This window comes from Budorcas taxicolor, chromosome Y, assembly GCF_023091745.1.
Source record: "Budorcas taxicolor isolate Tak-1 chromosome Y, Takin1.1, whole genome shotgun sequence".
NCBI lineage: Eukaryota > Metazoa > Chordata > Mammalia > Artiodactyla > Bovidae > Budorcas > Budorcas taxicolor.
In genome coordinates, this window is record NC_068936.1 from 7,130,061 (window position 1) to 7,202,149 (window position 72,089).

Below are 72,089 nucleotides of genomic sequence, written 5' to 3' on the forward strand. Positions count from 1 at the left end.
ACACGTGCTCCGTATGGCAGAAGAGACTGTGCTTGGGGGATAGGCCGGTAGCGTCATGCGCGAGGAAAGTGAATTAACCCTGTGAAACCATCCAGGTTGCCGTTTTGCTGCTGCTAAGCATGGCTGCATGACAATGTCTCCCGAGTTCTCAATTCAGAGAGTGTAACTTAGTTCCTTGGAAGCCTGGGAGGATTACCTGGCAGCGGAAGCAGCACAGGAAGCTGCTTGGAAACAGTGAGCCTGCCGCTACAGCTATGCCCAAGAATAACGATAATGACTCAGTTTCCGGAACCACCGATTACTCACTCAGCTGCCGTCAGTGGTCAGTGGTAGTTCCTCCTTCTTGTGGTTGGCTGATGTCTTTGAGTGGGACTGCACAGTCCATAAAGGAGCAAGAAGCTGCTTCCTCCCGCTCTGTTCCCATAACAATATAATTTCCTCTCCCTTTTTGTCAATTTTACACCGAGGGTAAAATACTATTAGTTTTGGATTCATGCCAGTTTAACTGCAGGTGCGCTAGTAAACTGGCAGAGGCCTACTTTTGGTCAGCCGAGGCTTTGCCCCTGTGGCCTTCATCCCTTCCCTGGACTCTCCCTTAGCTGTTTTTTGTGACACACTGATTCTTTCTTTTGGGGCTGTTAAATATTTGTCCATACTTTACTTTGTGGACACTTCACTACTGGTGAACTTGTCTTTAGTTTACTTTGTGACAGTTTACTACTTCTTTGCAAGTGAGGTGAAGTGAAGTGAAGTGCAGTTTCTCAGTCGTGTCTGACTCTGCGCGACCCCATGGACTGCAGCCTACCAGCTCCTCGGCCCATGGGATTTTCTAGGCAAGAATACTGGTGTGGGTTGCCATTTCCTTCTCCAGGGAATCTTTCTGACCAAGGGATGGAACCCAGGTCTCTCGCATTTTAGGCAGGCACTTTACCATCTGAGCTAGCAGGAAAGGGTAAATCCATGTTGCATGTTTAGGTTCATGTCTGCTGGTTTACTTTCCTCTACCTGTCACAAACCTTAAACATTTTTTTAAAAGGCACGCATATCCCAATGTATTCAGCCTTCTTTTCTCATAAAATAGATGCTGGCACTATGTATTTCTATTTATCTTTATTTTGATGCAGACAGTTCACAAATAATCAGATTTGACAATAACTGCACTTGAAACTTCCAAAATGGTACTTCTAAGCTTACTGAAGGAGGGCACTGGAACAGTCATTCCTTGAATTTTACTTTTTACAGTCCTGAGTTCTGCTTGTGTCATGTTTAATGTCCTTGTAATGCCTCCTGGAAAACTGTAACTGCGAGGACTGAGAATACCTCTTTCAGAATAGCACCACTTTTCACATTCCACAACAAATCTCTCTTCATTATTCATTCCTGGCACTTCATTTTAGCTCTCAAGGCTTACTTAACCTTTGCTATATTTGGTCACACTTCTTTGCCTTTGAGTTCAGTGCTCTCTAGATTCTCCAAACCAACTGGCACAGCCTTTCTCTAGCAAATGTTTTGCTGCTAACTATTCAGGGAAACTCTAGGAATTCTTTTTCATAATGTGTTAAGTAAATTACAAACCACTTCCACTTTTTTTTTTTTTCCCTAATCTATTTAATTCACTTTTAACTTACAAATAAGTGTACATTTCAATACATTCCTTGTTCCCGCCTCTGTTTCTAGGAATGAAGTTTCAGATGTCCATGTTGGATTGTGCATTCTAAAGAGAATAGTACATTGACATGAATCCACCACGAGTGTACATGAGTTCCCAAACATGAACCCCCCCTCTCACCTCCCACCCCATATCATCTCTCTGGATCATCCCCGTGCATCAGCCCCATGCATCCTGTATCCTGCATCGAACATACATTAGCGATTCGTTTCTTACATAATAGTATACATGTTTTAATGCCATTCTCCAAAATCATCCCACCCTTTCCCTCTCCCTCTGAGTCCAAAAGTCAACTCTACACATCTGTGTCTCTTTTGTTGTGTCACATACAGGGTCATCATTACCATCTTTCTAAATTCCATATATATGTGTTTGTATTCTGTATTGGTGTTTTTCTTTCTGGCTTATTTCACTCTGTATAATTGGCTCCAGTTTCATCCACCTCATTAGAACTGATTCAAATGTATTCTTTTTAATAGCTGAGTAATACTCTATTGTGTATATGTACAACAGCTTTCTTATCCATTCATCTGCTGATGGACATCTAGGTTGTTTCCATGTCCTGGCTATTATAAAGAGTGCTGCAGTGAACACTGGGGTACACGTGTCTCTTCCAATTCCGGTTTCCTCCGTGTGTATGCCCAGCCGTGGGATTACTGGGTCATAAGGCAGTTCTATTTGCAAGTTTTTAAGGAATCTCCACACTGTTTTCCATAGTGGCTGTACTAGTTTGCATTCCCACCAACAGTGTAAGAGGGTTCCCTTTTCTCCACACCCTCTCCAGCATTTATTGCTTGAAGACTTTTGGATTGCAGCCATTCTGACTGGTGTGAAGTGGTACCTCATTGTGGTCTTGATTTGCATTTCTCTAATAATGAGTGATGTTGAGCATCTTTTCATGTGTTTGTTAGCCATGCATATGTCTTCTTTGGAGGAATGTCTATTTAGTATTTGGCCCAGTTTTTGTTTGGGTCATTCATTTTCCTGAAATTGAGCTGATTAAGTTGCTTGTATATTTTCGAGATTAGCTGTTTGTCAGTTGTTTCATTTGCTATTATTTTCTCCCATTTAGAAGGCTGTCTTTTCACCTTGCCTATATTTTCCTATGTTGTGCAGAAGCTTGTTTATCTTTGATTTTATTTCCAGTATTCTGGGAGGTGGATCATAGAGGATCCGGCTGTGATTTATGTTAGAGAGTGTTTTGCCTATATTCTCCTCTAGGAGTTTTCTAGTTTCTGGTCTTACATTTATATCTTTAATCCATTTTGAGTTTATTTTTGTGTGTCGTGTTAGAATGTGAATTTCAACATAATAAAAGCTATATATGACAAGCCCACAGCAAACATTATCCTCAATGGTGAAAAATTAAAAGCATTTCCCCTAAAGTCAGGAACAAGACAAGGGTGCCCACTTTCACTGCTACTATTCAACATAGTTCTGGAAGTTTTGGCCACAGCAATCAGAGCAGAAAAAGATATAAAAGGAATCAAAATTGGAAAAGAAGAAGTAAAACGTTCACTGTTTGCAGATGACATAGAAAACCCTAAAGACTCCACCAGAAAATTACTAGAGCTAATCAATGAATATAGTAAAGTTGCAGGATATAAAATTAACACACAGAAATCCCTTGCATTCCTCTACATTAATAATGAGAAAGTAGAAAAAGAAATTAAGGAAACAATCACATTCACCATTGCAACGAAAAGAATCAAATACTTGGGAATATATCTACCTAAAGAAACTGAAGACCTATATACAGAAAACTGTAAAACAAACAAACAAAACAAACAAACAAACAAAAAACTAACGAAAAAAATCTGGAGAAATATACCATGTTCATGGATCAGAAGAATCAATATAGTGAAAATGAGTAAACTACCCAAAGCAATCTACAGATTCAATGCAATCCCTTTCAAGCTACCAGCGGTATTTTTACACTGTGTTCTCTTGCAGTAGTTTTATGGTTTCAGCTCTGTGTTTAAATCTCTGATCTATGTCAGGGTAAGTTTAGGTAGATTCTGGTGTAAGAAAGGGGGGGTCTACTTTTGTGTTAAGTATTGTTTTTCCAGTCCTGTCTATTGGAGAGGAGGTATTTTCTACAGTGTGATGTTGGTTCCCTTCATAGGTATTGGTTGACCGGTTTTGAAAAATTTTATTTCTGAGTGCTCAGTTTTGTTCCACGATCTGCATTATGGGTGGAATGCAGTGCCATATTGTTTGAACAGTTGAGTTTCAAAAGCAGTAAGTGTGTGTCCTCTGGCTTTATTATTTCTCAAGATTGCTTTGGCAGTTTGGATTGTTTGAGGTTACATATAACTTTGCCTGTGAGGGGAGGGGGGAATGCTACTTGAATTGTTTTAGGAATTACATGGAATCTGTACACTACTTTGGGTAATATGGATGCATTAATATTATAGCAGGTTTAAGTATGTTGATTTTATATCCTGATAATTTGCTGGGTTTTTTTTTTTTTTTCATTTCTATGTTTTGTGATCTAGAACATCCATTGATAACCTTTCCATTTTTTTTTGTATTTGATGACTAAAAACATATAATCTGTCCATAAAAGTGTACATTCCCATTCCATTTATTTTAGTTTAACTACATATAACCCTTCAAATGGATCAAATAATAATTAATTCCCAGTTTAATTCTCTGTTTGATGGGCAATGTAACCACATTTATGTTAATCCCTTAAGGGATTAAAATACTGACTGTAAAGTGATAGCCCCATGTAGATCTTCTGATTTTTAATCTGTTGTGGATAATTACAAACCTTTGCTACTCAAATCATAATCTAAAGGTAATAGCAGCATCACTACTTCATGGAATTGTACGAGCAGATTTTTAGCTTATTTCTTCACTACTGAGTTACACTCAGTGTTTTAACAGAATACTTATGTGTTTTTGGTGCATGCTACAGTTTGAGAAGTGTGGGTTTGTATTACACTGCAGTTTTATGACTGTGATATTTTCAGTTGCCTTTCTTTAGGTTTTTTCTAGCTTAATTGTACGTATTCAAAATGTTTTCCTCCGTGAGTGACTCAGCTCCTTCAAAATGGATAAAAGTGAACTCCCCTAAAGCCAGTAATTCTCAGGCATATTTGCATCATAAACTCATAGACTTCAATTCAGGCCTGTCAGGATTAAGGAAAATATGGTATCTTTTTTAAAGCATCACAGATAATTCAAATCAGTAAGATACTCTAAGAACTGTGGGTTATAGAAAGGTTTCTCTTGGGTAAAAATACCACTTTCAGTTTCAACTACAGTGTTAGAGTGTGGACAATGACCACATTGCCACTCCACGTGTTTTCTTTTCTTTCCTTTATTCAGTGCATTGTATACATAACTTTCCTAGTCTATACCTTATTTGGTCATGCTCACAAACTTCATCACGATGACTGTGTCTGTGTGTGTTTGCAGATGACAGATGGAAGGTGAGAGAATAGTGAGGTTTTTCTTAAGGGTGTTTAATTTGAAAGTAACTTATGAGACAACTGATGATTCTTTGCAAAATCAGTTTTGATCCTTCCTTGTTTTTCTCCAAGGGTAACAAAGCTGATGTAATTTTAAAGTACAATGCAGATGAAGCTAGAAGTCTGAAGGCTTATGGAGAACTTCCAGAATATGGTAGTTAATATCAAAGTTATTTCACTTCCCTGTCTTCTCACAGTATTTACTAGTTAGTATTTAGGTGACAAAGTCGTTTCAGAATCTTCTCTTTTCTGTAATTTTGCATAGATGCTTAAATTCACTTTAAATTAAACTTTAATCTACTAAATATTTCAGAATATTAACAACTTAGTAATGGATTCTCTTCCTAATATATATTCTTTGTGTGGGGAATTTAAAAACTCAGAAATCTTAAACTTATGCATAATAATTGTTAAAGGAATATCTCTTTACAATTCTTAAGAAATTATACCTGTTTTCAGCTAATCGAAGACACAATTTATGGTACTGGTATTGATTTTTTTGGAAAAGAATATTCAGGGTTTTTTTTTAGTATTTAGAATACTGCCATGGAGCTTTGGGGACAGTGTTTTTAAATCCTTTTTATTTCCTAGAGACAAAAGTGTTCTTTTCTTTCTCTAGTAAGCTTGGAACATTTAAAATAAGTTTCTAGTAACAAAAAGAGGAAGTGTACTAAACTCACATTTTGAATATGATAACTTTTGTTATTCTATTACAGTGCATTTTATTATAAATTTATGAGTTTTTAAGTAAGAGTGAAAATCCTGATGAGATACAGGCCATTTAAGAAATACTAAGATAATTGGGAATCAGATAAATACTTGGCAGTGAACTTCTTTTAGCCATTTCATTGTGAGTTTATTCTCTGTGATATGTTTGTAGTTAGGAAGATGTTTCTTGGAATAAAACTGTTGAACCAAGGATTGATTACAAGCAGTTTTTTTGTACAGTTCAGTGTTCAGTGTTTTAGTATTAATCCAGTATTTTTTTTTTCTTTAAATAGACAATTAATCTAGTAACATCTTGGTTTTATATCTCTAAGACTATGTTCTTACTGTTTTTAGGTGAACTTAATGAAACAGATACCTTTGATCCTGAGGTTGATGATGAAATCCAGTTTAAGGACCTTGCAGGTGAAAATGAAGACACTGAGATTTAAGTCCAGGCTGAACCATGTGTGTGTGTGTGTTTAGTGTTTTATATATGAAAGTAGTCAGAAATTTCACCGTCTTTGGTCTCAGAAGGGTGAACGTTGAATTGAAGATACATTGAAAATTATGTATCCATGAATTTGAATATTCATTAATATTTAGAAGCCAGCTTGGTAATGTTTCTAAATTTTCTAAAACTTTATACTTCTTCGGATCCTTTATTTACTTATTTAAATTAATTAGGTCCGACACTAGGTACTCCAGACACTAGGTACTCCATAATGACACTTATTAAGCAAGGGAGTCTACAGTGATGGTGGCAAGAAGTTTAGCAGGCAGTTTTAAAATGTATCATCTCCCAAGGCTGATACATTAAAAGAAGAAAAGCAAATTGAAGCCAACTTGCTGAAGCATTGGGATTTCAGTGTACTCCAAAGCATTCTTAAAATGAAGACCTGTTTTGTTGCTCATGGATTTAGAAGTTACATTAATTGCCCGGTATCACTCTAGAACAAATTTTTGGTTTTTAGTTTGTGGGAAATGGTTGTTTATCTTGGTAAGGAAATAGTGATGATAGGAGTTTTAAATGCCTCACTTTTCTGCTATGGATATATTTAAGTAAACATTTATTTATTTGTATCTCTTGATTTATTAGACAGGCATATCAAGTAATTGGAATGACAGTATGGCTTATACGTGTAGGCCCTCTTAGACTTATTCTTATTCTTTTGGTACTTCTGTAGTAAAAATGTACAGTAGAATCCAAAAGTATAAAAGAATCAATGAGTGTTTGATTGAATAATAAGGCAGAAGTTCAGAATTACAGGAGAAGATTTTAGAAAGTCTAAATTGGATCACTGACCTCCAACACGGTTTTCAAGATCTTTCAGTCATCAGCATTCTTATTAGGACCAATTTCAGACACTCAAAGAAAGTGAATTTTAATCTGAAAAGAGCAATCACATATTCACCAAGATTATACAGTTTACAATTTCCTACTCAGTGTGTCACATGTGTCCTGTTCATACCAGTCCATCATATACGTCGACGGATTTCCAAATCATTTAGGAAATAAAACCAAGGCACTATCCTGGTGGTCTATTGTTTCGAAATTTTCACTGCAGAGTTCACGAGTTCATTCCTGGTTGGAAAAAAATGACCTGTGTCCTGTGGCAGCATGTACAAAAATAACAACGAAAATCCAAATTGTTTCAGATTACTCGCTCCATGAATTAGAACAGCTGAATATGTATCTTTAATGGTGAAATTTTTACCAAAATGTTTTACCATATTTTTATAGATTTTTAAACGTATAATAATACTCTATTAAAGTGAAAGTGAAGTCATTCAGTCGTGTCCGACTCTTTACGACCCCGTGGACTGTAGCCTCCCAGGCTTCTCCATCTTTTGGATTCTCTAGGCAGGAATACTGGAATGGGTTGCCTACCTACTTCAGGGGATCTTCCTAACCCAGGAATGAAACATGGGTCTGCATTGAAGGCAGACATTTTACCCTCTGAGCCACCAGGGAAGACCAATACTCTATTGATGTTGTAATGCATTCTAAATCACAAGAGAAATATGAAATGAAAAAAAGATTAGAAAAACGTTAAAATATCATTAAATGTTTTTAAAATTTTTCTGTTCCAGTTTTGCTATCATTTATCAGAGATTCTAAAAATATAACATACATTTTTATTTTATGTATTTATGAAGTATTTGCCATCACCCTTTATGTATTTGGAGTTATGAATTATGCAAATTTAAAATGAAAATCCTGAAGACATCAGTTAAATCTTGACTTAAAAAAAAAAAAAAAAGCCAGTTTTATTTGAAAAAGCGGACCCCAGGTTTTGTGAGTCAGTTGCAAATCAGAAAGTATAAAATGATTATATACAAAGAAAGAATCCAGTAATGAAATGTGTATTTAGTGATGACTTTTTAGTTTATAGGTCGTTTATAATGCTGACAACAGATTTCTTAGAAGTGCTGTCCTCTTTCTAACATTGTTTAGTTTTGCCAGAGACTCCTTGTGGCTAAACTAATACTGTGGAGGTACAACTGACAGCTATTTCCTTTGGTAAGAATGTAAAATGAACCAGTTGCATAGTATGTTATTTGAGACCTGAAGGTTGTCAGCACTGAGCTGGAGTTGAAGGCAAGGAATCTAACGAAAGGGAACACTTGAATACCAAGCCCCACAGATGTAAGCCTGTCCTTAGAAGGAAAAGAGAATAGCTTTCTAGAGCTGTGACTAAGCAGCTCAGTTGGGGAAAAGACTAAAGACAATGGTAATGAAAAGAGTCTGTGTTAGTTTGGAAATTTTGTTTATGATTATACGTTTTACATCAGAATCCCAGTTTTTGCCAGAGTCATTTATCCTAATGATTTACTAGAGTGCCACTACTGTGATCAGATTGAGTGAGAAATATTTGATTGTGTACCACCTTTCTCTCTTTAGAAGGAAATAAGTTGCTAAACTCCAATTAAAATGATTGCTGCTGCTTCTAAGTCGCTTCAGTCGTGCCTGACTCTGTGCAACCCCATAGAGGGCAGCTCACCAGGCTCCTCTGTGCCTGAGATTCACCAGGCAAGAATAATGGAGTGGGTTGCCATTTCCTTCTCCAGTGCATGCATGCACTCTAAGTCGCTTCACTCGTGTCTGACTTTGCAACTCTGGACACCAGCCCTCCAGGCTTCTCTGATCACGGGATTCACCAGGCAAGAATACTTAAGTGGGTTACCATTTTATTCTCCCATCAAGATGAATAAGTTAATTTAAAACATTAATACAAGAATAGCTTGTATAGCATGTCATGTTCTCATGGCGATCATAGTGATTCAGTGAAAACAGATAGGAATTAAGAAAACAATCGGGGTTGTGTCCTTCACATTAGTTCAAAAGGATTGATTTTCTAAGTAGTGTAAAGAAGATCCATTATGTACTATTATAAGAATTAATTTTTCTGTAGATATGATATTCTTTTCACTTACATATCTGAATTGAACTCAGAGGTCTGAGGATTGTGCTACAGTTTGAATTTTGGTCATCATCTGTTAAGAAGAGTAACACTTCAGTATGAATGTAATTTAAAGCACACTGTGCCTCAAATACCCACTCCAGGTTCTTGCTTGGAGAATCCCAATGATACGGGAGTCTTGTGATCTGCCATCTATGGAGTCACACAGAGTTGGAAACGACTGAAGCGACTTAGCAGAAGCAGTAGTGCCTTAAATAAACAACGGTGTGTTTTCACTGTTTTAAAGTATCATATTTCTTTTAAAAACTTATGGAGCTGAATTATTTTGTGGAAAATGTTAACACTTGGTTGTTTCAATATAATGGAACTTAGGGGTAAAGACCACAATATCTGCTTAAAACACTGGGAAGAAAGAAATAAGAGAAAATATTCCTCTCCTGTTTTGCCTCCAGTTAACAGGTGTTTTGAATACATTGTCTCATCATCATAAGCTGTAGTATGGAACTCGTCTGTCTGCAGAGTCTTTCTATATATTCCAATTATTTATATATTTTCTTGAGGTTTTTGATAGAATTTAAGGAAAGCAGAAATGTGCATTTGAGGTTAATAAAAGAGGCTATTTTCTTAAAAACGTTGCCCAAGTGTAATTTTATACCATTTGCTAACATATATTTTTTTCATCATTTTGTGTTGCCACTATCATAAGAAGGGCATTTCCAAAGTAAAGCTTTCAGAAGACAGACTGGAGTCATAATTTTCAATTCATGTGATTAGAAGTTGCAGAAATTCTATACTAAGTAATCCCCACTTTCTTAACATTGAAAGTTTTGATCTGTTTGTTGAGAGTGTTTTTGCTTAACATTTTAAATATTTCTCAAGTACAACAGCCACTAAGGATATAACTAGCTGATCCTTTACGGATAAAATAGATTGTATGTCATTTTATTCTCGAAAGTCATATGTGTTGTAAGCAAATAGTGCTGAATTTGATGAATCATATAATTATGTTGTGTAAGTGAAAATCTAATTTCATAACTAAATTCTATAAGCTAAGACTTTCATAAATTTATTGCTTAGCTGAGATAAGGGAAAGAAAAGAACATCCACTTAAAAAATTGAGAAAGTGTTGCACTTCTCAATGCAGTGTATTTTGGCCTTAATCTTTGTCACTGGTGTTTTTTTGTGTATGCATACATTTGTGCAAAGTTAGATACTAACCTAGCTTTTTAACAGTGTGCTTTGAATATATCCTCTGTAGTAAGATGAAATGAAGTTCACTGCTAGTTCATTAATCAATGAAAGTATACTCATGTGTAGTGAGAGACCATTCATCAAGTAATTTCTGAAACACATTTCTTCTGAGAAATTATAGTGAATACACATTTAGCTGGTTTCTATAATTTAAAAAAGGCAGGAGTACACCCTCAGATGGTTTCATTTCACGTTGCTAGAGTTTTCATTCCCAAGATGATAAACTAAAGAAGTAGTGAAGTCACTCAGTCGTGTCCGACTCTTTGCAACCCCATGGACTATAGCCCAGCAGGCTCCTCCATCCATGGGATTCTCCAGGCAAGAATACTGGAGTGGGTTGCTACTTCCTTCTCCAGGGGATCATCCCGACCCACGAATCGAACCAAAGTCTCCCGCATTGTAGGCAGATGCTTTACTGTCTGAGCCATCAGGGAAGTTCTGATAAACTGAGTGTTTACATAAATAAGTCCAAGAGAAAGTTCACCAACGTGGTTTGTGGTGCTTCATCTGAGGAGTTCCTGAACCATTATATACTTCACGTATTTGAGATGGAGGATTAGTTTTAGTATGCTGGAGAAAAACCTTGAGATGGTGACTTCATGGATAATCAAAACTTCCTAGTTATTTAGTCTTTATAGATATCTTTCTTCAACCCTTTGCCAAAAAATACCAGAATCTTCACACACGACAATGTGAAAAACTTAACTGTGGACTTTCTCAAACACATACAGGTTTACCCAAAGATTTAATCTACCCTGAAATTGTGCTCATTAGTTGTCATGGTCTGATCATTGTATGCTTGTTTGTTTGTTTTTATCTTCCTAAAAATTGTTTACTGATGCTCTAACCCCAGAAGATTATAATATTGGGAAGCAGGCCCTCTGGGATATCCTTCTGCCACCATGGAGGAACTGTTGGGAAAGGAATCTCTCCACATATGAAGGAGACCTCAGAGGGTTCGCCATAACAGAGTGAGCAAGAACTCAGCAGTTTGCAAAGCAGAGGAGGATATACACCAGAACCATAACCCTTCCAGCACACTGATGCTAGACTTCCCATGACTAGAAGTGAAACTTTCCATTGTTGAGAAGCCAGTTTGTAGTATTTTGACATAAAAACATTTAATGAAGTGAAACACTGGTGACAGCACATTTTATTCACACTCTTTAGTAACTGTGAGACATAGTGTTTCATCTTGAGTTGCTTATGTGCAATTTAACATGGAAGAATTATCTTGATATATGCCATGTAGAAATTGTATAGATACATTTTTGTCAGGCCTAGGAACTTTATTCAAAATTGAATGTCCCACATTAATTGGTGCTAAAAATTGAGTGATCTCTTTTGTTTCCTCTCCAATCACTTGAAACATTCTGTAAGATGCCCTGAGGGAAGCACAAAGTAATATTTAATGGAAACTTAACAGTTCTGTTTTGTAGGATTTTAGAGTGTGAGAACACATTTCTTGGCATCAAAATTTGACACTACCCTCATTCAAATCAGACATTGTTACATAGGTTCAGAAGATAGGCTGGACCATGGACTCCCAACCCTGAAATTTCAGAAAGCAACCCTTTCATTTTTTCAAATTATTTTAATGGGAAGACATTCAATTTACAATATTGGGTTAGTTTTTGCCTTACATCAACAAGAGTAGGTCACCAGAACACACATGTTCCCGCATCCAGAACCTTCCTCCCACCTCACTCCCCAGACTATTGCTTTTTGTTGTCCCAGAGCACTGGCTTTGGGTGCCCTGCATCATGCACTGAACTTGCACCAGTCATCTGTGTATGTAGGGTAATGTACATGTTTAAATGCTATTCACTCAAATCATCCCACCATTGCCCTTTCCACAGTCTGTTCTTTCCATCTCTGTCTCTTTTGCTGCCCTGCATGTTGGATCATCATGACCATCTCTCCAAATTTCATACATATGCATTCCTACACAGGGTCTGTATTTCTCTTTCTGACTTTACTTCATTCTGTAGAAGAGGCTCCTGTTTCACCCACCTCTCTAGAATTGACTCAAATGCATTCCTTTCCACAGCTGCGTAATAGTCCACCATGTATATATACCACCATTTTCTTATCCATTCATCTGCAGTGGATATCTAGATTGCTTCCGTGTCCTAGCTACTGTAAATAGTCAGAGGATGAATATTGGTGTACACATGTCTCTTTCAGTTCTGCTTTCCTTGGGGTGTATGCTGGGGGTGATTGCTGGGTCATACGACAGTTCTATTTCCAGGTTTTTAAGAAATTATACAGTTTATTGTGGCTATACCAGTTTTCCTTCCTACACAACAGTGTAAGTTGGTTGCTTTTCACTCCATCTCCAGTGTTTCTTGTTTGAGACTTTGGGTGATGGTCGTGTGAGCAGTGTGAGATGACACCTCATGGTAGTATTGACTATCATTTCTCTGATAATGAGTGATGTTGAGCATCTGTCCTCTGTTCATTAGCCATCTCTATATCTTCCCTGGAGAAATGTCTATTTAGTTATTTTGCCCACTTTTTGATAGAGTTGTTTATTTTTCTGGTATTGAGTTGCATGAGCTGCATGTATATGTGGGAGATTAACTCTTGGGCAGTTGTTTGATTTGTTGTAATTTGCCCCAGTTCTGAAGGCTGTCTATTCACCTTGCTTATAGTTTCCTTCACTGCGCAGAAGCTTAGAAATTTAAATCAGTTGCTTTTGTTTCCTTCTGTGTTTATTTCCACTACTCTGGGAGGTGGGTCATAGAGGGGAAGATCTTGCTGTAATTTCTGTTAGAGAGTGTTCTGCCTATGTTTTTCTCTAAGAATATTAGACTTTCTGGTCTTCCACTTAGGTCTTTAATCCATTTTGCATTTGTTTGTGTGTGTGCCATTAGAAAACATTTCATTATTTTTATGTGGTTGTCCTGTTTTTCCATAACTGCTTGTTCAAGAGGCTGCCTTTGCTCTGTTGCATATTTATGCCTCCTCTGTCAAAGACAAGGAGGCCGTGGGTGTGTGGCTTCATCTCTGGACTCCCTATTTTGTCCCGTGGATCTGTATTTCTGTCTTTGGCCCAGTACCTTACAATCTTGATGATTAGCTTTGCAGTATAGTCTAAAGTCAGGAAGTCTGATTCCTCCGTTTCCATTGTTTCTCAAGAGTGATTTGCTCATTGGAAGTCTTTTGTGTTTCCACACAAATTGTGAAATTACTTGTTCTAGTGCAGTGAAAAACACCGTTGGTGTTTTGATAGGGATTCCACAGTTGAATATGAGAATATCAGTGTGAATAAATGTACTGATGGATTGCCTTGAGTTTCATACTCATGGTCACTATATTGATTCCTCGGATCCAAGAACATGGTATACTTCTTCATCTATTTGTGCCATCTTTGATTTGTTTCAACATGGTTTTATCATTTTCTGTACCAAGTTCTTGCTTTCTTTAAGTGAATATATTCCTAAATATTTGATTCTCTTCAATGGATGGTGAATGAGATAGTTTCCTTAAGTTCTCTTTCTCGTTTTTCATTGATAGTGTATCAGAATGAAAGGGATTCCTGAGTATTAATTTTGTATTCTGAAGCTATACTCTATTCGTTGATTAGCTCAAGTAATTTTATACTGACGTCCTTATTGTTCACTGTGTGGAGGGTCATGTCATCTTCTAACAGATTTTTTTTTTTGTTTTTCCAATCTTTATTCCTTTTATTTCCTTTTTCCCTGATTGCTGTGTCTAGGACTAATTTGAAAACTAACTCCAACGTGTTTTTCACCTCAGAAAAGCTTACTGATGAAATTGCGAAGCACTGATAAATCTCAATTCTACCAGATTCCCGCAATAAAATAATGAAGATCTTCAGGAGTTAGGGGTAATTTTTTGGGTGGTGGGGAAGCAGAATTTGTTTAAGTATTTAGAAAACTATATCATAATCAAGTTAGTCTGGAATACTTGTAGTCTTTCCTTCAGTTTCAGAAGATTCTACAGCCCGAAGAGTAATGCAGGGCTTTCTAACTGAAACCAAGAAACTCAACAAGAGCTCATCAAACTCTAACAGTGCAGATTAGAAAAATTGTGTTAATGTGCTGTTAAAATTTGTGAGCTTAATAGCCAAATTAAAGTATGGCAAAGACACCTTCCAGATGATTGTGCTAAAGATCCTGCTAAAACAGGTGAGGCCACAGGGCAAGGGAACAGGGGAGGTGTGGGAGCCCCCTGAACGAAGTGTGGTCTGGGGCAGATGCAGGCTCCAAAGGCACAGCTGAGAAGAGTCCCTTAGGGCCACAGCTGTAAGTGTCACAGCCATGACTTTGGGTGTCTCCCTCAGGCCTGCATCTGAGGAGGATCAGCACCTGAGGCCTCTAGGTCAGGAATGACGAGAGACAGTACACCAGAGCAGCCACCAGAGACAGTTATTGTTGTAAATGTGGATGATCCCGGAAAATAGTTGAGAGAGTGGGAGACCCAAGACACTTGCCAGTCAGTCAGAGCCCCTGTAGTTGTATCACTAGTGCAATGCAACGGCACAAAGTGGTTCACAAGCAAAGAGGAACTGGAAGGGACTGCTATTCTCATATGCTCTGAGTGCCAGATGAATTCAGACACATGCCTGCCATCTGTTGTGAAGACAGGGAGCAGGTCAGAGACCTAGGGCTTTCTTGCTGAAGACACACACACACACATACACACACACACACACACACACATGTGCACCACCCCTTTGCTTGAAGACACAGTGTCCAACAGGGACTGCAAATTCTGACACAATAAGCAGTGACATTATACTACCCAGCACACAAAAGTCAGGAGGAGGAGAGTAGCGGTCAGAAACAACCCCTGCTTGGAGGATGCAGACCACCTCAGATGCAGAACATCACAAGGAACCCAGAGCCATGAGTGTGTCTGATGGTATGGTGGGGTCTGAGGACATGAGTGGTGGCTGGGCAAGTGGAAGTACCCAGCATCCTTTGAAACTCCTATTCCAGTGTGCTTCTTCCACTCAAGACTAGGGCTGTTGCTATTGGATCTTCTGGCCCAGCATGTGTCCTGAATGGCTCCTTGACCTCAAGCAGATTATGAACCACAATCAAGTTTCTGTTATGATCAGCGACCAAGATAAAGACTTTCTTAGCTACAAGATTGACTTGAAGGTTAGTGGGGGAGACTGAGGACGGGTGGGTATGGTACTGGATGGGGAGTTTAGGGGATCATAATATCTACGTTCATATGGATGTAAGAATGTGCAGAGACCTCGTGAAAGCAGTTAATGCCTGCCTGAGAGGCAAGCTGAGGCATCTAAAAGCTTGCACCTTTACCCTCATCTCTATCCTGGAAGGTGCAGGTGTGGAGTGATTCAAGGTCCAGCTGCAAGCTGATCTTTTCCTTTGGGGAAAACTTCTACTTCTGGAACACAGTGATCATTAAGGAGTATTGCCTTGACATCACTGGCAAAACGTGGCTCCAGGGAGGTGTAGGTGTGTAAGGTGATGGATGATCCACCTGCAGAATCTGCCCCTGTGTTTCCTATCTTTCTGCAGGGTATAGGACACATTATTCCACTCCAGTCCACTGGTTCTTGGTCTTTGAATGAGGAGCACCCAGCTGCAGGCTGGACATCAGGAGCCTTAACTTTCTCAACTGTTTGTCAGGCCAGAATTGCCCATAATTGAACAGGATTGCTGAGGTGGATTTGCTTTGGGCCTGCATAGAGTTGATGATTGATGTTGGAGTTCTTGGATGCTTATGAGAGTGTTCAGGCCTGGTCAGCCCTGGGATGACCTTGCTTGTGTTGCCAGCAGATCGTTGGTGAAGACATGTGGCACAATCCTGTGATGTATTACCCTAGGAAGGAAGGTTCTGCCATGAGCGTTAACTGACAGAGACACATGTGGGGAGGGTGTCTGGAGGTGGGCCCTGAAGGGACAGCCATGTAGTGGCCAGGACACTGTCCTTTCCCAAATGGGGATGCTCAGGCTCATGCAAGCTGGCTGCAGAGCCAGATTTTGGGTCCTGCATGTAGCACATGACCTGCTGAGACTGGGGGCTTTGGAACCCGGTGTGTCTGTGAGTGAAGCAAATCTCCCTCAATTTAGCTGTTGTTGCAGTGTGAGAGTCCTAGGTGATACTAATAGAAGCAGGATGAATTAAGTATCTGTCAGAATCATTCTTCCATGGGTCCTGTTATTCCCCAGCCTCCCGTTACTCAGTGAGTTTAAGATTTCCTGTGACTTACACTCCCGCCCCTTACCCTGGGAAAGCCTATCATTGTAAGGGCATCCTGTCCAGTGTCCCAGTGCACCTGTGTGCTGACTTTGGGATCTTCTGTGAATTTACACATCCACCAATCGGTGTCTCACCATGACCACACATGCTGCGCTGGAAGCTGCTTCAGGCTGCCTTCGGAAAATGTGGAAATGCTCAGGGAGGAGGTGGACAGGGAGCTCCAAGGGAAGGACATGGTGCCTCCTGACACCATCTCCAACACTGCTGGACATGGTGCCTTCAGCTCCTGAAACACCTGTGTTCCTTGTTTACATTTTTGTCTCTGTATCGAGGCTGTAACTGTATACACGTGTGTGCTTGTGTCACCTGTGTTTCTGTGTGTATGTATGTGTGTGTGTGTCTGGTCCAGGGAAAAAGCAGAGATGAAGGCAACAAGAGAAGAGGTGCCAAACAACTAGAAGAGGAGGCAAAAGGCATCCCAAGTCTGAGGGTGGTTGCTCACTGTATCTCCGCAGTGACCCTGTCCAGGATGGGAATGAGGAAAGGATGGCCAGTAATAACACAGGACCTTGGCTCCAGAAATCTGCAATGAGATGAAATACAAAAACACGCTCACAATTTCTACCGTATTGTAGTAAGTGTTTGGACCAGGAACAGCGGGTGCACGGTGTGTGGATTCACCCAGGGCAAATCAGGTGGGGTGGGACTTTAAAACAACCGCCTGTGGAGCCCCACAGTCTGTGCAGACATGAGCTGGCCTGTGGAAAAGGTGCATGTGGATACAGAGGACCTGGCATAGTTGAGGAGGTTAAGGTCTTGCTGAGGACAAAGACCCGAAGGAGAAAGAGGCACAGATTGCTTCCTGCACTGGAGACTTGCTCCACACACATGAGAAGGAGACCCGGGAAGGTCCTGGGCCAGTGCTGCCCAGGATCAGACCATCAGCCAGCACGCTGTCCTCATGAGGGTGGCACACACAGGCACAATGTGACACAAAACATGAGACATGCTAAGGTAGGCTGTCCGTGCAAAACCATAGGCATCCTAGGAGACACGAGGTGTGAGTGTGGCATGGCTCCAGGCACTTCCAAGTCTCCCTGGCAGTGCAGAAAGGTAAAGAAAGTGCAGGTTTTGGTGTATGTGTCTGTTCCTCTGTTGGGGTGTGCCTATGAGGGAGGGAAGATGGAGGAAGTAAGGATGGTGGGCTTATTGCATGTCCCAAGGGACCTCAGAAGAGTGGGAGATGGGCAAGACCCTGGGGACAGTTCGGGGCCTGCTGGTTTTCAGGGTCTAGGGAAAGTCCTGCCGAAGATACCCCATGGCTCATGCTGAAAGCCCTGACGTGAATTTCTTCTTTCCTCTGGGTCTTGCTCCTGGCTTTGGGGGCCTGAGGGGCAAAGGTGTGTGTCTGCACCTGAGGGAGGATCCTAGCAGTCTCACTGGAGCAGGATCTCAGATTTTGTCATAGAGGATTTGCACCAGGTGACACTCAGAGGGAAGCTGTGTCCCAGGTGATTGTCTTTGTTATCCCTGTGCCCAACTGTGGACTGGCTTCCTAGGCACGTGGGCTGTGTAGGTAAGCAGGGTTGCCTGACTGTAGGGAGTCCTACCTGGGCTTAATGAAACCAACTGAAAGAGAATATGCACATTTGGCAAATCAGTGAGGGTGGGTGGAATCAAGCCCTCTTGTTGTTTTTGAGATAGAAATGCTGATTTCTGCCCAAGGGAGGCATGAGGTGTGGGCCCAGAAAGGGCATTTCCCAGGTCATCATCTGTTTGGGGATCCCGTGGGTTAGGGTAGTAATAAACAGAAGGGACTACGTGTGGAAATACCACTTTATCATTATGCCCTCAGGTTGCATGCCTTGTATCAGAAGAGATCCTCTACCTATGTGCACCTTCCTGACAACATTGCTATTTATTAAAATATCTTTTTTTAATTTTTATATTATTTGTGTATTTATTTTACTTTATAATATTGTATTGGTCTTGCCACACATAAACATGAATCCTCACAACACTGGATCACATCCAGGCCTGTCATAATCTCTGGGGGGGCTTGGAGACTCAGGCATCTCTTTGGCCTTTTCCTGCTAAAGGGAGATAGCAGTTGGAAGCACAGGTAGACAGGTGCACATAGAAAGCTACACAGATAGAAAGAACAAGAGGTCTCACTCAGAATGTTGTGAGACCTAAGGGATGGTAGGCTAGCAACAGGGACACAGTATTGACCAGGAATGACCTAGATAGTTACACACCGAGAAAACAGCTCTCCATGTCAGCTGAGCCCAGACGTCCTTGTTTTCTGATCCTCTGAACAATTGCACAGACAATGGATCAGACTAGCCTGACTGGTACTGTGAAGCTGTCCAAGGTGATGGGAGAATGCAGAATGCAAGTGCATGTCACTCAGTTGTCCAGAGCGAGCCTTTCCAACCTGTCTGATTCTCTGCAGATCAGTCCCTGACAGGAGCAAATGCCAAAATTTTGTAACCTTTGAGGCTAAGTCACAGAGTTAGAAGTGCAACCTGACATGATCAATGAGCAAGTGCAAGAAAACAGCCAGGACAAAGAAACTCATGTGGTTACCAAAACTCATGTTCCTGGAGAAGAAAGCTTGTACTTCTGCATATGTGCAAGTTTCCTGTTAGGGATGTTAATGTGTACACAAGCATGTGTGTGTATATGTGCACACAAAATTGCCTGACAGTACACTTGAGAATACGAGGTGTCGGAACTGATCTAACCAGGTGATGGAAGTTGGAGAGCAGAACCATGAAAGCCATAGGGAAAGGTACATACTCGGGCCATCAGAAGCACTGGAGCCAGGGTACCAATGCCTGTTATCCCACTGAATGAGCAATTTCTAAGTGGGATAACAGTGGTGCACCCAGGATGCCTGGCAGAAAGGAGAGGCATGAAGAAAGTGCCTGGGGGCCAACAGTGAGAGTGCAGAGAATCCGAGGCACAGAACAGGCTGCAATCCCAGACACAGAAGCTGTGGTGGGTGACCCCATAGCCTCTTGGACATGCAGCTACAAAGGCCTTATCTTCCTTCTCGAATGTTGGGCATTCTTTCCCTGACCTTACCATGAGCATGAACACTGCTTGCCATTTTTGTAAGGTTTCAGAAATGGACCAACACGGCAGCATAAGCACTTGCTACCTGCATAGTCTTCCAGTCTGAAACATCACTCTTTGTACTCTTTGCACAAAGCATATGTAGGGGGTCAGGACTATAGGATGCATTGCTTATATTGATCCTCTTGCTGCTCCCAGCCCCACAGGGTTGGGTAACTAGGCAGGCTGGTACATGTTCTCATATGGAGAACAGAACCACTTTGAAAGGGCCTCAGTAGGATAAATGGGCAGATGTTCATGTCTCTCGCACCAGTGAGTCATGGAACTTAATAGGGAGTTGTCCTTAGTGACTCACTGGCAGGTGTTTAAACAAGGTTCAGGGAACTTCCTCATGCCAGCAGAGCATGCATCATTTCTCCCTCTATGAAAAGTGTAGCCAAGCCACCTCAGGCCTGTGCAGGTTCACGTCTGTCCAGTCAGGGATGGAGGGTTACCCGACACCTTCTGCGGTTCAGCAGAGGCTGCCCACTGTTGGCTTTCAAGTTTGAGACAGCACTCTCCAAACCTGTTGACTAAAAAAGTCTGATCTTTTGGTGCAACTCACTCAGGAGGAGAAGGGCTTGCCTTTACATCAAGGATAAGCTTCTCTATGAGTGCCGGAGACCATACAGTGGCAAATGGTAACAACACCACTTAAAGAGATGGAGACACACAGCCACCAGCTCTGGTACACACAAGGAAGGATTGCCCCAAACAGTGCTATGCCAAAGCAAAGATAAGGAGACAAAGAGAGAGCTCTGTTACCCAAAGGTCCTGGTGTCCCTGAACAATGGAGATCAACGTGGCAAACGGTGGGGTTTTTCCCTACTCCCCTAGCATCTGGCAAGCAACAGTCTCTCTGTCCCATGGAGAAAAGTATCCAGCTACTTGACACCCCTGTGTGTCCTTTGGATGCTCATGGAGAGCTCCCAGTTATTGAAGGTCCTGTGGGACACAGGAGAGTGCTGTTCAGATTGTGGACCAGGAACCTGTGGTTGGAATTTCCAGATCCAGATCAATGACAGTGCCTGAGGTCGTGGCAGATGAAAAACTCACTAGCTCCCTGGAGCAGAATCAGGCCACGTGGTGGAGCTGGAGCCCAGGAAACATCCTCCTAGATGCCCTCCATTCTAGGGGCGTGTCCATAGCATGCCATCCACTACCTTCTTGGCCATTGTTATAGATTTGGTTCAGCTGCATGTGCGTGGCTCACAACCTAGGGCCCCAGCTGTTTGGCTGATGTCTCAGGACCCGTTCACCTCTTCCCATAGTCTCAGGCCACCCTGCACACACACCAGCCATAGTCTCCCAACCATGACGCACACTTCCCACACCAAAAACGCTAGTGGGCCCCACAGGTTTACTGCACCCTGGGCCGCCATTAAACACCACTTGCTGTGGTGCTATCATGTCCTGTCCCTTCACATCTGACCCAGCCTGGGGTCATGGCAAGAGCCAGGAGGAGCATGAGAGGCAGTCAGAGGAATGCAGGAGCATCCTGGGACCCCAGACCTTCTTAGTTGTGAGCCTGGGTACTCAGGAGGATGGGGCCCTGCGGCCTGTCCTGGTGATGCTGTGCATGGCTGGGACGTTGCAGTCACCAGTGATCACACCAGGCGAAGATGCCACCCTCTTCAAGGTGGAGGCAGGAGAGGATGGTGAGGCCCAGGTGGATGGAGACGTAGCAGGGACCAGAGGGTGTTCCAGCTGCTTGCAGAGGACATCATTGAGGACATGGAGGTTGTGGCAGACGAGCAGCAGAAACAGGGGTCCTCCCAGGAGCTGGAGGAGAAGACAATGAAGAAGCAGAGCCAGGAAAGACCTGGAGGCCTGAGTGAGCTTCCAGCACTAGATGTGCTGCATGTGCTCGCAAACCTGCAAGTGGAACTGAGCATGAGAAAAATCTCAGGGCCTACGTTTGTTTCATGTGCAAGAGCCATCAGAGGAGGAAGGGTGACTTGGCTCAGAAGAGTGCCATCATCCAGAGCATCCCTGGCTTCTGGGCCAAAATGGTATCCTTTCTGCTGCTCCGTGGGGTCCGCTGCTCAGGAGGAAGGGGAGGTGCAGAGGCAGGAGCAGGAGGAGGGGTGGAGGAGAGGGCGCAGGATGGGTGCTGGTGGACACTGAAGGAAGTGTGGTACTGGGAAATTGGCAGGCTCCAAAGGCACAGCTGAGTAGAGTCTGGGCAGGGCCACACCTGTAAGTGTCACAACCATGACTTTGTGTGTCTACTTCAGGCCTCCATCTGAGGAGGAACAGCCTCTAAGTCAGAAATGACCAGAGACAGTACACCAGAGCAGCCTTAGCTGACAGTTATTGTTGTCAAGGTGAATGATCCCGAAAATAACTGAGATATGGGAGTCACACACACACACACACACACACACATATACACAAACCCACACAACATATGTACACATACACTAACAAACATCAACCCCTTTGCTTTCAGACACGGTTTGTCTCAAAGACTGTAAGTCCTACCATGTAAGCAGTGACATGCCACTACCCAGCCTACACAGGTCTGGGAAATAATAGCTATCAGAAACAACCCCTGCTTGGGGAATGCAGACCACCTCAGATGCAGAACACCACCAGGAACACAGAGCTATGAGCTTGTCTGATGATATGGCAGGGCCTGAATTCATGAACATGCCTGTTCCAGTGTTCTTCTTCCACCCCAGAATGGGGCTGATGCCCCTGGCTCTTGGCCCAGCATTTGGCATAAATGGCTCCTTGACCTCAAGCAGATTATGAACCACCCCCAAGTTTCTGTCATGATCAGCGACCAAGATAAAACTTTCTCAGCTACATGATCGACTTGAATGTCAATGAGGGAGACTTGGGACAGGTGGGTATGGGACTTTGTGGGGTGTGGGAGGATCGTGTTATCCATGTTCATACACTGTGAGAGTTTGGAGAGGCTTCGTGGAAGCTGTTAATGCCTGCCTGGGAGGCAAGCTGAGGACCCTAGAAGCTTGCACCTATTCTCTCCTCCCTATCATAGCAGGTACAGGTGCAAGCCATCCATGGTCATGCAGCAAGCTGATCTTTTCCTTTCGGGACCACCCCTACTTCTTGAAAACAGTGGTCATTAAGGAGTATTACCTTGACATCACTGATAAAACGTGAGTCCGGGGGTGATGATTGCGGGTGTGCAGGGGTGTAGAAGATCCACCTGTGGGATCCACATCCGTCTCCCCTGTCTATCTGCAGGGTATAGGGGACATCGTTCCACTCCAGTCCATTTGTTCTGGAACTTTGAACAGGGAGCACCAGCTGCAGGCTGGACACCAGGAGCCTTAAATTTTTCAACTGGTTGTCAGGCCACAAATGCCCAGAATCAAACAGGATTTCTGAGGTGGGGTTGCTTGGTACTGCATACAGTTGATGCTTGTTGTTGGAGTCCTTGGCTTCTCTTGTGAGTGTTCGGGTCCTGGTCAGCCCAGGGTTGACCTTGCTCAGCAGCAAGGTGCTGCCAGCAGATCATCAGTGAAGACGAGTGGGATGATCCCCTGAAGGACTACCCCAGGAGGGAAGTTTCTTCCATGACAGAAACACATGTCATGAAGGGGTCTGGAGGTGGGCCATGAAGGGACAGCCATGTGATATTACAGGGACACTGTCCTTTCCCAAGTGGGGATGCTCAGTCTCATGCAAGCTGGCTACGGAGCCTGAATTTGGGCCATGCATGTGGCAGGTGGCCTGCTGAGACTGGAGGACTGGGGATTCAGTGTGTCCGTGAGTGAAGCAAGTCCCCTCAAATCAGTTGTGGTTGCAGAGTGAGAGTCCTAGCTGATACTACTAGAGGCAGGGTGAATTAAGTTTCTTTGTCAGAATCATCCTTCCATGGGTCCTGCCATCCCCTGGCCTCCTGTCGGTCACTGAGTTTGAGATTGCCTGGGCCCTTCACTTGTGCCCCTTACTCTGGGAAGGTGTATCATCGAACAGGTGTCCTCTCCGGGGTCCCAGTGCACCTGTGTGCTGACTTTGGGATCTTCTGTGAATTTCCACATCCACCATTCGGTGGCTCAGCACCACCACACATGCTGCATTGGAAGCGGTTTCAGGCTACCTTGGGAAAATATGGAAGAGCTCGGGGAGGAGGTGGACAGGAAGCCACAGGACAGGACACGGTGCCTACTGACTCCATCTCCGACACTGCAGAGACCAAGCACCCTTAGACTGGGGATGCCTCCTGCTTCCTCTTATGGTTGCTCGGCACCTCCCTGTCACCTTCATATCTACATCTTCCATGGGCGAGACACATGCACAGATGCACACACACACACACAAACACATACACAAAAACACAGCCGACACAAACACATGCGTATATACAAACAGATGCTCTGCACAGGGACACAAATACAAACAGGGAACACAGGCTCCTGAAACACCTGTGTTTCCTGTTTAGGTTTATCTCCCCATGCTGACCATGTGTGTGTATACACACATGTGCTTGTTTCAAACATGTTTGTGTGTGTGTGTGTGTATGTGTGTGTGTGTGTGTGTGTGTGTGTTTGTGTTGGACCTAGGGCAGACACAGAGATGAAGGTACCAGAGAGGAGTTGTTGACAAACCATAAGAGAAGGCAGGAGGAGTCCCCATTGTAAGGGTGGTTGTTTGCCATATCTCTGCAAGGACCCTCTGCAGGATGTGAATGAAGGAAGGACAGCCAGTGATAACTCCGGACCATGACTCCAGAGATCTGCAATTAGACCAAATATAAAAACACACTCACCACTTCCATCTTGTTATTGTATTTGTTTGGACCGGGAAGAGGGGGTGCAGGGTCTGAAGATTCATCAAGGACAAATCAGATGGGGTTGGTCTTTGAAACCACTGGCTGTGGAGCCCTCAGTCTGTGGGCACATGGGCTGTTCTGTGGAAATGTGGACGTGGCTACGGCAGGACTGGGATGGTGAGGAGGCTAAGGTCCTGCAGAGAAGGGCAGAAACCCAAAGGAGGAAGAGGCACAGATTGTCTGCTGCACTGGAGACTTGTTCCACACACGTGAGGAGAACCAGGAAGGTCCTGGGCCTGTGCTGCCCAGGATCAGCCCATCAGCCAGCACACTCTTTCCATGAGGGTGGCACACACTCACATTATGTGACACAAAACACAAGATGAGCTAAGGTTTTGTGCATGCAAAACCACAGGCATCCTTCGAGAGACAGGGTGTGAAGGTGGCATGCCTACAGGCACTTCCAGCCTCCCTGGCAGTGCAGGTAGGCAAAGAAAGTGCAGGGGTGGGTGTACGTATGTGGCTCTCTGCCAGGATGTGCCTGTGAGGGAGAGAAGAAGGAAGCAAGAATGCTGGGCTTATTGTATGTCCCAAGAGACCTCTAGAGAGTGGGAGATAGGGAAGCCCCTGGGGTCAGTTTGAAGCCTGCTGCTTTCCAGGGTCCAGGATCTAGGCAATAGCAGTCCTGCCAAAGGTAACCAACCCATGGCTCATGCTGAAAGTCCTGACATAAATTCCTTCTTTCCTCTGGGGTCATGCCCCTGGCTGTGGGGTCTAGACGGGCAAAGGTGCATGGCTGCACCTGAGGGGAGGATTCTGGCAATCTTGCTGGAGCAGATTCTCTGATTTTGTCATAGAGGATCTGTTCCAGGTGATCCTCAGATGGATCCTGACTTCCAAGTGACTGTCTTAGATGTCTTTGGGCCCAACCAATGACAGGCTTCATTGGCAGGCACTTCAGCTGTGTGGGCAAGCAGGTATAGCTGATTGGATGAAGACCTACTTGGTCTTAATGAGGGCAACTGAAAGGGAGTCTTTGCATTTAGTAAATCAGTGAGGCATGGGTGGTTCAAACACTCAGTGCTGTCACAGAGTTAGAAGTGCAACCTGACATGATTGATGAGCAAGTGAAGAAAAATAACCAGGACAAAGAGGTTCAAACACTCAGTGCTGTCACAGAGTTAGAAGTGCAACCTGACATGATTGATGAGCAAGTGAAGGAAAATAACCAGGACAAAGAAAGTCGAGTGCTAACCAAAATTCATGTTCTTGGAGAAGAAAGCTTATATTTCTGCATATGTGCAAGTTTCCTCTCACGGATGTTAGAGTGTTCATGCATGTGTGTGCAGATGAGCCTTCCAGTACGCTTAAGAGTATGAGCTGTCAGAACTGACCTAACCAGGTGATGGAAGTTGAACAGCAAAAACATGAAAGCCATATGGAAAGGTATGTAGACTCTAGCTAGCAGAAGCACTGAAGCCAGGGTACTTACTGATCCCCGTTATCTCACTGAGTGAGCAAGTTCTGAGTGGAATCACAGTGGTACAGCAAGGATGCCTGGCAGAAAGGAGAGGCAGGAAAAAATTGCCTGGGGGCGACCAGTGAGAGTGCAGAAGATCTGAGACACAGAACAGGCTGCAATCCCAGACACAGAAGCCATGGTGGGTGACCGCACAACCCCTTGAACACCCGGATACAGGGCCATCCCAGCCTTCTCAAGTGCCAGACATACTTTCCCTGACCTTACCATGAGCATGAGCAACCCTTGCCTTTTTTTGTGTGGTTTCAGTGATGGACCAAAACTGCAGCATAAGTACCTGTTACCTGCAGAGTCTTACAATTTGAATCATCACTGTTTGTACTCTTTGCAGAAAACATATATTGGGTATTGGGACTATAGGATAGATAGCTTAGCTTGATCCTCTTGCTGCTCCCAGCCCCACAGGTTTGGGTGACCAAGCAAGCTTGAATGTGTTCTCACATGGAGAACAGAACCACTTTGAAAGGGCCTCGATAGGGTAAATTGGCAGCCATACAGGTTTCTGGCACCAGTGGGTCATGTAACTTAATGGGGAGCTGTCCTTACCATCTCCTAGGCAGGTAGTCAAATAATGTTCAGGGAGTTCCCTCAGGCCAGCAGGGCATGCCCCGTTTCTCCATCTGTGCAAAGTGTGGCCAAGCCACTTGAGGCCTTTGCAGCATTCACGTCTGTCCAGCGAGGGAGGGAGAGAGGGTCGCACCTCACCTTCTGCCGTTCAGCAGTGACTGCCCATGGTTGATTTTCAAGTTTGAGAAAGCACTCTCCGAATGTGTGGACTAACATAGTCTAATCCCTGGAGAGACTTTACCTACCAAACTGCAAGCAGACTTCTTTGCTAAGATTTCTGGGGGTTCTGGGCAGTCACCATCCACCTCACAAGGGGTGGCAGAGTTACACCCAGAAAACTGAGCAGCAGAGACAAGAAAGGCGACAAGTTGCAGCAACTGTGCTTGCCAAACACCTGAGCTACTTGGTCCTGGGAAGGGCACAAAACACAGTCCCAACCAAATCTGCGACTCTAAAGTCTACCTAAGTGCTGATCCTGAGCGGCTTAGACCAGGGAGGTGCATGCAGCCTAGGGCTGGCCTCAGACGTTTCCTGGTGGAGCAACGTAGAGCCTGAGCAGTTTGTGCACCACAAGCAGGGGCAGGCCCAGCGAGGCTGAGACACTGCATGCACAGGACAGTGTTATTTGTTTGCAGCATCTCTCCCTCCCCACAGCACGACTGAACAAGTGAGCCTAAAAAAAAAAAAAAAAAAAGTGTCCACCACCACCTGCCCTGTGTCAGGATGAAAATCAGACACTGAAGAGACCAGCAAACAGAAGAAGTTAAACAAAGGGAACTACCTTGGAACTGACCCCACACTGCCCACAACACCAGAGAAAGTTCAGTTGCTCAGTCGTGTCCGTCTCTTTGTGACCCCATGAATCTCAGCACGCCAGACCTCCCTGTCCATCACCACCTCCAGGAGTTCACTCAGACTCACGTCCATCAAGTCTGTGATGCCATCCAGTGATCTTATCCTGGATCGTCCCCTTCTTCTCCTGTCCCCAATCCCTCCCAGCATCAGAGTCTTTTCCAATGAGTCAACTCTTTGCATGAGGTGGCCAAAGTACTGGAGCTTCAGCTTTAACATCATTCCTTCCAAAGAAATCCCAGGGTTGGTCTTCTTCAGAATGGACTGGTTGGATCTCCTTGCAGTCCAAGGGACCCTCAAGAGTCTTCTCCAACACCACATTTCCAAAGCATCAATTCTTCGGTGCTCAGCCTTCTTCACAGTCCAACTCTCATATCCATAGATGACCACTGGAAAAACGATAGCCTTGACTAGATGGACCTTAGTCGGCAAAGTAATGCCTCTGCTTTTGAATATGCTATATAGGTTGGTCATAACTTTTCTTCCAAGGAGTAAGCGTCTTTTAATTTCACGGCTGCGGTCACCATCTGCAGTGATTTTGGAGCCCCCCAAAATAAAGTCTGACACTGTCTCTACTGTTTCCCCATCTATTTCCCATGAAGTGATGGGACCAGATGCCATCATCTTCGTTTTCTGAATGTTGAGCTTTAAGCCAACTGTTTCACTCTCCTCTTTCACTTGCATAAAGAGTATTTTTAGCTCCTTTTCACTTTCTGTCATAAGGGTGGTGTCATCTGCATAACTGAGGTTATTGATATTTCTCCTGGCAATCTTGATTCCTGCTTGTGTTTTTTCCAGTCCAGCGTTTCTCATGATGTACTCTGCATATAAGTTAAATAAGCAGGGTGACAATATATAGCCTTGACACACTTCTTTTCCTATTTGGAACCAGTCTGTTGTTCCATGTCCAGTTCTAACTGTTGCTTCCTGACCGGCATACAGATTTCTCAAGAGGCAGGTGAGGTGATATTCCCATCTCTTTCAGAATTTCCCACAGTTTATTGTTATACACACAGACAAAGGCTTTGGCATAGTCAATAAAGCAGAAATAGATGTTTTTCTGGAACTCTATTGCTTTTTCCATGATCCAGCAGATGTTGGCAATGTGATCTCTGGTTCCTCTGCATTTTTTCTAAAACCAGCTTGAACATCAGGGAATTCACGGTTCACGTATTGCTGATTTCTGGCTTGGAGAATTTTGAGCATTAATTTATTAGCATGTGAGATGAGTCCAATTCTGCAGTAGTTTGAGCATTCTTTTGCATTGCCTTTCTTTGGAATTGGAATGAAAACTGACCTTTTCCAGTCCTGTGTCCACTGCTGAGTTTTCCAACCTTCCTGGCATATTGAGTGCAGCACTTTCACAGCATCATCTTTCAGGATTTGAAATAGCTCCACTGGAATTCCATCACCTCCACCAGCTTTGTTCGTAATGATGCTTTCTAAGGCCCACTTGACTTCACATTCCCAGATGTCTGGCTCTAGATGAGTGATCAACGCATCATGATTATCTGGGTCGTGAAGATCTTTTTTGTACAGTTCTTCCATGTATTCTCGCCACCTCTTCTTAATATCTTCTGCTTCTTTAGGTCCATACCATTTCTGTTCTTTATCATGCCCATCTCTGCAAGAAATGTTCCCTTGGTATCTCTGATTTTCTTGAGGAGATCTCCAGTCTTTCCCATTCTGTTGTTTTCCTCTATTTCTTTGCACTGTTCACTGAAGAAGGCTTTCTTATCTCTTCTTGCTATTCTTTGGAACTCTGCATTCAGATGCTTATATCTTCCCTAGTTGCTCCTTTGCTTTTCAACTCTCTTCTTTTCACATCTATTTGTAAGACCTCCCCAGCCTGCCATTATACTTTTTTGCATTTCTTTTCCATGTAGAAGGTCTTGATCCCTGTCTCATGTACAATGTCACGAACCTCATTCCATAGTTCATCAGGCACTCTATCTATCAGACCTAGGCCCTTAAATCTATTTCTCACTTCCACTGTATAATCATAAGGGATTTGATTTAGGTCATACCTGAATGGTCTAGCGGTTATCCCTCCTTTCTTCTATTTAAGTCTGAATCTGGCTATAAGGAGTTCATGATCTGAGCCACAGTCAGCTCCTGGTCTTGTTTTTTTTTGACTGTATAGAGGTTCTCCATCTTTGGCTTCAAAGAATATAATCAATCTGATTTTGGTGTTGACCATCTGGTAATGTGATCGGTGGCGGTAAGGAGATAGCCCTCGTCCAAGGTAAGGAACAGCAGCTGTACTTTGCTGGAGCAGCCATGAAGAGATACCCCACGCCAAGGTAAGAGAAACCCAAGTAAGATGGTAAGTGTCGCAAAAGGGCATCAGAGGGAAGACACAGTGAAACCATACTCACAGAAAATTAGTCAATCTAATCACACTAGTACCGCAGCCTTGTCTAACTCAATGAAACCAAGCCATGCCAGCGGGACAACCTAAGAGGGGCGGGTCCTGGTAGAGAGGCCTGACAGAATGTGGTCCACTGGAGAAGGGAATGGCAAGCCACTTCAGTATTCCTGCCTTAAGAACCCCATGAACAGCAGGGAACGGCAAAAGGATAGGATACCAAAAGAGGATCCCCCAGGACATTAGGTGACTGATATGCTACTAGAGATTAGTGGAGAAATAACTCCATAAAGAATGAAGGGATGGAGCCAAAGCAAAAACAATACCCAGTTGTGGATGTGACTGGTAATAGAAGCAAGATCCGATGCTATAAAGAGCAATATTGCATAGGAACGTGGAATGTCAGGTCCATGAATCAAGGCAAATTGGAAGTGGTCAAACAAGAGATGGCAAGGGTGAACGTTGACATTCTAGGAATCAGCGAACTAAAATGGACTGGAATGGGTGAATTTTACTTAGATGATTATTATGTCTACTACTGCAGGCAGGAATCCCTCAGAAGAAATGGAGTAGCCATCATGGTCAACAAAAGAGTCTGAAATGCAGTACTTGGATGAAATCGCAAGAACGACAGAATCATCTCTGTTCATCTCCAAAGCAAACCGTACAATATCACAGTCATCTAAGTCTATGCCCCAACCAGTAATGCTGAATAAGCTGAAGTTGAACGGTTTTATGAAGACCTACAGGATCTTTTACAACTAACACCCCAAAAAGATGTCCTTTTCATTACAGGGGACTGGAATGCAAAAGTAGGAAGCCAAGAAACACCTGGAGTAACAGGCAAATTTGGCCTTGGAATGCAGAATGAAGCAAGGCAAAGACTAATAGAGTTTTGCCAAGAAAATCCACTGGTCATAGCAAACACCCTCTTCCAACAACACAAGAGAAGACTCCACCCATGGACATCACCAGATGGTCAACACACCAGAGAAAGGGTCAGATATATCTTTACTATTTTTACAATCATTCTGTTTGTTTGTTTTTACCTTTTTTGTTTGTTTGTTTTTTGTCTTTTATTCTTGTTGTGTGGTTGTTTTTTCTTCTTTTTCTTTCTAACTTTTTGAAATTGTTAAGTCCTCTATTTCTCCTTTAATTTTTATTTCTATAAGCTACTATTACTTAAACAACAACAACAACAACAACCGTTTTCTAAAGCAAACACCATGTATAGTCTTTGTGTGGTTGTTGTTGTTGTTTAATAATTCTTGTGGTTTTGTTTTTGTTGTTGTTCTTTTTTTTTTCCCCCTTTCTTCTTCTTTTCTTTAATATTGTATTTTTGAAAATCCAACCTCACTCTAGGTTTTTAAATTTTACTTTTTGTTTTTTGTTGTCAATTTTGTACATTTAAAAACCCAAACTTCACTACCAAATTTTACCTGAGAGCGAGATTACTGTCTTGACCACTCTCTCCTCCTTTGGACTCTCCTTTTTCACCACCAGGTGGCCTGTCTCTTCTCTCCCCCATCTCTTCTCTACCCACCTCTGTGAATCTCTGTGTGTTCCAGATGGGGGAGAACACTTAAGGAACTGGCTACTGGCTGGATCTGTCTCTCGCCTTTTAATTTCCCTCTTTTATCCTCCTGGCTACCTCTATCTCCTTCCTCCCTCTCCTCTTCTCTGTATAACTCCGTGAAAACCTCTGAGCAGCCCAGACTGTGAAGCGCACATAAGGAAGTGATTACTGGCAAGCCTGCTCTCTCCTCTTTCGATCCCACCTCATCTCATTCCAGTCACCTCTAACTATCCCCTCCCTCTTCTCTTCTCCATGTAACTCAGTGAACTTCTCTGGCTGTCCCTCAATGTGGAGAAACTTTTCATTTTTAACCTAAATGTTTTATCATCACTGCTGTATAGATGGAGAAGTCTTGAGGCTACTGTAAAAATAAAGCTGAAAACCAGAAGCAGGACGCTTTAGTCCAAATCCTGAGAACATCAGAGAACTCCTGAATCCAGGGAATATTAATCAATAGGAGCTCATCAAATGCCTCCATACATACACTGAAAGCAAGCACTACCCAAGGGTCAACAAGTTCTCCAAATTATTATGCAAATTCTCCAGCAACATAGGAACACACCCCTGAGCCTCAATATACAGGCAGCTCAAAGTTACTCCAAAACCTTGATGTCTCATAACCCATTACTGGTCACTCCATTGCACTCCAGAGAGAAGAAATCCAGCTCCAACCACCAGAACTCCAACACAAGCCTCCCTAGCCAAGAAACTTTGACAAGCCACTGATACAACCCCACTCACAGTGAGGAAACTTCAATATAAAGAGGACTCCACAAATTTCCAGAAACACAGCAATGTAACCAAAATGAAGAGACAGAGGATTACTCAGCAGGTAAAGGAACAGGAGAAATGCCCACCAAACCAAACCAAAAAGGAAGAGAAAGGGAATCTACCTGAGAAAGAATTCTGAATATTGATAGTGAAAACGATCCAAAATCTTGAAATAAAAATGGAATCACAGAAAAATAGCCTGGAGACAAGGATGAGAAGATGCAAGAAAGGTTTAACAAGGATCTAGAAGAAATAAAAAAGAGTCAATATATAATGAAGAACCCAATAAATGAGATCAGAAACATTCTGGAGGCAACAAATAGTAGAATAACGGAGGCAGAAGATAGGATTAGTGAAATAGAAGATAGAATGTAGAAATAAATGAATCAGAGAGAAAAAAGAAAAATGAATTAAAAGAAATGAGGACAACCTCAGAGACCTCCAGGACAATATGAAACCCTCCAACATTCGAATATAGGAATCCCAGAAGAAGAAGACAAAAAGAAAGACCATGAGAAAATCCTTGAGGAGATACTAGTTGAAAATTTCCCTAAAATGGGGAAGGAAATAATCACCCAAGTCCAAGAAACCCAGAGAGTTCCAAATAGGATAAACCCAAGGCAAAACACCAGAAGACACATATTAATCAAATTAACGTACAGCAAACACAAAGAACAAATATTAAAAGAAGCAAGGGAAAAACAAGAAAGAACACACAAGGGGATTCCCATAAGGATAACAGGTGATCTTTCAATAGAAACTCTTCAGGCGAGGAGGGAATGGCAAGACATACGTAAAGTGATGAAATAAAATAAGCTACAGCCCAGATTACTGTACCCAGCAAGGGTCTCATTCAAATATGAAGGAGAAATCAAAAGCGTTACAGACAAGCAAAAGCTGAGAGAATTCAGCACCACCAAACCAACTCTCCAACAAATGTTAAAGGATATTCTCTAGACAGGAAACACAAAAAGGGTGTATAAACCTGAACCCAAAACAATAAAGTAAATGGCAATGGGATCATACTTATCAATAATTACCTTAAACATAAATGGGTTGAATGCCCCAACCTAAAGGTAAAGACTGGCTGAATGGATACAAAAACAAGACCACTATATATTCTGCCTACAAGAAACCCACCTCAAAACAAGGGACACACATAGACTGAAAGTGAAAGGCTGGAAAATGACATATCACGCAAATAGAGACCAAAGGAAAGCAGGAGTGGCAATACTCATATCCAATAAAATAGACTTTAAAACAAAGGCTGTGAAAAGAGGCAAAGAAGGCCACTACATAATGATCAAAGGAATAATCCAAGAAGAAGATTTAACAATTATAAATATATGTGCACCCAACGTAGGAGCACCACAATATGTAAGACAAATGCTAACAAGTATGGAAGGGGAAATAAACAATAACACAATAATAGTGGGAGACGTTAATACCCCACTCACACCTATGGACAGATCAACAAAACAGAAAATTAACAAATAAATGCAAACTTTAAATGACACAATAGACCAGTTAGACCTAATTGATATCTATAGGACATTGCACCCCAAAACAATGAATTTCACCCTTTTCTCAAGTGTGTACGGAACTTCTCAAGGATAGATCACATCCTGGGCCATAAATCTAACCGTGATAAATTCAAAAAAATCGAAATCTTTCCAAGCATCTTTTCTGACCAAATGCATTAAGATTAGATCTCAATTACAGGAGAAAACCTATTAAAAATTCCAATATATGGAGGCTGAACAACACGCTTAGAATAACCAACAAATCACAGAAGAAACAAAAAAAAGAAATCAAAATATGCATAGAAACAAAGGAAAACGAAATCACAACAACCTAAAACCTGTGGGACACTATAAAAACAGTGCTAAGAGGAAAGTTCAGAGCAATACAGGCATACTTCAAGAAACAATAAAAACGGCAAATAAATAACTTAACTCTACACCTAAAGCAACTAGAAAAGAAAGAAATGGAGAACCCCAGAGTTAGTAGAAGGAAAGAAATATTTAAAATTAGGGCAGAAATAAATGCAAAAGAAAGAAAAAAGACCAAAGCAAAAATCAATAGAGCCAAAAGCTGGTTCTTTGAAAGCATAAATAAAATTGACAAACCATTAGCCAGACTCATCAAGAAACAAAGGGAGAAAAATCAAATCAATAAAACTAGGAGTGAAAATGGAGAGATCAAAACAGACAACACAGAAATACAAAGGGTCATAAGAGACTACTATCAGCAATTATATGCCAATAAAATGGACAACGTGGAAAAAATGGATAAATTCTTAGAAAAGTACAACTTTCCAAAACTGAGACAGGAAGAAATAGAAAATCTTAACAGACCCATCACAAGCATGGAAATTGAAACTGTAATCAGAAATCTTCCAGCAAACAAAAGCCCAGCTCCAGACGGCTTCACAGCTGAATTCTACCAAAAATTTCGAGAAGAGCTAAGACCTATCCTACTCAAAATCTTCCAGAAAATTGGAGAGGAAGCTAAATTTCAAAACTCATTCTATGAGGCCGCCATCACCCTAATACCAAAACCTGACAAAGATGCCACAAAAAAAAAAAAAAAAAAAAAAAAAAAAAAGAAAACTACAGGCCAATATCACTGATGGACATAGATGCAAAAATCCTTAACAAAATTCTAGCAATCAGAATCCAACAACACATTAAAAAGATCATACACCATGATCAAGTGGGCTTTATCCCAGGGATGAAAGGATTCTTCAATAACCACAAATCAATCAATGTAATTCATCACAGTAACAAATTGAAAAATAAAAGCCATATGATTATCTCAATAGATGCAGAGAAGGCCTTTGATAAAATTCAACATCCATTTATGATAAAGACTCTCCAGAAGGAACATACCTCAACATAATAAAAGCTATATACGACAAACCCACAGCAAACATTATCCTCAATGGTGAATAACTGAAAACATTTCCCCTAAAGTCAGGAACAAGACAAGGGTGCCCACTCTCATCGCTACTATTCATTATGGTTCTGGAAGTTTTGGCCACAGCAATCAGAGCAGAAAAAGAAATAAAAGGAATCAAAATTGGAAAAGAAGAAGTAAAACTTTCACTGTTTGCAGATGACATGATCCTCTACATAGAAAACCCTAAAGACTCCACCAGAAAATTACTAGAGCTAATCAATGAATACAGTAAAGTTGCAGGATATAAAAGCAACACACAAAAATCCCTAGCATTCCTATACAGTAATAATGAGAAAGTAGATAAAGAAATTAAGGAAAGAATTCCATTCGCCATTGCAAAGAAAAGAATAAAATACTTAGAAATATATTTACCTAAAGAAACTGAAGACCTATATATAGAAAACTATAAAACACTGATGAAAGAAATCAAAGAGGACACTAACAGATGAAGAAATATACCATGTTCATGGATCAGAAGAATCAATATCGTGAAAACGAATATACTACCCAAAGCAATCTGCAGATTCAATGCAATCCCTATCAAGCTAGCAGCGGTATTTTTCACAGTACTAGAACAAATAATTTCAAGATTTGTATGGAAATACAAAAAACCTCAAATACCAAAGCAATCTTGAGAAAGAAGAATGGAACTGGAGGAATCAACTTGCCTGACTTCAGTCTCTACTACAAAGCCACAGTCATCAAGACAGTATGGTACTGGCACAAAGACAGAAATATAGATCAATGGAATAAAATAGAAAACCAAGAGATAAATCCACACACATATAGACACCTTATCTTTGACAAAGGAGGCAAGAATATACAATGGAATAAAAGACAATCTCTTTAATAAGTGGTGCTGGGAGAACTGGTCAACCACTTGTAAAAGAATGAAACTAGATCACTTTCTAACACCACACACACACACAAAAATAAACTCAAAATGGATTAAAGATCTAAATGTAAGACCAGAAACTATAAAACTCCTAGAGGAGAACATAGGCAAAACAAACACTCTCCAACATAAATCACAGCAGGATCCTCTATGATCCACCTCTGACAATACTGGAAATAAAAGCAAAAATAAACAAATGGGATCTAGTTAAAATTAAAAGTTTCTGCACAACAAAGAAAAATATAAGCAAGATGAAAAGACAGCCATCTGAATGGGAGAAAATAATAGCAAATGAAGCAACTGACAAACAACTATCTCAAAAATATTCAAGCAATTTACACAGCTCAGTTCCAGAAAAATAATTGACCTAATCAAAAAATGGGCCAAAGACCTAAATAGACATTTCTCCAAAGAAGACACAGGGATGGCTAACAAACACATCAAAAGATGCTCAACATCACTCATTATTAGAGAAATGCAAATCAAGACCACAATGAGGTACCACTTCACAGCAGTCAGAATGGCTGTGATCCAACAGTCTGCAAGCAATAAATGCTGGAGAGGGTGTGGAGACAAGGGAACCCTCCTACACTGTTCATGGGATTGCAAAGTAGTACTGCTACTATGTAGAACAGTGTGGAGATTCCTTAAAAAATTGCAAATAGAACTGCCATATGACCCAGCAATCCAACTGCTGGGCATACACACTGAGGAAACCAGAATAGAAAGAGGCACATGTACCCCAATGTTCATTGCAGCACTGTTTATAATAGCCAGGACATGGAAACAACCTAGATGTCCATCAGCAGATGAATGGATAAGAAAGAAGTGGTATATATACACAATGGAGTATTACTCAGCTATTAAAGAGAATACCTTTGAATCAGTTCTAATGAGATGGATGAAACTGGAGTCGATAATACAGAGTGAAGTAAGCCAGAAAGAAAACCACCAATACAGTGTACTAACACATACATATGGAATTTAGAAAGATGGCAATGATGACCCTGTATGCAAGACAGCCAAAAAGACATAGATGTGTTTATCAGACTTTTGGACTCAGAGGGAGAGGGAGAGAGTGGGATGATTTGGGGGAATGACATTGAAACATGTATACTATCATGTAAGAAACGAATCACCAGTCTATGTTCGATACAGGATGTAGGATGCTTGGGGCTGGTGCACGGGGATGATCTGGAGGGATGATGTGGGGTGGGAGGGGGGAGGGGGGTTCATGTTTAGGAGCTCATGTACACCCGTGGTGGATTCATGTCAATGTATCCCAAAACCAATACAGTACTATAAAGTAAAATAAAGTAAAAATAAAAATAAAAAAGAATTTTTATTTGGTAAATATATATATATATTTGCATATCTTAAAAAATGTAGTAATCTGAAAAGGATGTGTATATAGACATGTCAGTGTATATACACACATATCCTCAGACATCCAAGGAAAACAATTGTCAGTGAATTATAAATTAAAATATTCAGCCTGAAAATAGTGTAATTTTTGAAATTAACTTGCCAAAAATCATAGAGAATGAAATTTTAATTTAAGAAAATGTATACATAAAAAAACTTGGGATTCAGACAAAATTGCTAAATAAAGATAGTTCAATCCCTAGACCATCTATGGAAAAGAAAAGAAATACTCAGTATCATGTAATAACCTATAACGGAAAGACTCTACAAAAGAATAGATACGTATCTGCATAACTAAATCACTGTGATATACATCTGAAACTCAACATTGTAAATCAAATGTATTTATAGAGAAAAAAAAACTGTAAAGAAAGCTTTTAAAATACAAGGTTATAAAGAAAAATAATCCTAAAAAATGTAGAAGGTATATATGAATTGAAACAAAAATAGAAAACAACAAAAATAAAACTTGTGGGATAATAAAATAAGAGCTGCTTCTTTGAAAAAGAAAATCAGAAACATTGATACAACTGTGGCAAATCTAATAAGGGGACAAGGAGGTTAATTCCAATACTAGAAATGAGAAACAAAATGGGATTCTGAGAGGATAATATTCAACTCTGAGTGGAATTACTTTTGTTTCAGGAAAGTTCCAGTCAAGCAAAAACCTGGGGGAAGAAAGGGAAGGAAAGAAAGAGGAAGAGAGACAAAGGAAGAAAGGAAGAAAAGGAAAAGAAGACAGAAAGAAAACTAAATGTCTCAACAAATGTTGTAAACTATACAATAAAACAATTCTCCTTAAGATTTAAAAACAGAAATTGAAATTTATTAATCCAGATAATGATTGCTTTTGATGGTACTCAGAACAAGAAAACCCATTTACACATCACTGTTTAGAAGTCCTGGTCAACACAATATGATTATTAAAAAATAAAATAAAATAAAAATTGGCCATGTTATTTGTAAAAAGACAGCAGAAATAATTTTAAAAAAATTATTTCTACAAATACTAATTTTACTTACAATGTGTTGGCAACATTAATAAAATTATAAATTTTACCTGAAAAAAAAAAAAAGAAGAAGCAAAGCAGACAAGGAAATTCACAAAGGGCAATAACAAAATAGTAATCTTGACAGATATTCAATATATTTGTAAACAAAACAAACTGTCATTGTGTGAAAAAAAAAAAAAAGCAAAAATAAAGGCATCAATGGAAAACTAGAGGAAGCTCCTGAAAGAACTCAACTCACTATTAACTATTGTTTATTTGCAGGCACAGAAACTGACTCAAGTTAATTCTAAGAAGCAAAGCCCTAATGTTGTTATCTTTTCTCAGTTGTTTTGTTGTTGTTGTTGTTGTTGTTGTTTTGGTGAAAATCTAGAAAATTTAGGCTGGAGAGGGAAGAAGAGGATAGAGACTTAAAGTGCCTTTAGGAAGGAGGAGGAAAGAGAGGGGGTTGGAGATTTGATTGTGTTATTTGAACAGCATTGGTGAAGCTCAAACAAGGGAGGTAGCAAGCCATGCAGGCCTAGGGGAATAGCATTTCCAGAAGAACAGCAGTTGCAGTCTTGGATTGGGAAGGAATTGAATTTGATTGAGGAAAGCCAAAGCCAGTGTTGTCAAAAAGAGTACATTAGTGGGGAAAATAGTAGCGTAGAAGGACAGAGAATGGAAGAGAGGAAGCAGCCAGGGACCATATCACTGGAAACTTTTTATTTGAAAATAAACACAACTTGTACTCCTTAGGAGCATACTTCACAGCAACTAACAGTAACAGTGTTGATAATACTAAGCAACAATAAAAACACATAACTAAAACATTTCATATTTTTTACTATAGAAATCGAAGAAAGGAGATAAGAATGCAATAGTCTGCATATTTATTTATACATAGAGTTTTCACCTGAGACCAGAACACACACACACACACACACACACACACACACTCTTTATACACCTAAAAGTGTTTTAAGCTGACACTTAGCAAAGTGCCCAAGTAAACTAACTGTAAAGGCCTAGTAAAATATTTAAAGTGCAAATAAATCAATCAAGCTTTGAGCAAATAAATACAATTTATTTGAAATTGAATGTACACTCAGGAAAGTACCTAAACTGGAGACAATAGATTCACTACAGCTTAATCATCTGTAGTCCTTCCTCTTCAGTTCTGAGAGGGGTTCTAACCCCTTGGTGATTATCACTTTCCAGCATTTTGTGAAAGCTTCGAGTATTTAAATAAATTGAGGGGGGATAGTGGGGAGAGACAAAGAGGAAGAGAAAGGAAGAGGAAACAGAGAGATTGCTCCTGGCACAGGTCTACAGACAGGATCCCAGCTTCCTTGAATGGTGCACAGAGATTGCTAGGTATCTGTGCCAGGAGTGGAGAAAGGGTGACATTCAACTCCAGGAGGAGACTCAACTCCAGGAACCTACAGAGGCAGCCAAGTGTGCTGATGTTCAGGAACCAATACTTAGAGGGTACCCCAGAGGTCTGAGAAAGAGCCTTTGGAGACCGCAAGAAAAAAGGTTTCCACAAGTATAATCACAGATTAGATGGTTGGGTAGATTAGAGGAAGGGTAATTCTATGACCTGATAATTACTGAAATAAACGAGACAATTCTTGCACATCAGACAGTGTCAAGTAAGACTGAAACTCAGTGTTAGTTTGATACAATGGGAAATTATACACACAAAGAATTAGCTGTTAACTGTCCTACAGTTGAGTCCAAGGCAAGATAAGATACAGAACTGGAATCTTCACATGTTCAACTAGGGTAAGACTCACGTAACTGGAAAAGGTAAGGAAAAGTTCTAAAAAGGGTTTAATCACCCGGACTATTTTTATCCACTACATTTACTATTCTTGGACAACTCCATTGTAGCTTATGGGTAAGAGAACTCAATTTAACCCAATTCAAAAACTGAACAAATTCCCTGTGTTTGATCCTTTTCAGTTAAAACTATGGGTCCAGTACAAATCAAAGTGGACGCCAAGGCTCTTTTTGCTTTGAGAAATTTAACTTGCTTTACTACTGTGTCTGACACAGATATGGCTTCCTCATTGTGACTATAGGACAGCCAAATGGGAAAGGGGACAGAATGAATCAAATTCCCCTTTCGATCACTCAACAGGAGGTCCACAGGCACCAGGTCTCATTCTATTAACTATCTCTGCTTCTCCAACTGCAGTCAATGATACACAGCGCCTGCTTGATGTTTGCAAGGGTCTCTCACCAAACACAGGCATTTTAACCGTTGGCTTCCTTGAGATGTCCCTGGGCTAGGTAAACGCACTCTGAGACAGTGTTCCTTCTACCTTGGCTCTATGCCTGGAGTGAATGTATGCCTCTTCCTCAGCTGGGACAAGAAGCCACAGCCCTTCACTGATTAAATCCCGTGTCTGGTCCAAACTCACAACATAGCTTCTCCATCAACTTCTCCACTGCACGCTTTCAGGGCCAGGTTATCTTCGATCAGCACAAGAGGCACTTCAGAGAGTTCAGCAGCACAGGGGTCCATACCATAACAAAGACATTCAAATCTGGCTATATAGTTGATACTGAGATCTTCAAGGCATGGAAACAGTTGAAAATTACGTTGCTAAAACACTCTACAGATTATGTGTATAGTAGAGCTTTCAAGCTTACAAGTAACACGAAATATAAAAATAGGTTGTTACTTTCCCTTTCTCCACTTCTCTCATTCTCTCTCTCACACACACACATTCTTTTTACATGTTAAGACAATTACATGAAAAACAGATAATAGATTTTTAAATAACATTTCAATATGCAGATCAAACAAAACTGTACTTCCTGTATTTAAAACAAAAACACATAAATTAGCCATCAGCTTCCCTATATTTGATATTATTCAATAATGTTATACTTTGATTTTTTTTGTTGTTGTTTTTAATGGGGTTTTTAACTTTGACTGAAATACTTGTTTCATACGTACTGAAAGTAGAATTAACTTTTTTTTTTTCTTTTTTTGACCTCCTACTTTTAGATTTGGGGGGTGATGATTCAAAATCAGATGTGTTCACAGTAATGGATGCTACTTCCACCAATCCTGGTTGAAGAGCTTCCAGTGATACCCGAATAAAAACTTTTGTTTCAGGAGATAATCCTTCTAGCTTCTTAGGCTTCTTAAACATTGGATGACACTGGGTCTTGTGCTCCCTTTCCTCTTTCAAAGTTAAAAACTGTAGCCGACATTTGGAACACTGGTGAAAACTCTTTCCCCAGTGCCCTCTATGATGACGTCTGTATGCTGTTGCAGTTTTAAAAATTTTGAGACAAAACGGGCAAAGCAAATTCTTAGTGTTACCATGGTATGCTCTGAAATGTGCATCCACATCTGCAAAACTTGATGATCTGTAACTGCAAACCTGGCATACATAGGGCATTTCACCAGGCTTATGATTGTCTTTCATGTGCTCTAAGAGAACCTGATCTGTCTCAAAGGACAACTCACAGATGTGACAGACTGCGGAGGGCTCCTGGGGAGTGTGGACACTTTCAATGTGACACTGCAGCTGGAAGGGAGTAGGAAACTGGCGGAGGCAGTGCTGGCAGGTGTTGTGGGTTTTCCAACTGTCACCTCTCTGCCTCTCAAGTTCCAAATGGTGCCTCATGTGATTCATAAACTTGACATTTTTTAGAACTTTGAAGCAGCTGAGGCATTTAAACGCTGTGTGGGTCTTCGGTTCTGGCTCCCCAACTCCTATATGCTCTCCATAGTAGAAGTCATGAAGTAACACAATCAGATTTCCTTCGTGGGATCAACAATCTTGTTTGGACTTGCTAAATTGGAAAATCAGTTTTTGCCAGTCCATTTTCCCCTAAAGGTCTTACAGGCTTGCAATGAACATTGTCCTTTGGAAAAGGTGTTGGACAAGGTTCTCCATTCTGAACATGGCTTAGTGAGGTATGGACACGGTCTGGTGTGCTTTGCTGAGTGGTCACTGTATGAAAAATGCCTGAAGGGGAAAAAACTAAAGAATGTTCCCCTATAATGCCATTACTGAGCTTAGGCCTTTTGGGATTTCTGCTATTTGTTTCACAAGTGGAAAGTCGCTTTGGTACATGAGGACTTTTATTCATATCTCCTGCAGAAACCGCTGTTTCTACTGAATGCTGCAATGAACTTGTGAAGGTAATCAAAGAAGAACATAACTCCTTTGAAAAGCTATTAGGCACTATTTGTGGTGAAATATTTTTATAATCAGCTTGAGACAAAGGTTCAATAATAATAGGACTATCTGTTGATCTTGATTCAGATTCAGAAACTGGCAAGACAGTCTTTGCTTCTGATGTAGGAGTCACATGACTAACAGGCTGTAATTTGTGAGCATTACTTTTCCTGAAGTGACCATACCTTTTTCTCCTTGAACAAGAACCTGGGGTAAATCTGTTCAGTATGTTTGAAACGACTGGTTTTGAAGTTGAGGTCATCCCAACAAAGATCACATCAGCATCTCCATTACATGTTTCACTCCAACAAAGATCACTTCATCATCATCATCATCTACTTGTTTGGTTTCTCCCTCACTTTTCCATAGTTCTGGCTCTTGTTCTTCTTCACATAACATACATGGTAGTTCCATATTTTTAATACTTTTTTATTCTTAGAGGATGCGGCCACAAGTCACAATGCTCCCTTTATACAAACTGCCACCCAAGTATAAACATACTACATATTAGTTAAGTACAGAAAAATGTGCTATTTGATTATCTCCAAAACTCTAGGTTAGTTATAAACACCATTATCTTAAAGACAAAGACACTGAGTGTCAAAGAGACTCAATGACAGCTGAAAAACCTATGACTACAAGTCTACATGGCTCTAGAATCATAGCTTTGTCCCATGTTGACTTTAATCTCTTCTATTTAAAAAAAGAAAGAAAAGAAAAACCAAACACTACTGATCATTAGGTGAAATCACATGCAAAGGACGAGTATTTTTACAAAAGCACTATTGTACAGTGTTGAGAAACACGGACTTTGGAGTCAAAGAAGATTAAGTTGGAATTCTAAGTTAACCACATACCAGCTGCATCTTCTTGGGCAAATTTATAACTTTTAAATGTGTTTCTGTATCTTAAAGACAAACATGCTTATTTCTTAGACTTAAGGTTAATAGCTCTTTTTAAAGGCATCAGCTATTTAATGGCATCTTGTTTTGTAGTAAAATTGGAAGAAAATGGATCTTAAATGAACATTACAACTGATTCACAAATTCTAATTTCATAGATGGTAATAAAGAAAATAGGTAGCAAATTCAAAGTATAAAGTATCTATACATAGTTAACAAATAGCAGAATTCAATGTCAAGCACTTAACACAGGCCTAGGAAATTAAGAATGAACTCTTTTGATAATCTCACACCAATTCCACACTTATATATCCTAAATTTCTCCCTCTAATCCTGGCTAAACTTAAATCCAACAATGCTTCATCCTTTACTCCGCAGGTCTCTTCTCCACATAGTAGGCAAAGTGATGCCAGAATTTCTCTCATACAAGTATCAGACAGAGACATCACACACACACACACACACACACACACACACAACCGATACCCCTTATGAATACAGGTCAAAGAATCCTCAACAAAATACCGGAAAAGAAAATCTAACAACATATAAAAAATTGTATACCATGATCACATGGGATTTATGGAAGTATGCACATTTGTTTCATTATATTAAAGTCAATCAACAATATGTTATTTTAAAACAATAAAATAAAAAACACATCTGCCTGCAGAAAAAGCATTTCCCTGAATCTAGCACCTTTTCATAATAGGGGTTAAAAAAAACACTTAATAACTAAGAACAGAAGAGAACTTTCTCAATCAAAGGGTACCTGTAAAAGACCCACAGCTAACATCATACTTAATAATGAAAAACTGAAAGTTTTCCCTCTAAGACTGGGAACAACACAAGGAAGTCTATTAAACACTTTGGCTCAGCATTATACTGGCAGTTCTATAACCAGAGCAATCAGGTAAGAAAAAGGAATTGTTGCTGTTGTTTAAAAAAAAAAAAAAAAAAAAGAATATAAGCCTTCAGAATGGAAAGGAAAAAGGCAAAGTATATTGGAGATAATATACTTTCGTATATAGAAAATCTTGAAGAAACCACAAGTATTAGAATTAATATAAATCTTGCAGAATACAAGACAAATATTTTAAAAGTCAATCACATTTCTATACAGTAGCAACAAATGTTCTGAAAATGAAGTTAAGTAAATACTTGAATCTACACTAGCATTAAAAAGAATACTTAGGAAGTCAGAAAGAGAAAGACAATATTTTATTTTTAATGGCTGAGTAATACTCCATTGTGTATATGTACCACAGCTTTCTTATCCATTCATCTGTTGATGGACATCTAGGTTGTTTCCATGTCCTGGCTATTATAAACAGTGCTGCAATGAACATTGTGGTACATGTGTCTCTATTCTGGTTTCCTCAGTGTGTATGCCCAGCAGTGGGATTGCTGGGTCATATGGCAGTTTTTTTGCAATTTTTAAATTAATTTCCACACTGTTCTCCATAGTGGCTCTACTAGTTTGCATTCCCACCAACAGTGTAGGAGGGTTCCCTTTCCTCCGCATCCTCTCCAGCATTTATTGCATGCAGACTTTATATGAATCAATTCTAATAAGATGGATGAAATTGGAGGTGATTATACAAAGTGAAGTAAGCCAGAAAGAAAAACACCAATACAGTATACTAACACATATATATGGAATTTAGAAAGATGGTAATGATAACCCTGTATGCAAGACAGCAAAAGAGACACAGATATATATAACGGACTTTTGGACTCTGAGGGAGAAGGAGAGGGTGGGATAATTTGGGAGAATGGCACTGAAACATGTGTACTATCATGTAAGAAATGAATCGCCAGTCTATGTTTGATGTAGGATACAGGATGCTTGGGGCTGGTGCACGGGGATGATCCAGATAGATGATATGAGGTGGGAGGTGGGAGGGGGGTTCAGGATTGGGAACTCATGTCCACCCGTGGTGGAGTCATGTCAGTGTATGGCAAAACCAATACAGTATTGTAAAGTTAAAGTAAAAACAAAAATTAAAAAAAAAAAAAAAAGAAAGAAAGAAAGAGAAAGACAAATATCGTATGGTATCACTTACATGAACTCTAAAATTTGACAAAAATGAACTTATCTATGAAACAGAAACAGATTCACAGACATAGAGAGCAGACTATGTGATTCCCAAGAGAGGAAAGATGGGGCAGGCATTAATTAGGAACCGGTGATTAGCAGATGTGAACTATAATATATAGAATAGACAAACAAGATCGTATTGTATAGCACAAGGAACTATATTCATAATTTGTGATAAATAATAATGGAAAAGGATATGAAAAAAATTGAGTGTGCATGTGTGTGTTTACATATGAAGGAAAGGAAAGGTAAAGGGAAGGAAAGGAAAGGACAACTGTTGGCAAGCACGTACAGAAACTGGATCCTTGTGTGTTATGAATAGATTTAAAAATGGTGCAACTGCTACAGAAAACAGTTTGTCAGTACCTCAAAAATTAAACATAGAATAGCCATATGATCCAGCAATTTCCCTCTTTTGTATATATCCATAAAAACTGAAAATGTTCAGTCCGTGCAAAATCAGTGTTCACAGCAACATTACTCACAATAGCCTCAAAGAGTACACCATCCAAGTATTATCCAATAATTGACAAATGGATAAACAAACCGTGGTATATGCTCAAAAAGGACTACATGGAAGCCGTTTAACATATTCATATACCATATTCAGCCATAAAAAATAAAACAAAAACATTCACTGCTACACAGCCATGAAATGGATGAATCTTAACCACACACAAACTAGGGGACTACCTTGGAGATCCAGTGTTTAAGACTCTCCACACATTCCATCCCTGGGCTAGGAACTAAGATCCCACATGCCACATAGCTAAATAAATAAATATTTAAAAGAAAATATGACATCTGAATAAAGCCAGATACAAAGGTCACACATTGTATGTGGGAGAACTGTAGGTGGAAGAGAAGTAGCAAAGAGAAGCACTTGGTAATCCAAGTGAAACAATTTTTTCAGGGAGGAGGAAATGAACTACTCTGATAAAGGCTGCCAATAAATTAAATAAAATAACAACTTAAAATTGACGACTGAGTTAAACATTTGAAATTCACTTGCAGCCTTGGCAAGAGTGGCTTTAAAGGAAAATGAGAGAACTAGAGATAACAAAGTCTATGAACAACTCTGCAGAAGTCTATAATAAGCAAATATGAAATAAAAGCAGCAGAAGCAGGATGTGTCACCAAAAGATGGATTTTTAACGACAGGTCACATTATAGTCAGTCTGTTTGCTGACGGGAACCATCCAGAGAAACACAAAACTTAATCGAGGACAAAGAGGAGACTTGCTAGAATATCAAGAAGTGAGTAGATCAAGAACCGAGTAGACGAAGAATTGAGTAGATCAAGCCGGACAGCACACAAGCTGGAGAAGGCAATGGAAACCCACACCAGTACTCTTGCCTGGAAAATCCCATGGATGGAGGAGCCTGGTAGGCTGCAGTCCATGAGGTTTTGAAGAGTCGGACATGACTGAGCGACTTCAAATTCACTTTTCACTCTCATGCATTGGAGAAGGAAATGGCAACCCACTCCAGTGTTCTTGCCTGGAGAATCCCAGGAATGGGGGACTCTGGTGGGCTGCTGTCCATGGGATTGCACAGAGTCGGACACGACTGAAACGACTTAGCAGCAGTAGCAGCACACAAGAAGAGTACACAACCCAAATAATTTGCTCACAGTAACGGAACTGAGATCATATGAAAAAAAGGCTGGCATGATGGATTAATGGGCATGGTAATCAGCCTTCAAGTGAATTGAATCTCCTGATATTCCCACCCCTGTGTAGTTCTCTCCAGTCTATCACAGGGTTGACCTGTGTGACTAAGCAAATACAGAAGTGAAGATGTGTAACATCTGAAAAAAGACTCTTCACTTTATCATGGGTGCAAGTTCTTTCCTGAATCACTCATTCTGATAAAAGACAGCAGCCTCCACAAGAGAAGCCCCTTGGAGAGGCCCACAGAAAGAGGAACTGAGGCTTCATGAGTACAGGCAAGTGAGAGAGCTTAGATTCAACAAGCAAAGTCTTCAGAGGTTGCCAAGCCAGATAAAAGCTTGACTACAACCACAGGAAAGATCCTAGGCCAAGAGGTAACAAGTGTTAAGTTCTTTCAAACTATTCAATTTTGAGATAATATGTAAAACACAAATATTTCAAGTTATAATACCATTCACATCATACTTACACAGAGAAAAGTTCTCCTATAAATACAGCAAAAATTAAAAAAAAATAATAACAAAAACACAAAACACCTAAAAACAGGAGTTGCCTGGCAGTCCAGTGGTTTGGTTAGGACTCAGCCCTCTCACTGCCAGGATCCTGTGTTCAACCCCTGGTAGGGGAACTAATATCCTATGAAGCCACATATTGCAACCAAAACAAAACACACTGTGAAGTTCAAAGCTGTACCAGCAAGATAAGTATACAACACAGCTGTAGGCACAATTTGCTGGGCATAGAGCTACCTATGATCTTGTTTACTCGCATGAAATGAACTCAGATGGTGCCTCGCCCCCATCCAGTGGAGTTCACTTACTTAATGAAATAAAGCCCTTAAGGGTACAGAAATGAGCAAGTAATCCCATGTAAACAGGTTAAATCACAACTCATGTTTTCTGAATGAACCACTTGATTCATTTATTCATTTGGCCCTGATGCTTGGTTTGTGGGGTCCCAGTTCCCTGACCAGAAATTGAATCCAGACCACCGCAGTGAAAGCCCAGAATCCTAATCACCAGGCCACCAGGGAACCCCCACACCTGCATTGCTTTGCTTTCCAACCTAAAACCTTAGGATATGTGCATTGCCCCATTTTAGCCTCACCAAGTGGTAGGAGTCAGCTCTACACAGCTTAAAACCCATGGTGCTCTTACTTTTTTCTTTCAAGAAGGCAGGAGAAAGCAAGGCACCCTGCCTGTTTTTAAGGTTGCAACTGAGAAAGCTGCAAACCTGAAACCATGATTGCCCTGAAGTCAGCACCTGCAATCAGGGTCAGGTAATCCCCAATCAGGAATACTCTCTCTCTCTCTCAACACCAACGTGTCAGCCCACGAACGAAAGGAGAAAAACGGAAGGCAAGACAGACACAACTTTGTCCCTTATTGTAAAGATGTCGGTCACATTACCTCAGGGGCCCACTGAAAACTTGAGCGCTTGAGACCTCCCAGGCAGGAAAAGGTCACATCCTGGGGCCGAGCAGAGGGAAAGCTCAGGGTGAGTCACCTGTTCCGGGAACATTCTTGTTATGCACCGAGCCCGTATCTCCGAACCGACCGAGAGAGCAAGTCCATCACAGTAATGCAAAGGCAAGAAGGGAGTTTGTTTATTCCTAGTACACTGGTGCCCAAGTCTCATCCCACACAAGGGAATCTGACAAAAGACCCGAACAAAGGAGTATGGTGGCTTATATACAGGCAGTTATTTTTCTCAGTTACAGGAGTAGCTGGCGTTACATGATTGGCTAGGTAGGATGAGCGCATATCCTGTCTCTTTTTGGTAAACATGACTTAGGTTCTAGAGCCTGTCATTTCGTCCCTAACATTCCCCCCTGTCCTTAGATCATATAGAGGAATCTTCCTCTCGGTCCTGAGACAGTTTGATATTGTTGTCGAAGCACAAACAGCTGTACTGTATTTATGTGTTCCTTTACAAAGGCTACAAGTCTATTGATAATACATGGGCCAAAGGTAAGCATTACTAAAAGTACTAGCAGGGGTCCTAGCAAAGTGGAGATTAAGGTAGTCAGCCAAGGGGATTGTTGAAACCAAGATTCAAATCATCCCTGTTGAGCCTCACATTCTCGTTTACGTTGGGCTAGTCCTTTTCTCACTTTGGCCATAGATTCTCTAACTATTTCTGTATGATCAGCATAGAAACAGCACTCTTTTCCTAGGGTAGCACAGAGTCCCCCTTGTTGCAGAAAGAGCAGATCTAATCCCCTCCTGTTTTGCAGAACTACTTCAGATAGAGAAGTTAGAGACGATTTTAAATGACTAATAGAGTGCTCTATATGGGTAATGTCTTTATCTATGGCCACTCTCAGGGAGTTAAATCCTTGGCTTTGCAGGGACAGAGCTGTTATTCCGGGTCCGGCCCCAGCTATTTCAAGACCGAACATAGTTGCTAAGGTTATGGCAGTAAGAGGTTCCCTCTTAACTTTATAAGTTCTTTTTGGAGGATTTAGAGTTAATTTTTGGGCCCAATAATCATATATTGCTTTCTGTGGTCGGTACAGAATCTTTGGAATGACAGCCACCATAGCACAGAATTCTTCTTTGGGGTCAAAGATTGAGCTATGCAGGCATGGAGTTAGCCCCGTGTGTGAACAGACCCACCATCCCCCCATTTGAGGTATTAACCATTTAGCTACAGGCAAATCATCAGGCTCGACGACAGGCACACAAAGTGGAGACTTTGCTGGTAACACCGTGTCCATGCATAAGCCCTTTCCCCATACCTCTTTCATCGTAAGACCCACCTTTTCGTCCCCCCAATGACACTGAGGAGGATCGATGCTGTTGGCCAAGACATAAGAGGCATTGAGGCCTACTGCTTCGTAATAAGGGGGAATTAAGTTGTAACATAACCAAGATTTAGTTGCCTCAGGATGGGTCTGATTCACGGTGGCATAAGCTGCCCTAATCAGGTTCCATAGGGGATCTATTTTAGTGAGCAGTTCTGCTTCAGGGCTCACTGCCCAAGATGTTGGCATGGAAGTCATTAGGCGGGGGGTTACAGACAGCTTTTCTACTTTTTGGGCCCGATACTGTGTACAAGAATTGGCTCTAAGACCTGGCTCGCTACTATAATCCCTTCCCCATCAACCCCAAACCCTCCTGATTCCCTCGTCTGTAGCCCCCAAGATAGGCCAGATATCCAAGTCCCCTCTTTTTTGCTTTTTTTCTGGATTGAACCTTATTCTGCCTTGTGCATAACTGCAACTTTCACAGCTAAAAGTTGGATCTCCGAGGACCCTAGGGAGGGGCTTGGCGAATGAAAAATTAAGTAAATCTCGATTTCTTACTTCCCAGCACTGAGATCCATCATTAGAAGTAACACAATCCCAAGTTTTACAATAAGAGTCTTGTGCCCCTCCCCCCCCCCCCCCCACAGGTCTTCCAGTCATGTCTGGGTGCGCCTGGGCATGCCCAGAACCCTTGTTCTCGGAGATAACCCCTAGCCCAAGGCACATTTACCATCGGCTTAGGGTCAAAGTACAAGTCTGGCCACCATGTGTTTGGTGGATGTATTGTGGTAGTGCAGTTTAGCACCTCTCATGTTTGTCCATTTTGCAGCTTCCAGGTGATTTTGACGGGTTGATGTGGGTCCATGCTGGCAGCTCCAGAGCACAGTAACTGGGTCATTCACAAGACGGCCAAGCAGAGCTGTCCTGGTCCTGTTGGTGCCTTCAAAGCTTTAGCCTCAGGGGGTTGGACAGGTGCAGAGATGCTTCCCATTCTTTTTTATCATCTTCCTGCTCTGCTGAAGCAGCTGGGCGTACGTGGTTGCAATGCACCCAAGGCCCAATACCATCGAACTTCAGGGCAGTTGGGGTGGTAAGAAGAACAACATACGGACCCTTCCATTTGGGTTCTAGTGCCTTGGTTTGGTGCCTTTTGACCCATACCCAATCTCCTTGGCCAATGTCATGTGAGGGAACAGTTCCCTTATTTTGACCCACATGTATTTCCCGGAGCAGTTTCCAGACATGAGAGTGCACCTTGCTTAAGGCCATCAAGGTCTCTTGGAATTGTCCCAACGTGGGAGGCAGTAGTTTCTTCCCTTCAAATATTGGACATACAGGGGGAGGTCTCCCATACAGAGTTTCAAATGGGGTCAGATTAAGTTGATAAGGAGTATTACGCGCACGGAAGAGGGCGAAGGGAAGGAGGGTCACCCAGTCCCCACCAGTCTCTATAGCCAGTTTAGTTAAAGTTTCTTTTAGGGTCCGATTCATTCTTTCTACTTGCCCTGAGCTCTGTGGACTGTATTCACAATGTAACTTCCATTTAGTCCCCAGGGCTAGGGCAAGGCTCTGAACTATTTGACTCACAAAAGCAGGTCCATTATCAGAGCCAATGGTCACTGGCAGGCCAAACCTGGGAACTATTTTTTCTAAAATCTTTTTTGCCACTATCATCGCGGTTTCTCCCTTTGTAGGAAAAGCCTCCACCCACCCTGAGAAGGTATCCACCAACACTAACAAGTACCGGTAACCATACTTGCCTGGCCTTACCTCGGTGAAATCTATTTCCCAGTGTTGCCCTGGTCCTTTCCCCCGATACCTCAGTCCTGCATGTTGTCCTTTTCCTGGCCTCATCTGTTGACACGCCTTATAAGCATGCACTATGTTATTTACAGTTGTCTGGTGCCGGGGAAATCACAGGCGCGCAGTTTGAAAGAGCACCAGAGTCTTCTTTTCTCTCAGATGAGTAGACAAGTGTAAATGCTCACATAGTTGCCGTCCCAACTAAGCAGGGAGTATCAAGTAGCTGTCTGAGTCTCGGTACCATCCATCTTCACCTTTTTGAAGGTTGGTGTGTTCTTGGATCCAAGCAAGGTCTGTGGATGAATACTCAGGGGTTGGGGACAGAGTACCCAAACCTGAAGGTGGAAGTCCAGTTGCCAACACAGGGGTGATGAAATCTTCATCAGCTACTTTTCGAGCTGCCAGGTCTGCAGCATGATTTTTTCATGCCGTGGGGCTGTCACCCTTCTGATGTCTAGGTACGTGTATTATTGACACAGACCGAGGCATCTGTACAGCCTCTAAAAGTCTACGGATTTCAGACAAGTTTTTAATTTCTTTTTCTTTAGCTGTCGAAAACCCCCGTTCCCAATTAGCGACTGTCAGTGAAAATAGTTATTCTTTTTCCTTTGGCTCTCTCTAATGCTTGAATCAGGGCAATTAACTCTGCCTTTTGTGCTGAGGTATCCGGGGGAAGGGCCTCTGCCCATATCGTCTGTCCAGAGTCATCTACTACTGTGGCTCCCGCCCATCTCTGTCCATCTTTTACATAACTGCTGCCATCTGTGAACCATTTTAGCTCACTGTTATCCAGTGGAGTATCGGTTAAGTTCTTTCACATTGCTGTTACCCAGGCCAGTATCTCATCACAATCACAGAGGGGGCTATTTTCCTCCGGATTGGGCAAAAGAGTGGCCGGATTTAGAGTGCAGGGCATTTGGAAATGAATCCGTGGGGTGTCAAGTAGCAAGGCCTGGCAGTGCGTCAAGCGGGCATTAGAAATCCATTTACCTGGGGGTTGGCGAGGTTGGAGTCGGGCAACAGGGGCAGGGAAGTTTAGAAGGAGTGAGAACAAAGGGTTTAAGCCATTCTGGTGGGTTCCTCACTAGATCCTGCCAGACCGGAATGTAGGGAGTCTGATCTGGGTGCCCGGCAGGACTAGGAGTAAGCACCCTCTCTTTAACTGCCTGGATAATTTGGGGATTGAAGGTTCCCTCTTGTGGCCATCCGACATCAAAGGTGGGCCACTCGGTGGAACAGAAAGTCACCAGTTTGCTCTTCTTCACCAGTAACGAAAGATTCTGAGCTCTAGACTTGAAATCAGAGAAGTGGTTAATCATAAGAGATAAAGGAGTAGAAGTTGTTTGTCCCATGATCACAGAAAAGTACACTGGGAGCCAACAGAGCACACAAAGAGCAGCGCAGACACCACAAATAGACAAACAGATAACAAACACAAGGTGGCCACCGACAATGCACTCAGTCTTACCTGCAGGATGTTCACAGAGCCAGCTGCATCCCGGCACGATACCAGGACCCAGCCTAATACCGGGCCCCAGCCTTACGCTGAACTTAATCCAGTAACCAGAGCCAGCCGCTTCCCCAGCAAGATATCGGGCCCCAGCCTTACGCTGGACTTGCCTCTGCACTTTACACCCAGATGCCTCCCCAGTATGATACTGGGCCCCGTACTTAATCTGTGCTTCTGCAACGTTAGCACCGGTGCTCAGAGCTCTTATCTCCTAACGAGGTTACTCCCTTCTACCAGGAGAGTTGGCCTCCCCGGCAGGACAGAGATCCCATACGAGCCCCCAGATGTTATGCACCGAGCCCGTATCTCCGAACCAACCGAGAGAGCAAGTCCACCACAGTAATGCAAAGGCAAGAAGGGAGTTTGTTTATTCCTAGCGCACTAGGGCCCAAGTCTCATCCCACACAAGGGAATCTGACAAGAGCCCTGAACAAAGGAGTATGGCGGTTTATATACAGGCAGTTCTTTTTCTCAGTTACAGGAGTAGCTGGCATTACATGATTGGCCAGGCAGGATGAGTGCATAACCTGTCTCTTTCTGGTAAACATGACTCAGGTCCTAGAGCCCGTCGTTTGGTCCCTAACAATTCTCTCCCCACAGGCCCTACCTGGTCCTACCCTACGGATGATGACCAGGCATCTCACACTCAACCAGAGCAAGTGATTGAACTCCTCTTCCCTGAGCTTCTTCCTCCCACCTCCCTTCTCTCAGCAACAAACAAATAAATACCTCATCTGCCAACTTCCCAAACCAAAGCCTCAATTTCGGGGCCCCCAGGGACAGGGCAGACCTGGAGTCCGAGGAGAGGCAGGTGAAACATGAAAACGACCAAAGCACCAGGGCAGTGAAGAGGCCACTAGTTCAATTTTTTTTGTTGTTTTTTTTCTGCACCCACCTGACTGTGCCTGGGTGCAGAACCAGATTGGGCCCAAGTCACAAACCGGCCATGAAGATTTGTGTGCATGTGTTTAAATACATTAGGTTCCACAGGAGAGCTGGGTGGACCCCGGGGCAAGGGGCCTAAGAGGCCCTTTCCCCGAGCTGGCTTGTCCCACCCCTGCTGCTGGAGAGCAGAGCCCGCCCAGACTAGAGAGGGGAGAGAGCGAAAGGAGCCTGGGGCCTGTGGGTCCGGCCGCAGGCTCCCTCCTCGGGGCTCACGGGCTCTCACAGGCCGCCCCGCCGAGCAAGGCCCTGTGAGAGTGGGGACCCGAGAAACCCTCCCTTTAGCCCTGAGGCAGCGCTTCGGCTGCACCACGCTCCAGTCCTTACTGGTCCCCGTTGGCAGAGGTGCCAGAACTGCCGGTCACTCACTGCCCTACGCAGTTCCGAGATTAAGCCTGAGGAGGCGGAGGCGAGCGGGAGGGGATGACGCCTCCTCAGGTCTGGGGCGCCGCCTCAGTTCCCCGTACAGGCGTGCAGGCTGCACATGCGCGGGCGATGGACCCCCCCCCCCCCCCCCACCCCCACCCCCACCCCGCACCCCTAGAGAAGAAGACAAAAACAAACAAACAAACAAACACCCGCTGTGGGCGTGATCAGGCCGAATCTGAATCTCAAGGGTCTTGGGTCAAGTTTGCTCAGCTCAACGAACCGGAAGAAAGAATTTGACACAGTCGCCAGGGCACAGGGCTGAGAACGGCCTCCGAGCCTACCAGGGGAGTCCAGTGATGGTGTCTAGCACTCACAGCCCTCAGGGGTGACCTCCCTTAAGCAAGTTCTTTGCTTAAGGAACTTGATCATACAGTGGATCTTGAAGCCCCGCCTCTTGGAATTACATTTCAATCAATGCAGGGCAGCCTGCCCCTGTTTTTGTAAAGTCTATTGTAAGCTGGGAATGAGCTTTACTTTTTCTTCTTCTACTACTTTTCTTTTCTTCTTCTTTTTTTTTTTTTTTTTTTTAATTTTAGAGCTTTACACTTTTAATGGCTGAAGAAAACCGAAAATAATTTTATTTTCTGACGTCAAAATTGTGTGAAATTCAGTTTTCGGAGTCCTTAAAGTTGGAACAGGGACTTGCCAGTCTCTTTGGTTATTATCTATGGCTGAAAACTTAATTATTCACCAATGATCATATTTGCAAAGCCTAAAATATTTCTTTTTTGGCCCTTTACAGAGTCTTTTTTAAATGCCCTGTTCTGCTGGAAGTCTCCTAGTAGTCATAAGGGAGAATAAAGTTTTGGTTTTGTTACAACATTTTCTTGTCTATTATATTCATTTTTCATTCTTTACTAATTTCATTCCTTCTTATCACTATGTTTGTTCTGTTGCTCATCTTTACAACTTTTTGAGATAATTATTTGTAACTCTAATTTCTCTTCTATCTAGTGCTATAAATTTACCTTAATTTGTTGTTGTTGTTCAGTCCCTCAGTCATGTTGGACTCTTTGCAACGCCATGGGCTGCATGCAGCACGGCAGGCTTCCCTGTCCTTCACTGTCTCCTGGAGTTTGCTCAAACTCAGGTCCATTGAGTTGGTGATACCAGCCAAATATCTCATCCTTCGCCACCCACTTCTTCTCCTGCCCTCAGTCTTTCCCAGCATCAAGGTCTTCTCCAATGAGTTGGCTTTTCACATCAGGTGGCCAAACTATTGGATCGTCAGATTCAGCATCAGTCCTTCCAGTGAATGTTCCGAGTTGATTTCCCTTAGGATTGACTGGTTGGACCTCGCTATCCAAGGGACTCTCAAGAGTCTCCTCCTCCAACACCCCAGTTCAAAAGCATCAATTCTTCGGCACTCCACCTTCTTTATGGTCTAGCTGTCACATCCATACATGACTACTGGAAAAACCATAGCTGTGACTAGGTGGACTTTGTCAGCAAAGAAATGTCTCTGCTTTTTAATATGCTGTCTAGGTTTGTCATAGCTTTTCTTCCAAGGGGCACATATCTTTTAAGCTCATGGCTGCATTCACATCCACAATCATTTTAGACCCCGAGAAAATAAAGTCTGTTACTGTTTCCATTGTTTCTCCGTACATATTTAACTGTGTCCCACAATTTTTGCTGAATAAACTGTTTATTATCATTCATTTCCAAATATACCCTAATATTCTCTTCTAAAGACAAGACTATATATTGTAGGGGCTTCCCTGGTCACTCAACTGGTAAATCACTTTCCAGTCAATGCAGGAGACACAAGAGGCCTGGGTTCTATCCTGGGTCAGGAAACTCCCCTGGAGAAAATAATGCAATCTGCTCCAGGATTCTTGCATGAAAATTTCATAGAGATATATGGAATTAATATAGATATTTATATTTTCCAAGTGAATGGCATTTTAAAAGACGTTTCTTCATCAATTTCTAATTATTGCATTATAGTCAGATGACACAGTCTAAATATTATTGATCCTTTGTATTTGAAGATTTCCATTCAGTTAAGTCATACTTTAGATTTCCATCTCAGTGAAGTCAAAATGAAGTGGGTGTTATGTAGAGAAAATACTTGCAATGTATAAAATACATATATGTGAAATGACTTCCTTTATGCTTTACAATTGCTCCAGCATCTTTCAGTAAGTTACCTTTAACTAAGTTCCAGTTGTTTTTTTTTTTGTTTGTTTGTTTGTTTTTTTTCAAATTTTACCAGTTTTTCCACAGATGTTCTTTCCCAGTTTCATATCCCCATATAGGATACTGAACTGCATGAGGATATATAGCAAAAAGCTACAGATACCTCCCTTAGCTTACTCTGGTCTATAGCAGTTTCTTAAACTTTCCTTGTTTTTCATGACTTTTGACAATTTTCAAGAGTCCTTCAGGGACAGGTATTTTGCAGAATGACTCTGTATATGGGTTTGGTATGTTTCTCCTGATTGCCCTGGGGTTTATATAATTTTAGAACTATACCTCCAAGGCAAAATATCTTTCTCATCACTTCCCATCAAGGATTCGTACTATCAATATGACTTGCCACTAGTTCCTCTGCTATAGAGTTGTCTCCTTCCTGCTGACATATTCTGTTCTTGGAAACAAGCCACTAAACGCAGCCTACATTTAGGGAGGGGCATGGAATCTCATCTTAAGGAAAATATCTAAGAGATACACAAATTACTGTGTATACAAGTTAATTGAAACTCATTTATAAGGAAGATCTGGATCTTCTAGACATATCTTTTAATTTTAAATTAATTGAAGTAAAGATTTAATAGGTTTCCTAGTTGGTACTAGTGGTAAAGAACCTGCCTGCCAATGCAGGAGATGGAAAAGACATGAGTTCAACCCCAGGGTCAGGAAGATCCCTTGGAAAGGGAAATGGCAACCCACTCCAGTATTATTGTTTGGAGAATCCTATGGGCAGAGAATCCTGGTGTGCTACACTGATGGGGTCACAAAGAGTTGGACAGACTGAAGCGGCTGGACACACACAAAGATTTAATACCTCAGTCACACTGGCTACATTTTAACATTTTCAAAGTGGCATATTAGACAAGGACATAGAAAATATTTTTATTGAGAATTCCTTAGTGATCAGGTTGTTAGAGATTTGTGCTTCTACTGCAGGGGGCAGAAAGTCAGTCCCTGGTTGAAGATCTAAGATCTCTTAATCCTCACAGCAAGGCAAAAGGGGGAAAAACAAAACAAAACAACAACAACAACAACAACAACAACAAAAATCCCTTCCAGATGGACACTCCATCTGAAAATTCAGATAAAGGATATAAACAGAACACCTCACAGAAAAGAAACATAAGCATTTATGTATGTGAAAAGCTGATAGTTCTTATTAGGGAATACATGTAACAATTATCTAAAAATTTTCTATTGTTGCAAAAATGTCTGTGAATAGCACTGACTTAGGTCATTGTTTTGCCAACCTTTCTTCTTTTCAAATGTAATGCATATTAACACATGAAACTGCTTTAGGTCTGTCTCAAAAATTTGCTGTTTTCAATATCATTCAGTTCAAATATTATTTTTCCCATAATAATTTATCTTAGGAGCAATACATAATTTAGGTTCAGAAGCAGGAGTAGGAGGAGCCTAAACCACAACATTAAAGAGGCTTGTGAATTACAGAGGTGCCACTTTTGCACTTTGGGTTCCTGGCAATCTTTACTCGATCCTCAGCCTGTTTTCAGTTATATTGCTTCTTTTCAAACTTTGGGAGTTCTGTCCTCATCAATTATCTTTCTGGATTTTTGTTTGGTCATGCCACGGAACCTGTGGGATCTTAGTTCCACAACCAGGTGTTGAACCCTGGCCATTGGCAGTGAAAGCATCAAGTCCTAACTGCTGAACCAACAGGGAATTCTCATATTTTTTCTTTCTTTCTTTCAAATATTTATTCATTTACTTGGCTGAGCTTGGTCTTAGTTCCAGCACAAGAGCTCTTCAATCTTCACTGTAGCATGTGGGAGCAGGAATTTTAATTGTCACATGAGGTATTTTTAATTGCAGTATGTGGGATCTAATCCCGCGACTAGGGAATGAACGTGGACGCCCTAAATGGGGAGCACTGAGCCTTACCACTGGACGACAGGAATGTCCCTCGCATGATCGAACCCAGGTCTCCCATATTGCAAGTGAATTTCTTACTGTCTGAGCCACCGTAGCTTTGATTATAAGAACTTTGGTCAGCAGCGTGATACCTTAGTTTTATTTACTTTTTAAATTTTATTTATTTATTTTTTAATGGTGTCTATGTTTGTCATAGCCTTTCTTCCAAGGAGCTAGCTTCTTTTAATTTTGTGGCTACATTCACCATCCACAGTGATTTCGGAGTCCAAGAAATTGAAGTGTGCTGTTATTTTCAATTTTTCATCATTTGTTTGCCATAAAGTGATGGGACCAGATGTCATAATTTCAATTTTTTGAATGTTGTGTTTTAAGCCAGGCCTTTTCACTCTCCTCTTTTGCCATCATCAAGAGGCTCTTCATTTTCTGCCTTTAGGGTGGCATCATCTGCATATCTGAGTTTGTCACTATTTCTCCCAGCAATCTTGATTCCAGATTGTGCTTCATCCAGCCCACTGTTTTTCATCATGTACTCTGCATTTAAGTTAAATAAGCAGGGCAACAGAATATAATCCTGACGTATTCCTTTCCCTATTTGGAACCAGTCACTTGTTCCATGTCCAGTTCTAACTGTTGTTTCTTGACCTCCATACAGGTTTCTCAGGAGGCAGGTCAGAGGGTCTGGCATTCCCATCTCTTTAAGAATTTTCCAGAGTTTGTTGTGGTCCACACAGTCAAAGGTCTCATCGCTTCATGGCAAACAGATTAAGAAACAATGGAAATAGTGACATAATTTACTTTCTTGAGCTCCATTATCACTGCAGATGGTGACTTCAACCATGAAATTAAAAGATGCTTGTTCCATGGAAGAAAAGCTATGACAAACCTAGAAAGCATATGAAAAAGCAGAGACGTTACTTTGCCGACAAAGATGCATGTAGTCAAGGCTATATTTCACCCACTAGTCTAGTATGGATGTGAGAGTTGCAGCATAAAGACGGCTGAGAATGAAAGAACTTATGCTTTTGAACTGTGGTGTTGGTGAAGACTCTTGAGAGTCACTTGGACTGCAGCGAGATCAAGCCAATCAGTCCTACAGGAAATGAACACTGAATATTCATTGTAAGGAATAATGCTGAAAGGGAATCTCCAATACTTTGACCACCTTATGGGAAGAGCTGACTCATTAGAATACACCCTAATACTGGAAACGATTGAAGGCAATAGAGAGATGAAACAAGTACAATCTCATTTACAGTTAAACCAGACTTTATTTTCTTGTGCTCCAAAATAACTGTGGATGGTTACTGACGCTGTGAAATTAAAAGATACTTACTCTTGGAAGAAAAGTTGTGACAAAACTAGACAGTGTATTAAAAGACCTAGACATTACTTTGCCAACAAATCCCCATAAAGTCAAAGCTATGTTTTTCCCAGTAGTCAGATGCAGATGGAAGAGCTCCACCATAAAGAAGGCTGAGTGCTGAAGAACTGATCTTTTCGAACTGTGGTGCTGGAGAATGGAGAAGACTCTTAAGTGTCCCTTGGACTGCAAGGAGATCCAACCAGTCAATCCTAAGGGAAATCAACACTGAACATTCAGTGGAAGAACTGATGCTGAAGCCATTACTTTGGCCTCCTGATGGGAAGAGTCAACTCATTAGAAAAAAAAAACAAAACAAAACCTGATCCTGGGAAATATTGAAGGCAGGAGCAGAAGGCATGACAGAGGATGAGATGGTTAGATGGCATCAGCAACCAATTGGAATGAGTTTGAGCAAGCTTCAGGAGATGGTGATGGACAGGGAAGCCTGGCATACTGAAGTTCATAGGGTGACAGGGAGTCAGACACGACTGAGCAACTGAACAACAAAAGCCAGGCAGGGTCTTTATGAACAGCTGGCTGAACCTCATTAGGGCTTTTTTTTTTTTTTTTTTAGTTTCTGGAGATGGGTAAAACATAATATTTTTAGCCAGATCCCTTGCTGCAGCACGTCTGGAATATTTTGTATTCATAGACAATTTTCTTTGCAATTTTTCTGGGTGGTGCTTGGGAGTCAGTGTTCCTCACAATGATAGATGCTGTCTCTCTCAGTCCCAACTGAACCGAAGTTCAGATCATGACCTCTGTTTCAGGAGGCAACCCTTGCAATTGCTCTGGTTTTTTGAATGACTGATGATTCTTGGTTTGGTGGTCTGTCTTTCCGTTCAGGTTCAAATACTGTAGCCAGCACTTGGAAAAGGGAAACATCCCCCTATTCCAGTGCCTCCAAGCGTGATTTACAAAGGATGTCACCAGTTTGAAAATTTCGAGGAAAAACAGACAAAGAAAATTGTTCATGTTTTCATGCCATGTTCTAAAATACGCCTCTACATTGGCAAAAGTTGACAATCTGTAATTGAAAACACGGCACACATAGGACATTTTGCCAGGTTTGTGACTGTCGTTCATGTGTTGTAAGAGAATCTGATCTGTTTTGAAGGACAATTCACAGATATTACATACTGTGTAGGGCTCCCAGGAAGCATGGACACTTTCAGTGTGACACTGCAGCTGGAACGGCCTGGGAAACTTGTGGTGGCAGTGCTGGCAGGTAGTGTGGATTTCCCAGCTGTCACTCTTCTGCCTCTCAATCTCCAGATGGTTCCTCATGTGGTGCCGGGAGCCAGCACGGGAGACCCCAACCATGACAAGGTCATGCAGGACTCAAGGGACTCCCTGGGCCATCCCATCCATGACAAGGTCATGCGGAAGAGTCCTGATAAGTAAGGCCTCAGGACTCAACGGACCCCGTGGACCTGCTTGAGCATCTACCCAAAACCAGAATCTGTCTGTCTTACTATTTTATGTCTTTCACCAACTCTTTTGACATTAACAGGGGGCTGTCCCCAACCACCTTTCTTGGGAAAGTGTTAACTTAGGGCTCTAGTTGATAAATCTCCTGGGCATGAAAAGAGTGTTTCAACTGCCCTGTTAGCATTCTAGATTACTTGGAAGGTTTATCCAGACTCTTGCAACATCGTTGAGCCAATGCTTGCTGCCAAGTTCTCACATCCCTTATCCACTGTGTTCCTGGGAGTGCATATAGTTAAGATATAGAAATACCAAGCAGTAGCTTTAGCATTAGCAACATTAGACTTTGAGTAAATAAGTTCTCTCTTTGGTGAAACCCACTGAATTTTGCTCCATAAAAATGTAACTCTGTACTTTAAGAGTGATGCAGGCTAGGAATTTAAGAAGAAACCCTTTAAGGGAAAATTAGTGTTCTGGCTGACCAACCTTTATCAAAAAGAGGTCATAAAATATCAATAGGCCTCCAGGCCAGAAGATAATGTACAAAAAATAAGACTCTTGCAGGAAGGAACCTGATATCGATAAAAGTTATTACTGACGGAATGTTTAGTTGACTCTGCATTTTTCACCTTGCTGTGTATGTTACTCGGGGTATAAAAGCCCCAAGCAAAATAAAGTAAATGGGCCTCGCTCACTGAAGCTTGGTCACCCCATGTAATTCTTTCCTTATCTCTTTATTTATCTGTCTCCATTTGCCGATGTCGTCCATCCTGATGATATCCCTGGATTCTGCTGAGGCTTGACCTTGTCAATGTGGGTCATAAACTTGACGTTTTTTAGATCTCAAGCAGCTGAGGCATTTAAAGTCTGCGTGAGTCTTCTGTTCTGGCTGCCATCTTTTGTATGCTGCCCTTGTAAAAGTCATCAAGTAACATGATCAGATTTCCTATCATGTGATCAACAGTCTTGCTCTGACTTGCAAGAGTCAAGAAGTCTATTTTCTCCAGCCCTTACAAACTACATGTTCTTTCTGGATCCATAAGACTGAAGCATGTCTGGTCATTGGCATGAGTCCATGAAAATGATGCCCCACCATGAACATGGCTCGGTGAGGTCGGGGAATCTTCCAAGGTCATAATCGTGGTCTTTGTAGGAGAGATACCTGGAGGGGCCATGGTGGAGGCAGGTCCCCCTGGGATTCCATCACCGAGTTTGGGTCTTTTGGGATTCCCACTGCTAAATTTCACATCTGAAGTGGGACATTGCTTTGAATTAAGAGGGCTTTCATCCTTGCCTCCTAATAAGAGAACAGCTCCAGAAAGAAAGTGAAACTGCAGAGAGAGCAATTCTGAATTGTGAAGGACAGCTTCTGGAGAGATTGTTTTATAATCAAGTTTAGACAAAAGCTCAGAAATAATAGAACTGCCTCTTCCTCCCCATACAGACTGAGAAGCTGATGAAATGGCAGCTGGATCTGATGCTGAGGTCCTGAGATTTGCAGGTTGCAACATGCAGGAGGGATCTGGACTCACACCATCTTTCTTTCTTCTTGAAGATGAGTCCCTGGTCACTGTGTTCAAAATGTTAGAAATTATTGGCTTTGAACTTGAAATCACTCTGACAAAGAGGGTTTCAGCATCCTCACTGACATGCTCCACTCCAACAAAGATGACCTCAGCATCGTCATTATCCTCATCTCTGGATTTGGACACAGCGTTCTTTTTCTTGGGTTGTGGTGGTGCTTTTGCTTCCTCACACAGGAAGAGATGAGCCATTTTGCAATCACTTGTGGCTTCAAGTGGCCCCTTCCAGTTTTTTTTCCACCAAAAAGCAATCACCAGACAAGGTCATCCCCTCTGATCTCAGGTGTCACTCTTTGTGGTTTCAGTTAACACTTAGTTGTTCACAGAGGATATTAAATGGAAAACTCCAGAAATATGTAACTCGTACATTTTAAACTGCAGGTAATTCTGACGAGTGCGATTGGAATCTCACCCCACCATGCTTCCTCCTGCCCAGAATGTGAATCATTCCTTACTCCTGCACATCCCTCCCGTTTGTCACTCAGTTACCACAATGACTGTTGAGATGTCACAGGGCTTGAGACCAAGCCACTCTTATTTTACTCAATAATGTTGCCAAACCATAGGTGGAGTGATGCTGGACATTTAGATATGCCCGAGAGAATCCATTAAGTGCTACCTTTAAGTGAAAAGATTGAAGTTTTCAGTTTGATATAAAAAGAGAAAAAAAAATGTATGATGAGGTTGCTAATATCTGTGGTGAATGTGAAGAAGAGAAAATAAATCTGGGTTAGTATTGCTGTCAAAGCTCAAACTGCAAAAGTTATGGTCACAGAGCATAGTAAGTGCTTAGTTAGGTTGAAAAAAAAAAATCACTCTATTAGTACAGTAATATATTTTACATAGCAACTACATCCACAAAACTTTTATAAAAGCATATTGCTATAATTGTTCTATGTTATTTTTACAGCCTCCCTGGTGGCTCAGATGGTAAAGGGTCTGCCTGCAATTTGGGAGACCTGGGTTCAATCCCTGGGTCAGGAAGACCCTCTGAAGAAGGAAATGACAACGTACTCCAGAATTCTTGCCTGGGAAATTCCATGGACAGAGGAACATAGTAAGCTGCAGTCCATGACGTCATAAAGAATTGGACACGACTGAGCGACTTCACTTTCACTTTCCCGTTATTATTAGGCAGTTGCCAATCTCTTACTGTGCTTTTATAAAATAAACTGCATCACAGATTTGTTTGTATAGAAGAACCATTATGTATACAGGGTTTGATACTATGTGAGGTTACAGATGTCCGCTGCGGGTCTTGAAACTTATTCTCTGCTGATACGTGATGATGATTATATTTCTTTCAAAAGACAAAATTAGTACCTGCTTTAATCATTGGCTGAAACATTGAGATAACTATTAAAACCCTTAGACATAAGGAAACATCTTAAACTCAGTTAAGTGACATGACCATTTTAAACTTCCATCTCCAGCCGCCACTTTTGCCTTGTCTCCCAATGGTGGCCCCAGGGCTCCTGTTAAACTCTGCAGGAGAGCTGGTAGGCACCATTTTGCTTATAGATCTACAGTCTCACTCAGAAATGCTGACCAACAGAAATGGTCCAAAAGAGCCCTCAGCTGTCCCTTGGGGGTGCCTCTCACTCCCTCCACTCTGTGAGTCCAGAAGGCACCATACTATATACATGGATCAAAAATCTTTTTAAAAAATTTCCAGCAATTTCTAATGGCAAAACTTGAACCTGCCTCATGCTGGCTTTATATATATATATCAGAGAAGGACGGAGAAGACAATGGCACCCCACTCCAGTACTCTTGCCTGGAGAATCCCATGGACAGGGGAGTCTGGTAGGCTGCAGTCGATGAGGTCGCTAAGAGTCGGACACGACTGAGCGACTTCACTTTTACTTTTCAGTGTCATGCGTTGGATAAGTAAATGTCAACCAGCTCCAGTGTTCTTGCCTGGAGTATCCCAGGGACAAAGGAGCCTGGTAGAAGTCCGTCTATGGGGTCGCACAGAGTCGGACACGACTGAAGCGACATAGCAGCAGCAGCATTGGAGGAGAAAATGGCAACCCACTCGAGTATATATATATATACTCTCATATATATATATATATATGAGAGAGAGACAGACAGACAGACAAACAGACAGACAGACAGAGAGAGACAGAGACAGAGAGAGCATTTACACTGTGAAACTATTTACACAACATTAACATCGTATTAGGTATTATAAGGAATGTGGAGATGAGTTAAAGCATGTGGGAGCATCCCCTTAAGTTACATGCAAAGACTGCATCATTTTATATGATGGACTTGAGCACCCCTGGATTTTGGTATCTGCAAGCACAGGGCTCCCAGACCCAATCTCCCAAGAGTAACGAGGAGATAGGATGGGGTCTTCTCATGACTTCTACTGCTCCTCCTGCCATGGACGCTGTCTCTAGTACCAGCACCCAACTCCTGAGCTGCCTCGGTTCACAGTTTCTCTGCCAGGCTTTCCTGACCATGATGTCAGAAATCACAGCCTCCCCCAACTCACATGCCATATTCACCTCCAGAGCTATTGGGCTGCTGTATTTTGGTTTCTCAAACAACACGTAGTGTCTGTCAGTGCTACATGTCTGCTGCATAAATAAACAGTAACTGTTATTAAACAATCATTTATCTGTACCACAGGCTCAACCCACTCATTCCTGGCTCCCCAGGTGCTTACACTTGATCTTAGCCAAAAGGCTGAGAAGCATTTTCTCCCAGCATTTAATAAATTCCAAATCTGAATGAACTAAAACTATCGTGAAGGGAGAAACTCAGCCAGTATGTAGCTGGATGCTGCCAGGGGTGGTGGTGCTCTTTGAAATAAAAGGTCTGTAACACAATTTCTCTCCATATAATACATTTATTGGTAGCTTCCATGCCATTAACACGTTTCATTGACATTAAGGGACATTCTAAAGTTTACATTTGACCATTTCTGATACCAGACTACATTTCATCAGTAGCATATCATAGTTTGTTTGCTTGTGTGTAAATGATGGCCCTAGAGGTAAAGGTCCCTCCTGCCAATGCAGAGGATATAAAAGATGCAGGTCCCATCTCCATGTCAGGAAGACCCCCTGGAGGAGGGCATGGCAACCCACTGCAGTATTCCTGCCTGAAGAATCCTGTGGACAGAAGAGCCTGGTGGGCTACAGTCCATAGAGTTGCAAAGAGTCAAGTATGAATGAAGCAACTGAAAACACAGCATACATATGTATATAAATATGTATTTTATAGTGGTATGAAAAATAATGCTGTGGGACTTCCCTGGTAATCCAGTATTTAAGACTCCTCACTTCCATGTCAGGGGCATGGCTTCAATCCCTGGTCAAGGACCTGTGATCTCACATGCCACTGGCTGTGGACAAAAGTAAAAGGAATAATGTTGTGTCTTACAGCTGATGTCCTTTTAGACATAAAGAAAATTTCTATTTTTCATAAGCAGAATTCAGCCTACTAAATTCATGTCACGAGTCACTAATGGGATGTTAATTGCATTATATAGGCAAATGGTTTAGACAGGGATCGACAAATTGGCTTTCTTCCTGTTTTTTTTTTTTTTTTTTTTTCCCCAACCAGCAAGCTAAGATTGATTTTAATGTTTTAGCCTTTTTGTTTGTTTGTTTTTTCACTTTTAAAAATATGTTTAATATTTTAATTTTTTTTTTAATTTGGGGAGAAGCAAAGGAAAATTTTGTGACATGTGAAAAATATATGATATCTAAATTTCAGTGTCACAAATAAAGTTTTATTGGAACACAGCTGTGATCATTTGCCACTGGCTGTGGCTATTTCACACTGCTAATGGGAGAGACCTCACGGCCCTTAATGCCTGGTTACTCCCCAGCCCTTTACAGAGAAATATTGCAGACTGATGGCTGCAGAGAACAAAAGGAAGCATTCCAAACCCCATGGCTCACCAGCTCCTGAAGTCCAGTTGACTCAGTGCAGCTAAACACTTCCTACTCTGAGACCAAGTGGAGGATGAAGCAGGAGTGTCTTTGTCTCCACATCCCAGAAAGATTTCTCTGGGAATAGCAGCACCGCTTCCTGTGTCCAGTGTCTATGGAACTCCTACCTGGCTCTCCAAAAGCCTTTTCTCAATAAGGCTGCATCAGGAGATTCCAAGCCTTTTAAAGCCCGTTCTAGTCCAATCCATAGTGCCCAAACTGGGCTTCAATTAGGTTTCTTAACCAGATTTTCCCCACAGGATCTTTCAGCTAGAAATATTTCTAGCAAACTGTTAGAGGAAAGAATGTAGGTGGGGCTTCAGGACCCCCCACCCCCACCCCAGGGTCTATTTTCCAGGTCTCAGTGTGGTGAGAGTCCCCACTTACCTCTCTGGCATCCAGAGGCCCAGCAACTTATCTCCAATTTATCTGCAGCATTAGTTATTTGGAGTTCAATAGCTTAAGGGCAGGGGAAAGTGGTCCACGCAGCTATTCCAACAGGGCATGGGCTATTGTCAGGATCCTAAAAACTCAAGGGTTCTCTTCCAATGCCAGAAAATTCTCCAAGTACAAACAGCGAATCCCTGTCCTCTTCCAAGGGCAAGGGGGTAGGTTCGGGGGGAGGCAGGGTGAGAAGGGCAAGAAGCAAGCTTACTCCCAAGTGATCTGCATTTGAAGACTCAGCACCCACTGGATTCTCAGGGTCCTCACTGTGGATCTTCATGCTGAACCCCAGGAGCTTTTTCTAGGCAAGGATTCATGCTTTCTTAAAACCACGTCAAGGGTGTCAGGTCACACCCTGGTCCCCCTCCTTCTCCCTTCCTCCCTTACTCCCCCTCTTCTCTGTCTTCCTTTGCAGCACCTAGATTACGTCTCAAGCTTTCCCTCCCACTGCCTTTACAGACCTGTGCACACAGAATCGTGGGGGGTGGAGGGAGGGTTTCAGAGAAGAAATAAGTGTATTTCCATTCATTATAAAGTAACAGAGTCTTTGAATTACAATAAAAATGATGTTCACTAATGAATGTGATCTCAAGTGCTGTAACCAGATATAACATAAAAAATACTGTTCTTATCAAATCAAAATGTGTTCACCTTAAATTTATAGAATATATGTCCATTACATCTCAATTAAACAGGGAAAAAAGAAAAACTGACCATTAGAAAGAGTTAATTTTATACTCTTTTAAGAAGTTTGCTAGTCAGTGCTGTGCCTAGTTGCTCAGCTGTGTCTGACTTTTTGTGACCCCATGGACTGTAGCCAGCCAGGCTCCTCTATCCATTGAATTCTCCAGGGAAAATTGCTGGAGTGGGTTGCCATGTCTTTCTCCAATGTTAGTGAGTATCAGAACCCAAGGCTAGGGACTTCCTGGCGGTCCAGTGGTTGAGAATCTGCCTTCCAATGCAGGGAATGTGGGTTTAATACATGGTGGGTAAGACCCCACATGCCATAGGGCAGTAGAGTGGACAAAGGATCCTGCATGCCATGACTAAGACCCAAAGCACCAAATAAGTGAATAAAACAGAATATTTTTTAAAAAAACTCTATGCTTTTTACATTCTTCTGGATATATTTGAAAGCATGATATTAACAGTTTTATTTATTTATGGACACACCATGAGACTTCCCGCAGGAGCTTAGTTTCCTGACTAGGGACTGAACCTAGGTCACCAGGCTGAAAGCATTGAGCTAACTACTGGTTTGCCAGGGAATTCCTAGTTTGATTTACTTAAAGGGTTTATTTTTATTGTATGCCAAAAGGTACATTCTTTGCAGTGTTTACACTTACAATGAAAACATTTTGGATGTCAATTTTAAAATGTTTGCAAAAATTAGGGAAAAGGAAGGAACATTTTGACTACCGATTTATGCTTCTAGGCTTCCCTGATGGCTCAGAGTGTAAAACATCTGCCTGCAGTACAGGAGACCAGGGTTTAATCCCTGGGTCAGGAAGATCTCCTGGAGAATGGAATGGCTATACACTCTGGTTAGGCTTGCCTGGAGAATTCCATGAACAGAGGAGCCTGGTGAGGTAGTATCCATGGGTTTGCAAAGAGTCAAACACAACTGGATGACTAACACTTTCACTTTCATATGCTTCTAAAGATTGCTCAAATCTCAGAATCACCTGGGACATTATTAAACAGAGATTCCAGGGCTGCATATCACACCTAAGAAACTCAAATTGCCCTAGGAGGGGGCTTGGGAATCTGAAAGTTCAATGTTTGCCTCACTTGATTCTGAAGTGAAGTGAATCCCAGGGTGTAAAATCATCCCATATTTTGGGAAAGATTGATCTCTGGTGGCTCAGCAGTAAAGAATCCACCTGTTAATGCAGGAGACCTGGTTCAGTCTCTGGGTTGGAAAGATCTCCTGGAGGAAGAAATGGCAACCATGCCAGTATTCTTGCCTGAGAAATCCCATGGACAGAGGAGCCTGGCAGGCTACAGTCTATGGGGTCACAAAAGACTCAGACACACAACTTAGCAACTAAACCGCAACAGTGAAAGTGAGAGGTGCTCAGTTGTGTCCAGCCCTTTGTGACCGCATGGAGTATATGCAGTCCATGGAATCCTCCAGGCTAGAATACTGGTGTGGGTAGCCTTTCCTGTCTCCAGGGGATCTTCCCAACCCAGGGATCAAACCCAGGTCTCCCACGTTGCAGTCAGATTCTTTACCAGCTGAGGCACAATGGGAGCCCAAGCAACAAGAATATGCTTAAAATATCCAAAAATCTACTCCTTCAAGAGACCCTAAGGGTTGAGAGTCAGGAATTCATTTTTTTCTTCATGTGACACAATGAGCACCTGCCTTGGGAGGAGCAGGTTATTGGCAATTCAATAAACTAAAGAGATGTTGTAGCTTGAGCTGGGAGCTTCATCCTCCCCACCACCCTTCAGAGATTCTAGGATCTCCACACCCTCTTTTGGGGCTTCTGGGTGTCCTTCGTATTGAAGGAAGTTAGGGTATAGGCAAAGCTCAGAGATCTGGATGCAAACATCTCAGTTTGGGCCATACTTTCAAATCTCCTGGGCTGTGCCTCTTAACCCTCAGTGAATCTAAGGAATTGCCTATGTGTCTTGTGCAAAAACACATTCTCATCCAAGAGTTGTGTGTGGGGCCTGAGAGTATGAGTTTCTTACAAGCTCCAGGTGTTGCCCAGGCTGCTTAAGGTGTCCATATTAAACATATTAAAGTGAATAACAGTGGAAACACTGTCAGAATTTATTTGGGGGGGGGGGGGGTCTCCAAAATCACTGCAGATGGTGATTGCAGCCATGAAATTAAAAGACGCTTACTCCTTGGAAGAAAAGTTATGATCAACCTAAATAGTATATTCAAAAGCACAGGCATTGCTTTACTGACTAAGGTCTGTCTAATCAAAGCTATGTTTTTTCCTTTGGTCATGTATGGATGTGAGTGTTGGACTGTGAAGAAGGCAGAGTGCAGAAGGATTGATGCTTTTGAACTGTGGTGTTGGAGAAGACTCTTAAGAGTCCCTTGTACTGCGGGGAAATCCAACCAGTCTATTCTGAAGGAAATCAGCCCTGGGACTTCTTTGGAAAGAACGATGCTAAAGCTGATACTCCAGTACTTTGGCCACCTCCTGCGAAGAGTTGACTCATTGGAAAATACTCTGAAGCTGGGAGGGACTGGGGGCGGGAGAGAAGGCAATGACAGAGGATGAGATGGCTGGATGGTATCACTGACTCGATGGATGTATATCTGAGTGAACTCCAGGAGTTGGTGATGGACTGTGATGTCCAGCGTGCTGCGATTCATGGGGTCGTAAAGAGTCAGACACAACTGAGAGACTGAACTGAACTGAACTGAACTGAACTGAACTGAACTAGAGAGCTTTTGAAAACCACTGATGCTCTGGTTGATTCTGCCAATCTTACTCCATACCCACAGAATCAGTATTTCCAAGAATGGGTCCAGGGTGTCAACGTTATTAAAAGTATCTGATATTTCTAAGGAGCAGGTAGGGTGCAAATGTGTAGCTAGGCAAATCACCCTATCATCAACCCTGTTTTGGGCTTCATTGTGTCCTGAAAAATCCATATGTTGGGGGGACTTTCCCAATGGTTCAGTGGCTAAATCTCTCCACTCCCAGTGCAGGGGGCTGGGCTTCTGTCCGTGGTCAGGGAACTAGATCCCATGTGCTGCCAGGAAGACCGAAGACCCCACATACCACAACTAACACCTGGTGCTGTCAAATAAATTACTTCGTTAAAAAATTATTTGTAGAATTCCTAACCTTCAACACTTTGGAATGCAACCATATTTGTAGATTATGCCTTTAATGAGGTGATTAAATTAGAACGAGATCACTAGGGTGGGCCCTAGTCCAATCTGATAGTTCTCTATATAAAAAGAGAGAGGAAAGTTTCCTGGAAGGCCAGTGGTTAGGGCTGAGAGCTTTCACTGCCAAGGGCACAAGTTAAATCCCTGGTCTGGAAACTAAGACCCAGAAGAAAAGCAGCATGGCCAGAGAAAAAAAAATAATAATAATAAATAAATAAAATAAAATAAAAGAGGAAATTAGGACACACAAGACATCAAGCATGTATGGACATAAAGGGACAGGAGGACATGAGAATGCAGCTAAAAGGAAAGAGATTTCCGGAGACACCACACTGTCAACACCGTGATCCTGGACTTCTAGCCTCCAGAATTGGGAGAAAACAATTTCCTATTGTTTAAGTGTCGTGTATTTCTGGTGGCCACCTTAGTACTTTAATGTGTTCTTTAGATCAGGAGTCCCTAGGGAAGGCTCACCTCAAGGACAGGTATGCGGGTGATGACTCAGC

The 72,089-nt window shown here is 41.9% G+C and overlaps 2 pseudogenes; both read right to left on the bottom strand.

Annotated features, from left to right (window-relative positions):
• Positions 1–21,389: 21,389 nt before the first annotated feature.
• On the bottom strand, positions 21,390–43,166 carry LOC128070943 (zinc finger protein 280B-like; annotated as a pseudogene).
• Positions 43,167–60,916: 17,750 nt separating this feature from the next.
• On the bottom strand, positions 60,917–63,516 carry LOC128070945 (zinc finger protein 280A-like; annotated as a pseudogene).
• Positions 63,517–72,089: the final 8,573 nt, after the last annotated feature.